This window comes from Peromyscus eremicus, chromosome 3 (genome assembly GCF_949786415.1).
Source record: "Peromyscus eremicus chromosome 3, PerEre_H2_v1, whole genome shotgun sequence".
NCBI lineage: Eukaryota > Metazoa > Chordata > Mammalia > Rodentia > Cricetidae > Peromyscus > Peromyscus eremicus.
The window spans coordinates 102,366,721-102,418,771 of NC_081418.1; the positions used below are offsets into that span (position 1 = coordinate 102,366,721).

The 52,051-nt window shown below is 51.4% G+C and overlaps 1 protein-coding gene and 1 long non-coding RNA gene across 3 annotated transcripts; one reads left to right on the plus strand and one right to left on the minus strand.

The window, feature by feature from the left end:
* The first annotated feature begins 224 nt into the window (after positions 1 to 224).
* Slc41a3 (solute carrier family 41 member 3) lies at positions 225 to 50,563 on the plus strand. Of its 2 annotated transcripts, XM_059258187.1 has the most exons (11): positions 225 to 358; positions 7,288 to 7,590; positions 24,791 to 24,898; positions 26,227 to 26,298; positions 34,385 to 34,529; positions 36,216 to 36,362; positions 38,026 to 38,170; positions 42,823 to 42,902; positions 46,226 to 46,360; positions 48,387 to 48,535; positions 50,103 to 50,563. In XM_059258187.1, exons 2-11 carry the CDS (start codon positions 7,318 to 7,320, stop codon positions 50,313 to 50,315), a joined length of 1,467 nt encoding a protein of 488 aa, XP_059114170.1. In that variant the 5' UTR covers positions 225 to 358; positions 7,288 to 7,317; the 3' UTR covers positions 50,316 to 50,563. The 2 variants fall into 2 exon arrangements, with proteins under 2 accessions (XP_059114170.1, XP_059114171.1); XM_059258188.1 differs by lacking the exons at positions 225 to 358; positions 7,288 to 7,590 and adding an exon at positions 19,352 to 19,832.
* LOC131907195 (uncharacterized) lies at positions 719 to 1,149 on the minus strand. The gene is made up of 2 exons (XR_009378326.1): positions 1,068 to 1,149; positions 719 to 933 (listed from the first exon to the last, which is right to left on the minus strand). It is a non-coding gene; the product is annotated as an uncharacterized LOC131907195 (long non-coding RNA).
* Positions 50,564 to 52,051: the final 1,488 nt, after the last annotated feature.

Sequence of the window (52,051 nt, forward strand, 5' to 3'; positions counted from 1 at the left end):
ACCCCTCTGCAGGCTCAGCGAGCTGTCCTGTGCTCATTGGAAACCTCCGGGGTTGCCAAGCTGGACGTCTTTGGGAGTTAAATGGATACCTCAGTCCTCCAGACCCTTACTAGAAAGCTTTAAAAACTGGGTTTTCAAGCTTCACCCCGACGACCTGGCCCCGCCCACGAGGCCGGCCCGCAAAGCCCCTCCCATCAGGTGGCCCCGCCCCTATATGGCCCCGCCCCTCTGTCCGGGCGCCTGGGCAGGGCGGGGTTGGCCCGCCGGCCGCCCTTCCCGCTTCCTCCCGCCGCAGGCCTCGGCGGTGCCCAGCGCGCGCCCTGCCGCCTCGCTTCCTCCGCCGGCCGGGAGAGGACCGGTAAGCGCGGGCCGGAGCTGGACTGGGAGCCGGGGAAACCGAGGGAAAGCGGGGCGCCTACGGGCCTCGGGAGGGGGCGTGGGGCGCAGGGTCTAGCTAGCGGCACACCGGGGCGGGTCAGTACGTGGCTCCTTCGCTCCAAAGGTCTGCAGGGACCAGCCTCGTTCATCCCTTCCCTCTGCCTGTGTTGAACCCCGGGGCGCCTGACTCTAGGGATAATGATTGACTCCTTCAGCACCCCGAAAGCATCCCTGCACATCCCACTGCAGGCTCAGTGAGTTATTCTGCGCTCAGTGGAAACCCCTGGGGTTGCCAAGGTAGAGGTCGTTCAGACTTGAGAGGATACCTCAGTCTACCAGATCCTTTCTAGAAAGCTTTAAAAACTCGGTGTTCTCAAACTGCTTCTTCGCCAGAGACCACTTAGAGATGCAGCCTCTCCAGCCTGACCCAAGTATCTAGGGGGTGGTCCTGCTCTGCTTCCCTAAGCTGGCCTCATGCCTCTGCAGTAGTTTAAGAACCACGCATGCAAAGGAGTACCGAGAGGCCTGAAGTGGGGTGGAGACAGGCCAAGTGTCCTGTGAGGAAAATACATTACAGAAGGCTTGAGTAACCTCCCCCTATCTGAGGGAGGCACTAATGTGTTCCCCAAAGGGTGCCTGAATCCTGGGGTGATACCCAGACATATAGATTGTTTTCCTAATATACATACCTATGGTAGAGTTTAATTAATGGACTAGACACAGTGAAGGATGAACAGCCATAAGACAGGACAGGTTTAATGATATACTGTGATAGAATTGTCACCATCACTACCGTTGTGCCATTATTAAGTAGAAGAAGGGTTGCTGGGCCACCAGCGCTGCCACCCTAACGACTGTTGGGAGGGTAACTAGCCGGCGAGCAGCATATGCAGCACGGATACACTGGACAAAGGAAGGGTGCACATGCTAGGAGGGACAGAGTGTGGTGGAAACTGAATCAGCCCACTGTGGTGCTCAGAACTGAACACAATTTAAGACTTACAAATTGCTTGTTTCTGGAAATGTTCTCTTAATATTTTTGGACCACAAATGGTTGCTGGTAATAAAAACTTCAGAGGGTGCAACTGGATAAAGGGTTCTGCTGTGCTCCATTCAGACGTCACAGAGGGTAGTATTTCCTCACTCTTCCAAGGTCACACATCCAGGGAAAGGAGACAATGGGATTCTAACCCTGAGTTGGGCTTTCTGTACATTCCCACTGGGATGTTCTATAATGTTAAGGAGATGAAACCCAGACATGCTTTCTGCTGCACAGTGGGAAGCTAAGAGGCATCCCATCCATCCCAGAAACTCAGCCCGCCCACCTCGTGGTTAGAATCTCCCTGTTCCAGGAAGGTGAGCATCAGTTTGTATGCTGTGCCAGAACCAGGCCTTCCAGAAGGATGTGTTAGTACCTGCGCGCTGAACAGGTGCTCACAGGCCTGTATTCAAGGCCAGTTTCACTGGGCAGTATGATCCAAATGGTCGTGTATAGTGTCTGAATGACAGACAGGCCACCCCTGTTGCCAGCTGGGAGGAGTCACAAAATACGTTGGGCTCTAGTCACAGTCAGCTATGTCCCGCCCCCTTTCAAAGCCAGCTGGCCCACGGGAAGGTCTTTAATCACTGTTATCCAGTACTGATGTTTGTTGGACTCCACACTTGGCACTGGGCTGCAGAACTGGTGTATAGCAGTCACTTTCTCGAGGCAACCAAATACTTAGGGGTCAGCTGAGCCTGGGCCCACCCTAGGATGCCACCCTACAGTCATAGTACTATGAAGTACCCTTATCCACCAAGCCTCCAGCATACCTTGAGCTAAAAAATCAGGTTTTCCTGAATCCACTGCCCACTCCCCCTAGACATCGACTCTATTTTGTCCCACGGGGCCTGGCTTGCTCACCTGTCTAATTTTTAATGATATTAGTGACGTTATTCTTATTAAATACTCCAACATTCCCAGTGAATCTGAGGGGGCCTTCGGGCACCTTCACAGGGTAGGAGGTCCCTGCTGAAGGGCCAAGATGTCCCCCACCTGGTGCAGAAGACTGCTGGATGCTGACTACTAGGCTGAGCCAGCTCAGGAGACTGACTTGATCCCCAGTGTACACCCTGGCCAGGGCTTTCTCTGGCATGCACGTATGTGCATGTGAGTGAGGACTGTGAAACCAAGTGATCACTACCAGTCGGCAGGTGTGCGGCCTTTTGTCTGTGTGGGCCCTGGGGCCCTCTGGTGGAGATGCAAGACACTTCACCAAGATTGCAGTTGACTGCCTCAGTTCTGGTGTCCTACCCTTTCTTCTTTCTTTCACACCCAACCTTGTCTGTTTTTTATTGGCACCAAATATTTCCTCTTAGACTTTCTTTAAGAGTTTTAAATTCGGGCTGGAGAGATGGTTCAGTGGTTAAGAGCACTGACTGCTCTCCTAGAGGTCCTGAGTTCAATTCCCAGCACCCACATGGTGGATCACAACCATCCATAATGGGATCTGATGCTCTCTTCTGTCATGCAAGCATTCATGCAATAGAGCACTCATTTACATAAAATGCATGAATAAAAGAGTTTTTAATTCGTGTGTGTGTGTGTGTGTGTGTGTGCACTCACACCTGCACCACTGTGCACTTGCAGAGGTCAGAGGACAACTTAGGGTCAGTCAGTTATCTCCTTCTACCATGTGGGTCCCAGGGACTGAACTCAGGGTGTCAAGCCTGGTGACGAGCACCTTTACCTGCTCTAGTTATAAACTTACTTTCTTGTAAATTTTGTTCAGAATTTTGCCCTGCCGTATGTTTAAACTTGATATTCTTGAATTGATCTCTTATTTTTTCTCTCTCTTCCCTTCCCTTCCCTTCCCTACTCTCTTGGAGTTTGAGTCTGTGGTTTTGGATCAAAAGGCTTTCTTTTATAATTCATTTTTATTTTGCAATTTTTCTTGTTTGTGTGGTCCTTCTGACCGTCTCTCTCTGGCTGTTCAGCATGTCCAAGTTCCACTCTGCCAGCAGAGGGAGCCTAAACAAAGCAGACACCCCTTTGCTGCTGTCCCTGAGACCTGGAGGTGTCTGCCTGCAGAGAGAGCCTCCTCCAGATTCACTGCCTGTGTTGGCCGGTTTGACACCCTGCTGTCCTTGGGGGCTGCATCCTGTTTATTTGCACAGCTAATGAGACATGCACCTTGCCTGAATTCCTCAAACGTTGGCATTTTCGCTAAGAGTGGCACTTCATTCTCCCCGAGACATTTAAGCACTGACTGTATCTCATACTGTTCTGAACACTTTATTAATGCCATAATTGGCACAGCCAACTCCTGCAATGGTTTTAATATGTCCACAGTTGTAGCTGCCCACACTGGTAATGGGCTCACTGTAAAACTGGCTGGAAAGAAAGATCATGGTAGAGTGCTTACCCCAGACGCCCTCTGTATCTGTGTTCCTAATCTGCAGAATCAGCCAGTCTTGGACCGGCAAGTATTCAGCAGAAGCAGCCGTGTCTGTTGAACAGTCACAGACCCTTGTGCCTGTCATATTAACTGCATAACCCACAGCCGTTTATAAAGCTCAGGCCTGTGTTAGGCATTGTCACAACTAAAAGATTCACTGGAGGGTGTGCAGAGAGAAAGGCCCTATGCAGGGGCCATGCTATATAAGGAACTTGAGCACTGGAAGGTTCTGACACATACAGCACCACCCCACATACCTAGGGAAAACAAAAATTCTTCCCACTTTCCTCAGTTTCTGTAATTTCACTACTCTGTGTGTGAGTGTGTGTGTGTGTGTGTGTGTGTGTGTGTGTGTGTGTGTGTGTGTGTTTCTAGAGTTTTAGGAGCCTCACCAAATTCTAGCAAGAATGAAATGGCAGTTTCTCTGAGCAGTAGTGGTAGATGTCTGGTTATCTGTGGCTTATTCTGGGCTGAGAATTGGGACCTTGGCCATGCAGTCCAGTGAGGGACTTCCCTGGATCCGCTTGGCGGGAAAGCCCCGCCTCTTCACCATGACCTGGTTTCTTTGTCTATTTGGAAGCTCATTCAAGTCTAACCATAATCTCAGTGCAGTTAGTGGTCAGCCAGGAGTGGGGGTTGATTTGGGGTTTTGTTTTAAGAGGGTTTGCTATGTTGCTGGGACTGACCTTGAATTCTTGGGCTGGACTGATCACCCCACCTCAAGTGCCGGCCACCAAGCTGGGCCCGTGTGTTTATGGTGCACCCAGCACCAACTGCATCTGGCTGTGCTCCACTGGTTGCCTGGTTCCTAGGAAGTAGTTGGGGGAAGAGGGCTCTTTAATTGCATATCTCTTGGCCACACGTGTTCATCGTCTGTGAGTGCTCCCTTCGGCCTGGTGATCCTATGGCACTAGGGCTGGTTCAGCCTTCCTGTCCAGGTCCTGTTTTTCCAGCATATGTGGACTGGTTCACTGGCTCCTGCTTACATCCAGGATGTGCTTACACATCCTCCTCAGATGTGGCTCAGCTGGCAAAGTGCTTGCCTGGCATGTGTGAAACTCTGGTTTCAGTCCCCTGTGCCGCATAAATATGGCGGTGCATGCTTGTAATCTCATCCCTCCAGAGGAGGCAGGAGGACCAGAAAGTACAAGATCTTCCTTGGCTACACATCCAGTTTGAGGCTAGCCTTGGGCTACCGCACCTCGTTTGCATTGTGTTTGTTACTGATGAATGCTGACACAGTAGCTCTAGGATGGCAGTGGTCTAGTGTTCCTCACTTTAGGAACGCCACTCGTGTCTTGAAAGCACCTTGCTTTCCCATGGTCCTGTGGTCAGCTATCATCTTGATTTTTTTTCTCCTTGCTCCAAGTTAGGGAATCATTGTCCCTCCCAGAATCTTGGGAGAAGCCTTACTCTTTGGACTACTTTTAGAGTTTGTTTTGTTTACATTAAGGTTCACATTAGTTTTTAGCCCTTTGATGCTGTGAACCTGGCTTTCCTCTGAGCGTGTGGCAGGGGACATTTTTTGTCCCACACAGGCAGTCTTCTGCTCTCAGCCCCGTCCCTTAGGGAAAGTTGGATGGTCTGTTTTGGAATCACAGAGTGAGCTTGGCCATTATCTTGTAGCAGCCAAGACATTCTACAATGGTGATTCATCGTTTCTCGGTGTTCTGGGGTACTGGGCACATCTTGGCCCAGGAGGGCTCGCTGGGGTTATTGACTGGCCCTGATTCCCTCCTCCCTCCTCCAGAGCCTCCAGTGCCCACCCTCGTGAGGCCCCATGTGACAGCCCTGCCCACTCCTCTGCCTCACTGTCTCCACAGTGACGTAGCCTGCCTTCGGAAGCATGCATCTGCACCCCGCAGCCCTGGACTTGTGGTCCCTGCCTGAGGGGAGCGTCTTCAAGGCTGGGCATGCCTCCTACCAGTTTTGTCAGTTTGGGCTAAGGGGTTCCTCGTGTTCCTTGAAGATGTTAACAAAACCGCTTGCAAGTTTTCCCCAGGCCTGAGTCTGATCCTCCTCGGGGACACTTTCCATAATTGCTCTTTCCTGTTGGATACATGCTTTCTTGTTTGTGTGTCTCGTATTTGTTGAGGTGAATTTGTCTCTGTGTCTCCTTTGTTGTTGAAAACTGTGTCCTCTAAAGAGTGAGCCATTTCCGGGACTGAGAGTCTCTCCTGTCAGGAGGACTCGCTGTGGCCACTCGCTGTCTGGTGACTTCACTGAACACCGTTCTGTGCTGTGTGTGTCAATGTTGCCAAGTGATCCGTTATGACTCGGTCTACAGTCTACACCCACGCAGTCTACAGTCCCCACTGAGGGACAGTCCGGCCACCCTGGGGCCCCTCCCATTCTGGAGCCCTTAACATCCCCCCTCAGCATTCACCCTCTGCCTGGTCAGCCATTTTTTGAACTTATGTCCAGCCCTGTGAGCCCTATTGCATTCCCAGATGGCCTTGGACCGCCTCCTGCCCCCATGGGTCCCTCATTCCCCAGCTTTTCCTTTTGATCCTTTTCGTCAGTCTGCAAGCAGCCAGGTACACCTGCTCTTGTTCCAGAGGTTTTCTGCACTAGGGGTCTCCAGGCTGTCTGCAGATGAGTGTCCCCAGAACCCCATATGGGCGTGAGAACTAGAGTTCTTCTGGACAGCAGAGGAGCTGCAGGCTGCTGGTTCCCCCAAGGTGTTAGTTTCTTTTCTCGTTGTTCGGAACAAATACCTGACGGAAGAACCTCGAGGGGTATTTATTTTTTGCTCAGGCTTAAGAGAGCATGGCACATTATGGTAGGAAGGCATACTGGCGTGCAGGCAGGAGCTTGCTTGCATCTGGGCAGTCTAGGAAGCACCTTCCTATCTTTTTATTCAGTCTTAGACCCCAGCCCACAGAAAGGCTTAATCATCTTTGCAAGTCGTGCCTCAGCAATGCCCTGGGCACTTCTTAATCTAATCACATTGGCAGACAGAAATAACCCTCCCAGCCAGCCATCTTCCCCACTAAAGGCACTGACTGAGGGAGTTGGAATGTCACTAATATGATGAAGGTCACAGTGTTCCTGATAGTCCTTGGGTTGCTACAAGCCTTGGCTTAAGTCCCAGAGTTCTGACAAGTTCTGACTACTTTCTGCTGCTCATTCATTCATTCATTCATTCGTTCATTCATGTGGGGTGGTGGTATTGAGGATAGAAGCCAGGACATGCTAGATGAGTGTACTTCTCCTAATCAGTGCCGGGTCAGGTTTTTGATAGTTGGTTGGTGGGGAGCCTCACTGTTGGCTCCTGTGTACGGTTAACGGTCCTTTAATAGCTGTGTTTCATCCTCAGGCCCGTGTCTATGACGGTAGACTGCAGACTTGTGGTGCTGGAGGCTGTGAAGGCCAGCCCTGAATGGCGGCTGCCAGGTGGATGGATGGAGTCTGAGGGGACCTGAGGGGTCAGGAGTTCTACCCTTCAGCCCTGTCACTTTGTGTCTCCCAGGTCAGGGCTGCTGGGCTCAGCCGTGTGCCGATGGAAGGGACCGAGGCCCGACAGCGGAGGCTGGAAGGCTGTCGCAGGCCGAAGGAACTGGGGCCATCCCCCGACCACAGTGCAGGAAGACTCTCCGAGGCTTCCGAAGATGGACATCAGGAGGTCTCTGAGAGCCAAAATGTGGACCCCAAATCACTGGAGGCGGAGCAGAGCAGAGAGAGTGCCCTGGTCATTGGCTTCCAGGTGCTATTACCCTTCCTGCTTGCAGGCCTGGGGCTATCCTGGGCTGGCTTGCTTCTAAACTATTTCCAGGTGAGAGACAACTGCCTGGGGGCAGGGAACTTGAGGACTGGGCAACGGAAGCAAACAGGACGCCATCTTCTCTATGTATTGGGTGAGGTTCTTTTAGCTTCACCCAAGCAAAGCACAGCAGGATAATGGCTGGGGCCATGGAGCTTTGGCCCCGCCCCACAGATACACCCAGATTCCCTGGACCACTTCCTATCTCTCATTGTTCTATGAGGGAGTAAGGAGCATAAAGCTAATCTGTTTCCACTGCAGAGACTGGACGCCCAGTGTCAAGGCGTTTCAAGGTGGTTTCCCTCTGAGGCCTCTCTTGTACCTGTGTCTCCTCCTCTTCTTATCGGGGGACCAGCCAGATTGAATTAGGTCTGTGCTAACGACCTCATTTCCACTTCCCCTTTCAAGGCCCTGTCTCCAGAAATAGTCACATCCTGAGGTGTAGAAGACCAAGGCTTACATATGTGTGTTGTGGCAGGGGTGGGGTGGGGTGAGGTGGGGTGCAGGGGGAGGAGGCAGTTCAGCCCATAGCAACAACTCAGTGTAATATCACTACCAAATGCTGCCGTGAGTGAACTTTAGAAGCCATGTCCCACACACCTGAGGCAGTCAGTGGGTGTATTATTGCAAGTAGAACCACAAGGTCCAAGGCCCTGCATGTGGCTGTTACCGAATCTCCTTTCTAGTCCAGGGAAAACTGTAGGTGATACGCGTTACCCAACACTGGGCAGATGATTGCCAGCCTCCCTCATCTTTAAAAGTCTGCCAGGGGATGGGGGGACAGCTCCGTGGGTGAAAATGAAGACCGTAGAAGGCGGGCATAGCTACAGTGCACCTACAACCCAGATAACCCTAGAACTGGGGGATAGAGACAGACCCTGGGAGCTCACTGGCCAGTGATCCCAGCCAAAATGGCAAGCTTGCAGGTTCAAGGACAGACCTTGTGTCAAAGGAATAAAGCAATAGAAATAAAACAAAGCCAAGAACAATAGAGAAGAACACCCACTCTGGCCTTCAAGCACCTGCAAACACAGCTGTGCCCATGCACACACGCACGCACACACACACACACACACACACACACCTACCTGCTAGATGCAAACTGCATTTCATGTGTTAATTTCTATTGCCTAAAACTCAGCAGATTAAAATGTCATACTTCTTAAGCTCACAGCTGCTGTGGGCTAAGGATTCCTCTCTCTTGAGGCTACGAGTGTTTTTCTGCTCACTGCCTGAGTGGCTGCTTGACCCAGGCCCTGTTCCTCACCACTGTTCTGGAGAGTCTCTTGTCCTCGCACCATGAGGCACCTGATTCTTTTATGTGTAGTCTGCCAAAGAAGCCCATGGCGGCAAGACCATCTGGGTCACCTGATCATAGGAGCTTTGCTGCTCTTGGTTGTAAGCAGGTCACTAGGTTCAGTCCCCAGTGCAATGGGAGGGGTTGTATGAGACCGTCAGTAGTGGGCAGCAGGAGTCAGTGGGAGGCCTTGTCAAGGCTACATCCATGTGCGTTATGGTGTGGCTTGCACTTGCATTGCTAATGAGGAATGAGTGAGTATCTCCATACTGGTTTATATTCTTTGTGTACACGTTGTGTTTGAATGTGGTTTGTCCCTACCACAGATCGTGTTGAGGCTTAGTCCCTAATATAACTGTGTTGAGAGGTGGTGGGGCTTTCAAGAGGCACTTTGGATAATAAAGGCATTAATGTAGTTCTCTCAGAGTGGGTGAATTGTCCCAAGACCAGATTGTTATAAAGTAAGTTTGGCTTCCTTGGCTTTCTCGTGCTTCTTGTCTTGTTGATGTCCAACTTCCGTGTACACCTGCCTCCCCTCTGTGCCTTTCCACTGTGATACAGTGCAGTCTGTGGAGCTCCAGAAGCTGACTATATGGCACTGTGCTCCCAAATTCCAGAACCACAAACCAAAATTAACCTTTTCCCTTTCTAAATTAGCTAGACTCAAGGGTTCTATTACAGGAACAGAAAAAGTGTTTGGGAAGATCACTCCATTGATGAAATGTTCACCGTTCAAGTATGAGGACTTAAATTTGGATCCCTAACACCCACATAAAAATCTGAGCAACCAGCCCAGTGGTGGTGGCACACACCTTTAATCCCAGCACTTGGCAGAAGCAGGCAGATCTCTGTGAGTTCGAGGCCAGCCTGGTCTATAAAGTGAGTTTCAGGACAGCCAAGGCTACACAGAGAAACCCTGTCTGAAAAAAAAAATCTAGGCCGATGGGACATGTCACTATTTCAGTGCTGGGGAAAGACGGAGGACCCCTAGGGCTTGCTGCCAGTCAGTCTAGCCAAACTGATGAGGCCCAGGTTTAGTGAAAGACTTGACTACAAAGATGGAGGAAGATGCCTGGTGTCAGCCCCTGGCCTCCACATACAGAGGAACAGCACACACGTGTGCACCATGGATACATATACACAATTTTTAAAATGAGTAAAGATACTGCATCTCTGGGGTGACTGTCCTTGTCCTGGTTGATCTTTAGAGGTCCTGTGTATATCAGTTGTGTCAAAGAATGTGAAGGATTTCTCACAGAATGTGAAGGTGCTCTATCTATCTATCTATCTATCTATCTATCTATCTATCTATCTATCTATCTATCTCTTTTGGTGTTTGGTGTTTTTTTTTTTTTTACTGTGCATCCTTTATTATTTTATGTTTATGGATGTTTTGCCTGCACGTATGTATATGTACCACATGTGTTCAGTGCCTACAGAGGCCAGAAGAGAATGTTAGATTCCCTGGAACTGGAGTTAAAGTTAAGAGCTACCATGTGGAGCCGGGATTAAAACCTGGGTTTTCTGGAAGAGCAATCTTGTGTTCTTAACCACTGAGCCATCTCTCCAGCCCCAAGCATGTTTTTTAAGAAAGTGTGTAGTCAGATACAGTCTTATAATGACTCAGAACCTGTGTCCTCCTCAAGCACTGCCTTCTACCAGTGCCTTCCTCTGAGGTCCTACAGTGAACACACAGGGACATCAGGGTGGAGATGATGTCCTCACAGGAGGAAGAGGCCCTGCTTTGGCAGGGAATGCTTTGGTTTTTCATTGTATGTGTCAGAAGTTGATACTGGCCATCTGCAGAGACTGTGCTGTTTGGCAGAGAGTTTGATGACTCAGTTGCTATTCAGTTAATTGCAACCATTTAAAAACACAGGCTTGATTTAGCAGACTCAGGAACCCTTGGTCTCTGTGTTTGTTTTCTGTTGTTGTGTCATAGATAACCACAAGCTTAGCAGCCATCGTCAGCTCATGGTCCTATAACCCAGAAGGGTAGGCACGTGGTGTGCGCTGGTTGGCTTTTGTCAACTTGACACAAATGTAAAAATACATGGGAAGAGGGAAACTCAGTTGAGGAATTGTCACCATAAGATTGCCCTGTGTGGGGCTGGAGAGTTGACTCAGTGGTTAAGAGCACGGACTATTCTTCCAGAGGACCCAGGTTTAATTCCCAGCACTCACATGGCAGCTCACAACTGTCTGTAAACTCTGGTTCCAGAGAATCTGACACCCTCACACAGACATACATGCAGGCAAAACACCAATGCACATGAAATAAATAAATAAATCTTAAAAAAAAAAAAAAAGGTTACCCTGTGGACAAGTCTATGGAGTATTGTCTTGATTAATGATTGGTTGAAAGGGGGGCAGCCCACTGTGGGTGGTTCCATCCTCAGCAGGTGGCCCAGGATGGTGTATAAGGAAGCCAGCAGAGCAAGCCAATAAGCAGCATTCCTCCATGGTGTCTGCTTCAGTTCCTGCCTTCAGGTTCCTGTCCTGCTTGAGTTCCTGTCCTGACCTCCCTCAGTGATGGACTGTTACCTAGACACATAAGATAAAATTACCCCTTTTCTTCCACATTGCTTTTGGTCATGGTCTTTATCACAGCAATAAAAACCCTAAGACAGCCTTCCCAGGTTTCTGCTCAGACCATGGCCAATGGCCAGGTGCTGGCCTGACACATTACTGGCGTCAGTTCACCTCTCTGTGGTTACAGAGCTGAGGTTCTGTTGTCCCTGCTAGTTGTTAGCTGCAGGCTGCTCTTAACTTGTCCCCCACACCATGTCCTCTAATTTTTAATTTTGTTGTTTGGTTTTGTTTTTCAAGAAACAGGGTTTCTCTGTGTAACAGTCCTGGCTGTCTTGGAACTTGCTTTATAAATCAGGCTGGCCTCGAACTCACAGAAATCCACCTGCCTTTGCCTCCCCGAGTGCTGGGATTAAAGGCCTGCACCACCGCCACCCGGCTCAATTTTTAAATTTGTAACTGATACATTAAAATCATAATAGGAAGCCATTCCCATTTATTGACATGTGGCTCATCTACTGTCAGAGCTAATGGTGGGAAATAGCACTCCTGGGAACGCCTATTCACCCAGTTAGGCCAGACTAACCTTCATCTGCCTCTCTTTCTTAAAGTCTAGCAGAGTTACTACTTGGAAACATGGAACAGACGACAATGTCAAGAGTCTTTACAAGAGTGGGGTGCAATGGTCTGAAATCTGGGGTAGGGATGCTTAGAGGAGTGGGGTCTCCTGACGAGGGGCACAACCTTTCACGGATTTGGAACAAGCTCTAGAGGCTGTCAAGGAGCAGGGATCCTCTCCCCAAGCCCTGAACCTGAGTGGTCAGTGGAAACTGTCTCCTGTCCCCAACTGGGTTCTTATCCCACCCCCTCTAAGAATAGCATAGGCAAACATTGAAGAGTACAAATGGGCGACACTTTTTCGTGAGTTCTCATTATTGGTCTTGAAACAGACTGACATGTGGGATTGAGATGAAATAGATTTGAACTGTGGGGAGCAGCGAGGGTTACAGGACTGGGGCTCCTGAAGATGCTGCATGTGGCCCGTCATTGAAGCTGTGTGTTGTGCAGGGCAGGACAGCAGCCAGTGGACAATTGGTGGTCATCATGCATGGCCCAGAGACTCCAGGGGTCATGAGACAGGCAGACCTAGCCCTGCTTCCGTGAGCAGGGGTTCCAATAGGGATGCTCACTGATTTCAGTGTAGACAGACTGCAGAAGCATGAGACAGAAGAGACTAGTCACCATGGGCTCCTTGGCAAGTTACCATAGATGTAAGTAAACTGTGTACATGAATCCTTTGTTTCCAGAGGTCAGAAGCTGTTGTGTTACAGTGTCAGGGGTGGTGTGGTCCCCAGATCGTGGTCGTTTTCAGGAATCCAACTTCCATGGCCCAGCTTGCACAGCTGTGGGATAGTGTCCCCTTTTTTTCTCTGCAAGTTCCTCAGTAAGTGACTTGTCTGTCCATTATGGGTGTGTGAAAAGGACTCCCAGGGAGGGGGATGTCATACCTGTATTCCCGAAGGCTAATGCAGGTGAGGTGCATTCTGCTGACCTCTGGAATGCTGAGGCCCGCTGTGGCCGGAGGCTGAGGAACCCACATGATCAGAGCAGAGGGACACCTCTCAGCAGCCAGAAATGGCTGCAGTCATTCATTCAGTACTGGTGGGCGGTGGTGAATAGAGTCTTAGTGATGGGAACACATTAATGCTGTGGTCACCCACCCTGAGCCCTTCATTCTTCCCAGCTTTAGAGACAGGCCAAGTTGGACTGCTCCAAGGAGAAGCAGTAAAGTCGTCATCCTTCCTAAGTTTGGAAAACAAGCCTCACTCTTCCGAGGTCTGATTTGAAGCTGTTGTTGGGTGGTACTCCCTGAATTGAAGGTGGAGAGCACGTCCCGAGGCCCCGTTTATCAATCAGTTCGGAAGTCCAGCCAGGCGGTAGGAGTGCCAAGGAGTGCCTGCCAGACCTTGGTGCCCTACCCAGAGCAGAGCCAGTCAGGATATTTCTCATTGTGGCTAAGAGCAGCTTTGGGGTGAGAGGCGGAGGCGCCATATGAAGAGAGAGGGCAGGCTTCATATGCAGCAGGCTACACTGCAGCCGAATGCAGCTAGTCAGCAAGGAGCAGCACAGAAGAGCTGGACAGGTGCCCTGGATTGTACTGGAAGCCTTCCGATGTGAGACTCACTGTCCAGGCCCTCCTGCCCCACGGCTGAGGGAAGAATCCCACTCTGGGCTATGGAGATAATGACTCCAGTAATGACCAGAGCTGGGCAAGCAGGAACCACAGCATTTCTTAGTCTCCCACAGTCCCAGCCTGCTGCTACACCACACATGCGGAGCCATCTAGGATGAGGAGGCAGGTCCTGCTGTGTGGAATGAAGAGTGAGTGCCACTTCCTGCAGGAGAGCAGAAGGGCTTTCTTGGAAAGTCCCTTGGGCTAGCAGACTAAAGTCATTATTCAGGGACAGGCAGGTTCAAGGCCTAGACCCCTCCCTATGGAAGACATTTCCCTGGGGACCTAACTGAGGAAGGTGTGTTCCTGGGCCACTTGCTGAGGAGGGCATTTGACTGGGGACCTTGCCATAAGAGCAAGAGCCACAGGGGACTCCTGGTTAGGCCACTCCGAGCCTTTCTGGCTGGAGTAAGTACTGAGGGTATTGTAAGTAAGTGAGTGCTGGGGTATTGTAAGTGAGTAAGTGCTGGGGGTATTGTAAGTAAGTGAGTGCTGGGGTATTGTAAGTGAGTGAGTGCTGGGGTATTGTGAGTGAGTGCTGGGGTATTGTAAGTAAGTGAGTGCTGGGGTATTGTAAGTAAGTGAGTGCTGGGGTATTGTGAGTGAGTGCTGGGGTATTGTAAGTGAGTGAGTGCTGGGGGTATTGTGAGTGAGTGCTGGGGTATTGTAAGTGAGTGAGTGCTGGGGGTATTGTAAGTGAGTAAGTGCTGGGGTGTTGTAAGTAAGTAAGTGCTGAGGGTATTGTAAGTGAGTGAGTGCTGGGGTATTGTAAGTGAGTGAGTACTGGGGGTATTGTAAGTGAGTGAGTGCTGGGGTATTGTAAGTGAGTGAGTACTGGGGGTATTGTAAGTGAGTGAGTGCTGGGGTATTGTAAGTAAGTGAGTGCTGGGGTATTGTAAGTAAGTGAGTGCTGGGGTATTGTAAGTGAGTGAGTGCTGTGGGTATTGTAAGTGAGTGAGTGCTGGGGTATTGTAAGTGAGTAAGTGCTGGGGTATTGTAAGTATGTGAGTGCTGGGGGTATTGTAAGTGAGTGAGTGCTGGGGTATTGTAAGTGAGTGAGTGCTGAGGGTATTGTAAGTGAGTGAGTGCTGGGGTATTGTAAGTGAGTGAGTGCTGGGGTATTGTAAGTAAGTGCATTGTCATTGCTCTGCCTGTGGAAGGATGCTAGAGCTTCCTTTTTCTCTTGTGGTGCTGAGGCTGGCACTAGGGGCCATGAGCATGTGACTGGGTTACTTTTCCTTGTTGTTTCTGCCATTCTGTTTATTCATTCATTCGTTCATTCATTCGTTCATTCATTTGTTCTGGCAACACACACTGTGTGTGCATGAGCCAGACACCATGCATAGAATTATGGTGAACAAGATCGCTGTACTCCTGCGGCATTCATGATTGAGTGGGAAGAGAGAACAGATGCATGCGTCTGTGCCAGACAGCAGCAAGGGCCAGACAGAAAACAGCTGAGCTATGCCAGAACAGCCCGGGAGAGGGGGGTTGCCCAAGGCCTTGGCAGGGATGCTGGTGAGGAGGCCTGAATCTAGAGGGCACCTGAGAAGCCGAGGTAGGCCTTCTTCACCTTCTCCCCTGGGTTCTGCTGGCTCAGACCAGGAAATAAAGGAGATCAGAAAAGGAAGGACTCGGCCTGATGTCCGGGGTCTGAGTCGTGGATATGATTTCACGGCCAGCTAGCCTCTCCCACCCAGGTGCCAGGTAGCCAGGAGCACGGCATCTGGAAACTGCTGGGATGGTGCACAGCTCTGCTGTGGTGTCGGACTAAGAAGCTAGCATCGGTGGTGTGCGTGCCAGAGGCCCTGTGCTCTCTCCCTCCCACCGTGTTGGGGACAGAACCTGATGCCACACATGCCACACTCACCACACTCTACTTCCCAGGGCGGGTCATTGTACATAAAGGTTGAGAGCTGCTGATGGGCCCCTGTCCCTCACGTCCAGGACTGTAGGACAGGCTGGGGGCCCAGAGATGGGAAGGACTGTGCAAGGTCACCCGGGAAGCCACTTGATGCTTGACCCAGATCCGAGCGATGCCCAGTCAGGCTCTGAGATTTTCCACTGTGCTGGAACTATTTTTAAAATCACATTGAGATGTTCTGTGCTGTGACCCAGTAAGCCTCGTTGACGTGTGTTGTTCTCAGCTTTCCCGGGAAAGTACTTTTTCTCACACGAGTACGCTCTTTTATTTATTTCTGCTGAAAGCTTAATGGTCCTAAAAGCAAGCGATTACAATAGTCAGCACACACAGAAATAAAAAGGATCATTGTAATCCTGCCCACCAAAGGTAACCACTTCAGCATTTTGGTTTTAACGACCCCCCTCATATTGCTCTCCCTCTCCTCCTGTGTGTTTCTCCAGGGTTGGTGAGCTTACTCAGGAAATGGCTATTTCTCTCTCCTGTACTGATGAGAGCGTTTCAGGGAGCCAATGTGTGTGACTCAATGAGTTCTCTTTAGATGTATGACCCCAGGCTGGAGTGGCCTTGTGGCAGGTGCCAATGCTAGCATAAAATGCTGGCATGTGCACCTGAGGATGGCTCCTCCCTGGGTTGGTGTTCAGTAGCCAGCACAGCACCAACCTGTAGGGATTATCTCAATCCAACCAGTGCCCCGACACCAGTGGCATCTGCAGCTCCTTTCTCTGCTGTTTCACACTGACGCATGTGTGTTCAGATCCAGCCAAACCACAGGTCACAGACCAAGGCAGGGCTGCCCAGGGGGATGCTGGGCATGTGCTCTCCCATTGGACTACACCTCTGTGGTGGGGAGGGATGGGGAGAAGGGTATTTACTTCTTGAGTGTTAGTGCACATTGTGATTGAAGGTGAACCCTCCTGGGGCCTTCAATTCCTCATTTGAAAATAAAGGGGGGCGTGTCATATGCTGTGAATACAGTAAGGTGTTTTGCCCGCTGAGCAGCCATGACAGGGCTTCCTACAGTATGGTCAAGAGTGACTTCCTTGCTCCAAAACCACAGCAGGGCCGCCTGGACAAGCCCTTTCTTGGGAAGAATGGTTAGGTATTCCTGTTCATACTTCCACAGGGCCATCATGGTGCTTGCTTATACCTAGGAATTCTGGGTAAGGAGCTGTGAGGCTCTGTCTGGAAACTAGTGGCACTCAGAGACCAAGAGGCACCTCGTGTGGCTACATAGCCAGTCACTGTTGAGGCCAGCCAACCGTGTGAGGGATTTAACACGACAGGGTTCATAAGAAGTTCCTTCTGGGTGTCTACCGGGAATGTGTACTGGGACAGAGATGGCTCAGATATGGGTGTCAGAAGGTGAGGCTTGCTTACGTGTGGCTCATTTGTGAGGGTACCTTCTTAGAATGCCCGTGTGGGTTGCTGATATGGAAAGCGAGTTTTGGTTGTTGGGGGAGATAGGTGAGAGGCCAGGGTCGTGACTGAGATGGTTCGCTATGCTGAAGCTGAGGGGAGAGATGGGAGGCTTTGAGGACAACAGGTTGGATGTGGGGCTGCATTGAGGGTGTCTGGGCTCAGCTTGCCTTGCTGGCAGATATTCACTGAGGCTTGACAGAGGCACTTTGGAAGAAAGTACCATGAAAAATGAGTTTAGGGTGCTTGCTCTTAAACAGGAAGCTGAAAGGAACAGTCTGGAAGCATGGAAGAGGCTGGGGGCTGGTGGAGAGGCTGGGACTGGTGGAGAGGCTGGAGCTGGTGGGGAGGCTAGGCTGGTGGGGGTGGCTGGGCTGGTGGAGAGGCTGGGGACTGGTGGAGAGTCTGGAGGCTGGTGGGGTGGCTGGGCGCTGGTGGAGAGGCTGGAGGCTGGTGGAGAGGCTGGAGGCTGGTGGAGAAGCTGGGGCTGGTGGAGAGGCTGGGGGCTGGTGGAGAGTCTGGAGCTGGTGGAGAGGCTGCGGGCTGGTGGGGTGGCTGGGCTGGTGGAGAGTCTGGAGCTGGTGGAGAGGCTGGAAGCTGGTGGAGAGGCTGGGGCTGTTGGAGAGGCTGCGGGCTGGTGGAGAGGCTGGGGGCTGGTGGGGTGGCTGGGGTTGGTGGAGAGGCTGGGGGCTGGTGGGGTGGCTGGGCTGGTGGAGAGTCTGGAGCTGGTGGAGAGGCTGGAAGCTGGTGGAGAGGCTGGGGCTGTTGGAGAGGCTGGGGTTGGTGGAGAGGCTGGGGGCTGGTGGAGAGGCTGGGGCTGTTGGAGAGGCTGGGGCTGGTGGAGAGGCTGGGCCTGGTGGAGAGGCTGGAGGCTGGGGCTGGTGGAGAGGCTGGGGGCAGGTGGGGTGGCTGGGGCTGGTGGAGAGGCTGGGGACTGGTGGAGAGTCTGGAGGCTGGTGGGATGGCTGGGAGCTGGTGGAGAGGCTGGAGGCTGGTGGAGAGGCTGGAGGCTGGTGGAGAAGCTGGGGCTGGTGGAGAGGCTGGAGACTGGTGGAGAGGCTGAGGGCTGGTGGGGTGGCTGGGCTGGTGGAGAGTCTGGAGCTGGTGGAGAGGCTGGAAACTGGTGGAGAGGCTGGGGGCTGGTGGAGAGGCTGGAGGCTGGTGGAGAGGCTGGGGGCTGGTGGAGCGCTGGGCTGGTGCACCTGGGATGAAGAAAATCTAGAGCGTGGACAAGGCTCTGGGGTCCAGTTCTAGGCTGCTCTGTGGCTCAGCATCCCAAGCCTGGAAGCTCCTCTGGTAGCACTCACTCTGGTCACTGATCTTCGGTTTCAGCATCTCCAGGGCAGTGCCTGTCGGGCCTGTGCAGGTCCTGGCCCAGGGTACCTCACTCACCTGTACACAGCTTCCCCATGTAGCCTGACCTCTTGGCTTTCAAACATGAGTGTCCCAAGAGACAGGCAGGCCCAGAAACTGCCCCATATGGTGGCAGGAGCTACAGGCTAAGCAGTCTGGACATGTAGGGGTGGCCCACCAGAACCAGGACCAAAGTTTAGAGCCTGCATGTCTGGCCCTGTGACAGTCTTAAAACTCCTACAGATGAGCAGAAGAGAGTGAAGATGTGGTGAGGATTTCCGGGGCGGACAGATTAGGGGGCAGTTAGTTAGCGAGGAAGTTCTGCCTGGGGAGATAAAGGGGTTTGGACTTGAGCAGGGGGTGAACGATCTGTGAGAGGAGAAGGAAGCAAGGTGCCCCAGAGGGTAGTGCGGTAGGAATGGGACAGAGGGGAGGCCAAGACCCAGAGGTGGACCCTGGGTTAGTGGGGATCAGTCAGATCTTCAGCTTGGGGCCTTTGCTGGTGGAGACCTCAGTTTGTATTCTCTCAGCCCTTAGGCCTGGAAGTGCTCTTCCTGGCCCATGGCATATACAAGGGGTACCCTCAGCACCTCTAGACTCTAATGTGGCTTCCCAGCCGGACCCCTCCCCTTCTAGGGCCAAGGGTGGGGCTCGGCAGATCCTGTTCAGACTTGTTAAGCCTTTGGGGGAAAGCAGGTCCACAGTTCCTTTGTGAACACAGCCTCCGACTGGCCACGAGCCCCTGGACACTGGCACGGAGCTGACTACAAGTGTCGCTTTCATCTTGCAGTCCCACGGAGTCCTTGACCTTGCAGGATAGAGCCCCCTACGTGGGCCTGGGTGAGTATGCCTGGAGCTGTGGTCTCGGGCCGTTCTTGGCCAAGGCAAAGCAGCCCCTGGCACATGTGTAGAGGGTGGTGCTGACCTCTGCGTGGGTGCTTACCAGGGCCAGGCCTACGTGGGCTCTGTTCCTGCCCAGCCTGGCTAGCGTGGGCTGGACTATTGGACACTGTCAAGGTCGCTGCTGAGGGATAGCGAGCCTCCCTGGCAGGCTGGCAGAGGGAGGTCCCGGCAGATACACGGTGCACTCTAAGGAGAACCTGAGCAGTGGAATGAACAGAAGACACTGGCAGCCTCCCGCATGAGACTCTGAGCAGGTCTGGCATTGTTTGCTCTGGCCCTCAGCCAAGGGGCTGTCAGGGACCCACTGTGGTGCTTCCTGGAAAGCTGCTGTCTGTGTGGACCTCTGCCGAAGAGAGCCCTGGTGGGCAGGGAGGAGAGGCGTCAGACTCGACGGGGGCCCAACCATGGTCGTCACTCAGCTCAGCCTTGAGTTCCGTTTTCAGGGCAAGAAGCTTCGAGGCTTCAGCTGTGAGCTCACCCGCTCCCCTCATGGAGTCCTCCCCGAGTCCGTCCTCACCACCACATGCCAGGTCGCCATACCCATTCTGTTGTCGGGCCTGGGCATGATGACAGCTGGCCTGGTGATGAACACTGTCCAAGTACGTACTGGGCTTCAAGGGAGAGGGGGCAGATAGGGTCCAGGGCAGGAGCCAGGGGACTCCCAGTGGGCGGCAGCCCCGAGCTGGGTCTAGCGGCAGCAGTGCCGGTGAGAAGGTACATTGGGCTTCCAGCATCTTAAGGGTCACAGCGATGACGTTTGAAAGCCCTCAAAGGCAGCCTGTGTGAGCGAGCCCACGACAGCCTCCGTCTCCTTCCTGCCACTGAGTGTAAGCTTATTGGGCAAGGCTACTACTCAGTACGGGAGTCTTTAATGGTTCCCTGCCTCACTTTCCCCTTTTGTAAAGCAGGAATAATGAGAGCACCTGCCTCTCTGAGTTGTGAGCACCAGGTGCCTGAGTGCATGCCTGCTGGTCTCTGTGGTCTGGGTGATGGGCAGAGCTGAATGGACAGACCCACCTCTCCAAGAGTCCCCATGTAGCTCCTTCAGGGTGGAGAAAGGTACAGAGCTGGGCATGGGAGTTGCATATGCCCCCAGATGTCCCTGGCAAGGGTGGCAGTCTCCATCTGGCAGGCTTTTTTGGAGGGAGACATCCTCTCCCGCATTTACAGGCACCCTGAGCCTGTATTGTTGAGTGATTTCCACTGTCTGTTACCTGCAGCATGTGTTATGGAGCTTAAGGGTTGCTCTAGGAAAGCTAGACAAAGTGTCAGTCATGGAGGAAAGATGCCCATCATAAATTATCATGGGTTTGGAAGCTGGAAGTCTGAAATCAAGGTGTTGGCAGGGTTAGTGTGATAATTCAGGAAGGCGATCTCCGTGTGTCTCTCGTGTGTGTGTGTGTGTGTGTGTGTGTGTGTGTGTGTGTGTGTGTGTGGTGGTGGTGGTGGCGGTGCTGAGGATAGAATCATGCTAGCCATGCACCATACCACTGGGTTCCACCCCAGCCCCAACGTTGTTTTTAAATCTTCAAAACTACATTTAATCTTCAACCCCTGTGTGTGTGTCTCAGGTAGTGTTTCCTGTTCCTCCATGTACCCAGCATTTCCTCCATCATGGACACACAGTGTCTTCTTGGGTACCTGTGTCCAACTTTTTGAGGTTAGAGGGGTGTCAGTAATTCCAGGACACTTGGTCTCTGCTTGTTCACCTCAGAGAATGGAACACCAGGTCTTCAGAATTCTGGGATCAGCCTGTTCCTAGAGAGTTTGTGCAACCTCCTTCCATGACGTCCTCTGCCCCTACCTGAGGCAGCCATGCTAATCCCCAGAGACTGGGCCTTTCCAGACTGCATAAGGTCATCTATCCCCTGCCTGCCTGTACTCACTCCCTCCTTCCTCAATGATTCAGTTGCTGTAGGCTCCCAGAAGGCTTGCTTGTTGGTCAGTCAGTGAGGACTGGGCAGCGGGTGGAGGTGGTGAGCAGACTGTGTGAAGGAGAGAGTGCCCCTTCCTCCTGCAGGTCAGAGGTCTTGAGAGGGAACAGGACGGGACCATTTGAGTGGGCCTCAGAGGACAATGTGGCTGTTTCCACATTGCATTCTGTGGGAAGGAGCCAGCTCCAGGAGGAGGGCTGATGAGGTCTGGGGACATGTGGGAGTGTGTGTTTGTGAAGAGAGGGACAGTGGTTGGCTAGTTGAGGGCCTCTGTCCATTCTGCCCAGGAGCTGGAGTTTGCACTGATTCTGTTTCCAGTGAGTGTTGTCTTTGTGTTGCTGGAGCACAGCACGGTCATGTGCAAACTGGTGCATGCTGCATGGTGAAAAACGGACAGAGACACCAGCCTGACTACTGTCTGCTTAGCCATGCTGCCCAGCAGGCCCCCCTCTGACAGCCCATGCTGGTGTTTGGCTGTGCATGAGGTGTGATGCTGCCAGCCACATTCTTGAACAAGTTTAATGACCCAAGTTGGGTGTATCCTCAGGAGTGGAGTTGGCAGTGCAGGGTCAGAAGCGACCGGGTGATGTGATTACATTTATGTCACAAAGCTCAATCCTGGCAGCAGCGTCAACAATGTGGGGGAGGAGAAAGTAAGGGAGGCGCTCTCCCAGTACCACAGGCTACCACTGCTGATAAACCTCACCCCCACACACAGCCCTACCCCACCCCTGCATCAGGGACAGATATCTTTAAAGTGTTGCTTGAGAGGTTAATAGCAGAATTTAAAAGTTAGGATAACTTGAAGTCAGATTGGAGAGGATAAAGGGTTAAATCCTGGTGGGCAGAACAGGAAGTGAGTGGGCAGGCGCGGGGACAGGCCCAGGGACATCTGCAAGGGGGGGGGGGGGGTCAGGAGTCTGGAGATGGTGAGTTGAGGTTCCAGTGTGGTCAGCTTGCAGCCATAAGGTGGGTGGGATGCTGGGGATACAGAAGAGCCCAGGGCATCAGTCAGCCCAGAGTGCATGTGGCATTGAGGACATCAAAAGAAGCCTGGAGAAAAGTGCCATCCTAGAGCTGGGTGATCAGCGGCATCACCATTACCCCTTTTGTCACCTGACTTAGTCTGTCCAGCGTGCTGTAGAGCAGCAGAGGCCAGGCGGTGTGCCCCACAGACGTTGACATTGTCGTGGCTCTGGAGGTTAGAAGTCTGAGATTGGGTGTTGTCAGGGTTGGTATCCTAAGCCAGTAATGCCATGTTTTCCCTGTGCCCACATGGTCACCCCTCTCTGTGCATCTTACCCTAATCTCTGTTTGTGAGATACCAGTCTTGTAGGATCTTCTTAACTCAGCCTCTCTCTGGGGACCCTACCTCTAAACATTTATATCTGGAGGTCCTGGGAGTTAGGGCTGCAGTCTATTAATTTGAGGATAGGGATACCTTTTAACTTGTCTTCGTTGACATTGTTCCAGCCTGTCTACCCTCTTGTCCTGTGATTCCTGACATGATCAGTCTTGGCTTTTATCTCATGGCCAGGGATGGGGATATAGTCCAGCATAGAGCACTCTTCTAGCTCATTCAAGGGGCTGGCTTCCATCCCCATCCCCATCAGTCAGTTCCGTGGCCAGAACTGTCTCAGTCCTAACCCGAGGTAGCACCACCAGCGAGAGCTAGGACAATGGAATCAAAAGGTGGGCTGGCTGTTGGAAGTAACTCCAGCCTTAAAAGAGGTGTAAAGAGAGAGGAGAGTCCAAAGTGAGAATGGGTCAGGACTTGAAGTGGGACCACGGTGGAGTCGTTAGGGAGACCAGCAGGGAGCTAGGGTAGCAGCATCATGAAGGGCAGGGAGCAAGTCCAGAGTCAGGCTTGTTCTGTATGCACTTCGTCCTCAGGCTGTCCTGCCCAGGGGAGGGGGTAGCAGACAGAGCTAGAAGAGCCCATTCACACATGGCGGGTCACTGAGGCTTCAGGAAGACAGTTCCATGGCCAGCCTGCACTGAGCCGTGACATACCACCGAGCTGTGATGGGGAGGCTGGAACTTGGTCAGGAGTTCCTGGGACTGAGAGGGGAGAGCTTAAGGAAGAGGAGGTGTGTTAGTTCTCCTCGTATGTGGTAGGGAGAACGTGCACCAGGCTGTGGGGGAGGCTGAGGAGGGTGGGTGAGGGCTGGAACGGAGACCATGGAAAGGATGGGATGTGTCAGACAACCCTGGCCGGGGTAGGAGTATGTGTGTGTGGTGTGTGTGCTACGTGCCCGAGGGGTGCGCAGGGCTGATAGCCAGCTGCTCGCAGGCCTGAGGCCCCTGCTGCAGCAAACAGGCAGTGACTGGACTGATAAGGAGGCCCCTGCAGGTGGGGGCCTCTGCCTCCAACATAGTCCTTCAGCTGAGGGCAGGAAAAAACTTGTGTTTCTTAAAAGACTCATGTCATTTTTATAAAAGATCCAAACAAATGGGTAAATTTTGTCAAATGCAAAAACATTTGCTAGAGGGAATAAAAGTTATGAGTGTGGTAAAATGTTCAGACTTAGTACTAAAAAGCTATGCACATTGAGACCACATTTTGCTCCTACACAGTCAAGAAACTCAGGGATAAGACATGTGGAACCTCTGACTGGTCCTTTCCTCCACGCCCCCAAGAATACTGCTGCCTTGGGGGTGGCTCCTGCTCTCCCCAGAGGTGACATGTTCGTGCACCTTTAACTGCTCTTAGCTGGGGGAAATGAGGACTAGAGCCCAGGCCTCCTGTTCCCTGCAGAAAAGGAGGAATTTATCTTTAGGCCTAGAACCTAGAGCCCTGCAATCTTAAGATCTTAGTCTGTTGAGGTCATACTTAAGTCGGATCTGTGGGTATTTGAGGGGCGGTAGGGAGGTGGTTTCCATCACCACAAATACCTCCTCCCTTTCCCAGCTTTCCTGAAACATCCCAGCTATCCTGCCTTTTCAGTTTTTATTGTTTTTATGTTTGAAGGAGATGCAGGGTCTCCATCAAATTGACTTTTCTGTTTTGGAAAGCCCAGGGCCCATCAGGGTGCTGGGTGGTGACTGAGACCCTGACAAAGTGGCCCACCAGCTAGTTTTGCAGAGTGTTTCCAGGCTTCCCAAATTAAGAGAAATAACTCTGAATTGGTGACACATTCCAATTTCTACAAAACTGTTGTTGCATGCAAAATTCCCACATCACAGTAAACAGCATGTTTTCGGGCTGGGCCAGGCTGGACTGGCCTCCATTCTAGTCCTGGAGCTTTCCAGGCCTCTAAGGATGGGAGGCAGGAGGGAGCTTGCTGGAGGCCACTGCTGCTGATTTGATTAATGGTATTTAAAATGTCTTGTTTTCTGTTTCATTTTAAACCATTTAGGCTGGGCATGGGGTGGCACACACCCTTAATCCCAGCACTTGAGAGGCAGAGGCAGGTGGATCTCTGTGAGTTCCAGGATACCCGGGGCTATGTTGAGAGACCGTGTCTCAAAAAACCAAAAATAAAATAAAAGCATTTAGGACATGGCTGGGTCTCACAGTTTGATTCACAGGGGTGCAAGGTCATGCTGAGGTTCTCTGCAGATATCTGCAGAGCTGTGCCAACAGTGTGGCCTCCCTCACCTGCTTATTCTTTCTCTCCCAGCACTGGTCAGTGTTCCAGGAGGTTAAAGACCTGCTGACCTTGGTGCCGCCCCTGGTGGGCCTGAAGGGAAACCTGGAGATGACACTGGCGTCTCGACTCTCCACGTCTGTAAGTGGCAGCTGCATGTCTCTGGTCACCTGCAGTCTGGGGACAGGATGTTCCCTTCATTTGGCCTCTCTCCACAGTCCCCACGTACACAGGCTGTTCCGGTCTCTCCTCCCTGCTTTTTATGTCTCCCCTGAGCTGATGAGGGACCAGCACAGTGCCCTGGTGCCTTCATTTCTCCCTCAGCCTTGGTGTCAGTTGACTTTCCTGTTCCCCAGAGTCTGCATGCCGCTGCCTGGACCCCAGGCCACACCCCGCACACATCCACATGAAGGCTTCTGTGTAGGCCGTATGGGTTCAGGGAGGATTCTGGGGAGGGAACAAGGAGGGGGTCTCAGCTGCCCGTTAACCACCTCCATTCTCCAGACCCTTCCTGTCTCCTGTCACTATGGCTATCTACACTTGGCTCTGTAGCCAACCCAGGTCCTGTCTCGGCCAGCTCTTCTTGCCTATCCCAGGCATCCCCGGGGTGGTTTTCTTTCCTTCCTGGTAATACAGAAGGTTTTCCCCTTTCTCCAATGGCCATTTGGCATCCTGCATGTGAGAAGGGCAGTAGCCAGAAGAAATGCAGTATGTTCAAGGGCCTGAGGAGAGAGTCCCAAAGCTGGTGAAGGACCAGGGATGAAGGCCTGTGATGTCCATTGTTCACTATGGGGTGTCAGCATTTCCAGCTATAATTATAGTGCTGTTTCTCCACAAAAGAGGCCAGAGCAGCCGAAGAGATGGCCTGGTGCTCTTCCAGAGGACCTGGATTTGGTTCCTGGCACCCGCGGGGAAGCTCATAACCATTTGTAACTCAAGTCCCAGGGAATCTGACGCCCTCTTCTGGCCTTCACAGGCACTACACATACATGGTGCACAGATATAACACAGGCAAAACAGCCATACACAGAAAATTAAATAAACAAAACCTGGGGAGAGAAAAAAAAGTCCAGGTCAATTCATAAAAGGCAGGGTGTATTTGAGGCTGGAGACCAAGTTAGCAGCTAAGAGAGCACACTGTTCTTGCAGAGGACCCAGGTTTGGTACCCAGCACCCATTTTGGGCAGTTCACAACTGCCTGTAACTCTGGCTCCAGGGGCTCTGACTCCCTCTTCTGGACTCCTTGGGCACCTGCATTCACATGTTCCCATATTCACACACAGACACACGTATACACATAATTAAAAAGGAAATAAATCTTAAGTGGGAGCAGGTCACTGTCCACAAAGCCAAGTGGCCTAATCCGTTCTGAGTTCTGACTTGTTTCCTGAGAGAGAGGCTGGCTATGCCCAGAGGACTGGCTTCTCCAGCCCTGCCACACTGACGCTGCCTTTATCTCTGTGTGCTAGGCCAACACTGGGCAAATCGATGACCGCCAGGAGAGGTACAGAATCATCAGCAGCAACCTCGCTGTGGTTCAGGTGAGTGCTGGAGCATCCATCAGTGCCTCCCCTTCCCCCTCCCCCATGGATCTGCAGCCATGGGGCTTTCTGGGTAATAAGGGGGAGGCCATGTGGGCCTTGTCCCTGTACTCTGGAGTAAAGTTGGAGGACAGGTATCTATGTGTCCACCCATCTGTCCACTAGACCATATCTGTGGCATAGGGAAGATCATCACAGGGAGCCACCATACATACCTGCCTTCAGGTCTGTGGTCCCTGCAGCTTCCCCATGACCCGCCTTCTAAGCCAGATCCTTGGGGGATCTGATGTACACAGCATTTGCCATGCCCTGCGTTTGCTCGTGGCCTTTCTGCCACATTTAAACCAACACCATGTTTCCCTGGGTCACTGGTGTTCCTGGGATGGACACATCAAGTTTGCTTTCTTCCTGCGACCTCACTTAATCTTTCTGGGACCTGAGGGATGCTTCCTGCCTGGAAATTCCCCCATAAGTCCTGCTCTTGCCGCTTAACCTGTCCTATCTCAGCCTTTGCAAGAGGCCCGCATGCCCCCCTCACACCGTGCCACCCTCAGCCAGGCCCCCTGTGGACTCTGTTCTATCTACCTAGGCCCTTTTTACAGTCGACTGAAGCCAGGGTACCCAAGGCAGGAACAGATGAGGGCAAGACAGACTCAGGCGAGAAGGAAGGCTGGGGGTACAGTGGCTCTGCAGGGACTGTGGCCCAGGGTCTCTGAGCTTCTCTGGTAGGCAACCCCTGGTAGCACAAGGGATGTGGACTGAGGTCAACTGGGTAGTCCTGGCCAGGGCTGTGTGTCCTCGTCATCCAGGTCAGAACCCTGCCTCTCCCAGAGGCGTCCCCCAAACGTCAAGTTAGAGCTGGTCTCGTCATCCCCTCCTTGCTCTCGGCTCGGCTCAAGGCACCAGCCTAGCCCACTGCAGTGGAGGAGTGCTGCCTGTGAGCTTTTCTGACTTAGTCAGGCTGCTGTGATAAAGACTATGGCCAAAAGTAACCTGAGGAAGAAAGGGTTCATTTCATCTTACAGTGTATAGTCCATCACTGAGGGAAGTCGGGACATGAACTCAAGGCAGGTGCCTGGAGGCAGGAACTGAAGCAGAGATCATGGAAGAGCACTGCTTACTGGCTTGCCCAGCCTGATTTCTTATACAATCCAGGACCTACCTTCCCAGGCATGGCGCCACCCATAGTGACCTGGGCCCTCCCACATCAATCATTAATGAAGAAAATGCCCCCCACAGACTTGGCTACAGGCCACTCTGATGGAGGAGGCATTTTGTCAGCTGAGGGTCCTGCCTTAATCGCTGTTCCATTGCTGTGAAAAGTCACCATGACCAAGGCAAGAAAGCATGGAATTGGGGGCTTGCACCCTCTCCTTCTCGGGTACAGTGTGTGTACCACCCTTCAGCCCTCTCCCTGCCCACCCTGCCGTCCAGCAGTTTGAGAGGCTTAGTCCATTATCAATGCGACATCTGCACACAGGAAGACATGGTGCTGGAGAAGTAGCTGAGAGCTACATCCTGATCCTTAGGTAGAAAGAACTGGGCCTGGCATGGGCCTTTGATACCCCAAAGCCCATCCCGCTCTGCTCCGCCCCGCCCCACCCCCAGTGGCACACTTCCTCCAACAAGGCCCTACCCTCCTAATCCTTTTAAGATTATCCTATCCTATCCAAGAGTTGCATTTCCTGGTGACTAAGCGTTCAAATATATGAGCCCGTGGGGTCATTCTTATTCAGACCTCCACAGTTCCTTGTGTTGACAAAAACACTAACCAGGTCCCCAGCCCCCAGCTTGCTCTGCTTTGCTTCCGACTGTGAGGGGAACTGTTTTGCATCCTCCATGATGCCTCCTTGCCACAGGCCCAGAGCAATGGGGTCAACACACCGTAGGCTGATCCCTCTAAAACACTGAGCCGAAGCAAACCTCCTCTCTTTCTAAGTTGAGTGTCTCAAGGAGTTTGTTATGGCTGATGGAAAGCTAACTACCATTCGGCCATTTCCCAGGGAGGACTGGTCTGTCCCACCTGACCAGGTTGGAAACCAAGTTACCCTCTTCCTCAGAGTCGCATTTGAATCGAGCCCTGTTTCTGCTCCTCCCTCCCTGTGTGGAAAGCCAGCAGGTGCCTCCTGCTCTTGGCTCTGCAGCTCCTCTGTGTAGAGGAGCCCTGCCTCCCTCAGCAGCCCTGCGTCCAGCTGGAGTGGTCCCCTCTTGCTGCCTTTCCATGTGCAGCGGTTCATCCTTGAAGAGCTCTCCTCTGTGCCTGCTATTCTGAAGCAGACTGAATACTCACTGTAGTCCAAGCTCTATGCTGCCCCCAGGTGCCACCCCTCAGTCCTCTCCCTCTTGAGTGTGAGTGTGTGTGGTGTGTGTGTGTGTGTGTGTGTGTGTGTGTGTGTGTGTGTGTGTGTGTAGCCCTCCAGCCCTCTCCCTCTTGGTTACAGTGGATGTGCCTCTCACCCTACTATCCTGGTCCATGCCCTCTCTTGCCTTCTGTACCTGGGCTGAGTCTTACGGGCCAGAACCAAGCCTGTGGCTGAGTAGCTGAGAGTTTAAAGCAGCATTCAGATCCATAGCAGGAGGTCAGATGAGGGAGTGTCAAATGCCCAGCACTGGGCATGTGGCTCCAGCCTTTCTAGAACCTTTCCCATAGAGAGCTTCAGGACTTATGAAGCCTTCCTGGGCCTGGCTAGACTTACATTGTAGTTGGATTATTCTTTGGGCCAGTAGCTCACTAATAATGACACAAGACTTCATATTAATTATGAAAGCCTGGCCTATAGCTTAGGCTTGTTCCTAACTAGTTCTCATAACTTAAATATTAATCTACGTTCTATCACATGGCATTACCTCCCTTCCATCTTGCATCTCCTGTTTCCTCTCTGCATCTCCTATGTGCCTAGATGCCTCCTCCTCTTCCTTTCTCTCCCCGGAAATCCCACCTAAACCTCCTGCCTACTTATTGGCCATTCAGCTTGTTATTACACCACTCACAGCAATACACCTTTACACAATGTACAGATATCCCACCACATTACATGCTGCTTCAAACGTAGCTTACATATGATATGTTTCTTCCATTTTAAAAGGGCTTAACTTTGAGTCACAAGTCATTGGGTAAATTTCAGAGTTGGACTTTTAAAAACCTTCTATGTGTTCTGTCATTTAAATGTGAAACCAAAGGTGAAATTTTAGAATAATTTCTAGAGTTTATTTGACAATTTCTCTTATGCGTTCAGTGTACCTTGAGCATGTCCATTCTGTTTTCACCCACACCTTCCTGAACACCACCCACACATCCCTCTCCCCTTCATGCCCACCCTGCTCTTTTGTGGTGACCCACTGAGTCCAGTCAGTGCCGCCTCCTGGAGCAGTGACTGGTCTTGTTGGCGTGATCTCGGGCCAGTGAACATAGCTCTGCAGTGAGTTCATGAGTGCCGTGCCGTGCCTGGAAGATGGCATTTCTCAGCTCTTGTTCCACCTTCCTGTTCCGATGCTCTTCTGCCACCTCTTCTGTGACGTTCCCTGAGCCGTGGGGAGGCTTATGTCCGTGTCTTGGATAGGGCTGAGCTCTAAACGGTTGTTTATTCTCAGCATGAGACTTTTTTTTAGTCTTTAATTTTATGTAGATGGGTATTTGGTCAGCATGTATGCCTGTGTGCTATGTGCATGCCTGGTACCCATAGAGGCCAGAAGAGGGCATCAGATCCCCTGGGACAGAATTACAAACAATTGTGAACACCTTGAGGGTTGTGGGAATTGAACCTGGGTCCTCTGCAAGAGCTCAAGTGCTCTTAACTGCTCTTAATCATCTCTCCAGCTGCTCAGTGTGAAATTGTGTAACTTCTCATGGTGTGTGGGGACTCCCCAAAGAGACTGAAAACAGCCACTGAGTACCCTATGCCAGACCCCCACTCCCTTGCTCTGTCTCAGGGGCCATAGCCTTGTAGCTGGAGAGTTTCTCTCCGGGTCCCGCCAAGCCTTGCAGTCCTGAAGCCCACTTATAAAATAATCACTCAGAAGCCGGGCGGTGGTGGCGCACGCCTTTAATCCCAGCACTCGGGAGGCAGAGCCAGGTGGATCTCTGTGAGTTCGAGGCCAGCCTGGGCTACCAAGTGAGTTCCAGGAAAGATACAAAGCTACACAGAGAAACCCCGTCTCGAAAAACCAAATAAATAAATAAATAAATAAATAAATAAATAAATAAATAAATAAATAAATAAATAAAATAATCACTCAGAAGCTTATATTACTTATAAACTGTATGGCTGTGGCAGGCTTCTTGTTATCTGTTCTTCTATCTTAAATTAACCCATTTCTATTAATCTATACCTTGCCACGTGGCTGGTGGCTTACCTGTGTACTTTGCATCCTGCTCCTCATGGCGGTGGCTGGCAGCGTCTCCTGACTCAGCCTTCCACTTCCCAGAATTCTCCTCTCTCTTTGTCCTATTCTATACTTCCTGCCTGGCTACTGGCCAATCAGCGTTTTATCTAGCAATCAATCAGAGCAACACATTCACGACATCCCCAGCATAGCCTCAGTTCTCCATAGACTTTGTTTTATTTACTAAGTGATGCTGGCATGGCTACATTCTCCTTTCCATTGAGGCTTATTATTGTCTGTCTGTCTATCTGTTAGAAGAGCTGGAACTGGAACCCAGAGTCTCACACGAACTGGATCAGCACTCTGTTACTGAACCATGTGACCTTCTATCTTAAGCTTAGATTTTTTTTCCTCTGGGAAAAAAGAAAAACATTCCACAAAATAATCAGGCTGTTGAATATTGAGTAACGTGTACAAGCAGTAGCATGTGCGTGGCTGCGTCCCCGGCTGCTCCGTTACCTTACCAGGATGAAAGTATCCCTACGGAACTCCCTGTATTCCCCGTCTTTATGTACATGCCCATGGAGACCTCTGACTTACGGACACGGGGTTTTTTTCTGACATCTCATCCTGTGATGACTTAGACTCACTGAGCAGCATGGCCAAAGCAGTGTGTGAACCACCAGCCACTCCTGTCTATTATAGTTACCCCAACTCTGTTCACACACGCAAATGCTTCTCTGGAAGAGATGCTAGGTCCCCAACCCACCCCAACTCCCATTCTATTTGAACTACCATTAGTGAACGAGGACCAGCTTCCCACGTACTTATCAGTACGTTTCCCCTTACCACCTTTCAGTGTCAGTCTGACCTAGCGAATAAGTCTGTTTTCCGTCACTGCGACAGAGTGCCTGAGACATTCCACGTGTGCAGAGGGAAGGTTTGTCTTGGCTCACGGTTTCCTAGATTACTGTTGCTATTGGGTCCATAGCGGTGCATGATGGAGCAAAGCTATTTTATGATGTCCGGGAAGTAAATTAGAATGAGAGTACTCTACCAGTGATCTAAGATCTCCCAAGAAACTGCCTCTCAATGGTCCACACACCTTCTTATAGCTGAAGACAAGACTTAAAGCATGGGCCTCTGAGGACGTTCTGAATTCAAGCTAACAGCACAAGGCCTGAAGGATAAAGATCAGGCATTCATTAACCGTATGTGAGCATTTGGGCTGTATCCTTAGTGCCAGACCCTGAGGAACTCCAGCATCCAGTGACATGTTTCCTATCATATTCTACTTAGAATCGTCCTGAAAACTAGGGGACTCAGTTATTTTCTCCATGACTCCATGGTATCTTTTATCATATAGGAATCATATAAATTTTATATATAATATACTATATATAGGTGCTTTTTTCAGTACAGTTGAACCACATGCATCTAGGTGAGTGCTCTACTGTCCAGCTGTATCCCTGCTTTTATTTATTTGCTTTATGTTTTGCCCAGGCTGGCTTTGAACTCAGTCTGTGGCCCAGGCAGGCCTTGGTCTGTGACCTCACCTCAGCCTCTAGAGTAGCAGGTGTTGTAGGCATGTGTTACCATGTCCAGCTTTGTGCTTTTCTTTATTGGCTTTGTGTCGCGTTTTTTTTTTTTTTTTTTTTTTTTTTGGTTTTTTTTTTCGAGACAGGGTTTCTCAGTGTAGCTTTGCGCCTTTCCTGGGACTCACTTGGTAGCCCAGGCTGGCCTTGAACTCACAGAGATCCGCCTGTCTCTGCCTCCCGAGTGCTGGGATTAAAGGCGTGCGCCACCACCGCCCGGCTATGTCGCGTTTTTAGAAGAAGGCTTTTTCTGGTCTGAGATCTCTTTAAACATTCATTTTGTTTTTGCTAGGTCTCCCTTGATGTCTTGCTCCTCCTGCCATGGTTCATGTGGGAACAGACATGCACAAATCATGGCAGACTGCAAAACTCTTAAACTGACTGTCATATATCCCCTTATGTCACACCTTGGCGTTTAGTGTTTAAGGGTGTTTGCGGGGTGGGGGGTCCACCTTTCTCCTGGTTATAGTCACTCGGTTTCCCTTGCCCTGGATATTTAATATCCACTCTCTGAAGTCATGCATCCAGGATATCCCCTCTTCATCCCCTCTTTGCTAGCCTCGTTTTATAGAGCAGTGTCCTGTGCTCACTTTCTGGACTCCCTTCTGGCCTGTGGTCTGAGTCTCTTTCTGGAAGTGCTGCCCTGCTTTTATCTCTCTAGCTTTATATGCATCTTGATTCATATTGTACAGTATATCTGATACATGCTAGGAATTCCCCCGGACCTCCTTCCACTAAAGTGTCTTGGCTCTGCACATGTGGTTACTCATCTCTGTGGCTTTTTGAGTGAGTCATCGGGCACCATGAGAAATCTTGTGGGGCTCTGGCCAGGATCACATTGGGGACTCTGGCTGGGATGACATACTTATGGGGACTCTAGTTGGGATGACGTTGGTTTTGGGGACTCTGGCTGGGATGATGTTGGTTAACTTGGGATTCTTGTTGTTATACACATTGCACAAGCTTCAGACCTGAGTTCGATCTCTAGAACTGACATAAAAAGCTGGGTGTGGTGCTGTGATCATGAAGTCCCAGCACTGAAGAGGCAGAGACAAGAAGATCTCTAGGGCTTGCTGGCCAGCCAGCCTCACGTGAAAACAGCCCCAGGTCCATGTGTCAAAGAATGATGGGTGGGAGCCATGAGATGGCTCAGCTGGTAAGAGCACTTGCTGCCAAGCCTGATGAGCTGAGTTCAATCCCTGGGACCCACATGGTGAAGGAGAGAACCAACTCCTACAAGTTATCCTCTGACCTCCACATACACATGTGTGCCCCTCACCGGCCACACACAAAATATTATAAATAGACAAATAGATAGATAAATAAGTACATACATATATAAATAGATGAAAAACTCAAATAGGGGCCTGGGAGATGGCTTAGCAGGTGAAGGTTCCTGCAGCCAAGCCCGAGGATCTGAGTTTGATCCCAGATACCCACATGTGGAGGGAGAGAACTGACTCCAGCCAGTGGCCCTATCACCTCCACATGTGCCCCCGACCCCTCTCACAGAAAGAGTGAAACCACAGTGGAGAGCTCCTGAAGAGCAATCCCCAAGAACTTCCCCCTCCGACAAATGCTCATCTGCTTTTCTTGTCCATAGACATCACAGGGCTCCGCCTGTGTTCCCCCATTCTTTGGTAATGGGCACCAATGCACACAGACATTCTGAACTAGGGGTCCTGATGCTGCCTCAGACCTGGGCTCTAGGTGCAGAGGGACTTAGTGGACCAGGGCCTCATGCTCCGGAGGCAGAGAAGTAGCTGTAATGATGGTGTGAGCTGGGGACAGGACAGTTGGGGTGTGAGGCAGGCATTTATGATAATGCTGTGAGCCTGGGAGGCCAGTAAGTGGCTACTATCTGGGTTGTAGAGTATATACCTGAGCCAGCGAGCATGGAGCTCTGAGCCAGAGGCAGGCATCCCTCTAAGACCCTGTTGCCCTCTTGCAGGTGGTATCTCACGCGGGACAGAGGTAGACAGGGCGGCTCTCCCTGGAGTCACCTTGGAGGGAAGTGCTGAGGAGAACTGCCAGTATGGTCCAGGGTGAAGGGTATAAGGTAGTGATGAGGGCCTTGTTTGATCCTTGAGGTGACCAGGAGTCCGAAGGACCGGGAGGGTGGCAGTGGCCAGGGAACTTTCTCATGGGTCTGATTTCTGTCTTGGCAGGTGCAGGCCACTATCGTGGGGCTCCTGGCTGCACTGGCCTCCCTGCTGCTGGGCGTGATATCCCGAGAGGAGTTGGATTGGACTAAGGTGGCAGTGCTGTGCACGAGCAGCGTCATAACTGCCTTCCTTGCGGCCTTGGCCCTAGGTGAGCCATGTCCCATGCAGCCCCATGCAGCCCCAGGCAGCTCCATGCAGCCCCATGCAGCCCCAGGCAGCCCCACGCAGCCCCACGCAGCCCCACGCAGCCCCGGGCAGCCCCACGCAGCCCCGGGCAGCCCCAGGCCTGCGTCTCTACAGTTGTGTTCAGGTTCCCGGAGAAGTGATCCCTGAGGCTGGGCATTGGTGTGGAACTGCAGGGGGTCTGGAAGTGGGTGGGAAGACCTTGCTAAGTCCTCAGTCTGCCCTGTGTCCTCTCAAAGGTGTGTGTGTGTGTGTGTGTGTGTGTGTGTGTGTGTGTGTGTGTGTATGCAGAGAGCATGTGCATGCCTGAGGCAGCTCTGTTGTCCAAGGTGTGCTTGCGTGTGTAATGTGTGCATATGTGTGTGTGAGCGTGTGGATGGATGTGTGCATACGTGGGGGGGGGGTGTGCATGTCTGAGAGAGCTCTGTCGTCCCTTCCCTCGCCCTGACAGACTTCAGTTTATCGCTCCTTACAGAGGTCAGATACCTGAGCATGGCAGGTTTCTTCATCTAGTTTATTGGCCTCTGCATGTCAAGAGTGGGTGCAGAGCCATGTGCAGATTGGCTCACAATTGTAGCAAGCCTCCTGCCTCAGCTTCCTGGGATTACAAGCATGCATGATGGTTCTTAAGAAGCAATCCCAAACCAGTGGTGTCCTTTATGGGGCTTCAGTGGGGCCAGCACCGAGCACTGGCTCAGCTGTAACTTCAGGTCCACGTGGAGCTGGAGCTTAGAAAGAAGGGTACAGGCCTCTGGTTTGGTCACACACAGGGCACAGTGTGGCCGGTGGTGACGGCATTAGCATAGCCTTGAGAGTGAATGCAGTCGTTGTTGTTTTTAATTTCATTCATTTTGTGGTGCTAGGGACCGAGCGTGGGGCCTTGCTGTAATTATTTTTAGGGTCACAGGATTCTAAGCAGTATTACATTCTAACAGCCAAGATACAGAATGTTTTGAAGAACCAGGGGGGATCCTGCTGAAGAAGGCTAAGGCCCAGCTAGGAATAATGGAGCTTGCAAGACTATAGGGTAGGTGTCCTCAGAGGGACTGAGACCCTGGAAAAGGGTCTCTCATCTCCCAGACAAGCCATGAAGCTCATCGCTATCTACACGTTAGAGTCACGTGTTCTGCCCTAGTGCCCAGGGACAGCAAAGCTGGGCTGCTGAGATAAGGGACCCCCAGGATATCTCTGATATCTGGACTGAGCCCTTCACTGCGTATCCGTCTGCCCTCCCTCCCCATCGTCCATTGGTGCTTGGACTTAAGAAATGTCTCACGTATCGGTTGCTCAGAGGACCCAGCAGGTACTGGAGACTAGATCCCCCTGCCCCTGAGGCTCCCGATGTTCACAGCATCCTTGGAGCATCCCTCCATGCAGCAGAGGCTGAGTACTGTGTCGTCGCTCTAGTTCCAGGTGGGTTGAGAGGCCAGGGGCTACCTGCCTGCTCAGGTGTCTTCAGGGTTTCCAGGCCATCCCTGGCCACCCTCACAGGTCCCAGCCAGTGACAGGAACTCAGGGAGGTGGGCGGCCTGCTGAGCATCCAGACTTTGATAGCTCTAAGTACTTATTGAGTTTCTGACCACCTGCTTGGCCTCTCAAGGGGCCTCTAAGCCAGCTGCTCCCTGGGCCCTCCTCTCCCCTCCCGCTGCAGGAATTCTAATGATCTGCATAGTGATTGGTGCTCGCAAGTTCGGGGTCAATCCTGATAACATCGCCACGCCCATTGCAGCCAGCCTGGGAGACCTCATCACTCTGTCCATCCTGGCCCTGATAAGCAGCTTCTTCTACAGGCACAGAGGTAGGGAAGGCGCCGAGGAGGGGGCCTACCCAGATCACCCCAGCCTGAGTGGGAGCTGGAGCATCATCCTCGAAGAAAGGAGCCAGGGTGCTGTGGAGCCCAAGCCTGCAGATGGGGGTAGGGGTAGGGGTGAGGGAGTGGGGGGCACCTGAAGTCGCTCAGCAAGTCCAGGATGGCTGGAGAAACTGAGTGTGGAGAGAGCTGAGCAGCTCAGGTCCACAAATGTGGGCCTGTCAGTTTCCGTCCAAGGCTGCTCTGGCGATGGGTGTGTCTGCCCTTCAGGCTGAGGGCGGTGGAGAGTGGTGACCTGGTGGGACAGTTGTTGGAGGGAATGTCTGGCACAGCTCAGTGCCCTGTGGGAAGAAGGATTCGGAGGTGTGAGAAATAACCGGTGGGTGCAGACTACTCAGTGTGGCCTCCACTATACTCTCTGGCCAGTCTGGCCAGTCTGGACTGAGTCCTGTCCTGTCCTGTTAGGAGACAGTGAGGAGCCTCGGAATCAGATAAGATGACCTAGTTGTACTGAGTTTAAAACAAGATTTGCATAGGAGTTAGTTATTTGCATTTGATTTGCAAAGCAAATCAGAGCGCCATCCACCTCCCCTCTCCTCCCTGCCTATGCTCAGGAAAACAGTGGGCCTGACCCTGGGAGACAGGTCTTCCCTGACTGGGGAATGAGTTAGCCCACAGCTGCCAGGAGCAGTCAGGAGCATGCATGGATGTGCGGCGGTGGGAGCTGTAGGTGGGTTACGGAGACCTGGACCGCCCTCCCAAGTGTCTTGTTCCTGAGTGTTAGTGTCCTGCCTTCCTTCCTGCTCTGGGGATGGTACAGAAGCTGGCCATATTTACCATGAAGCACTCTGTCTATAGCTAGCCTGGGGCACCTGGGGCAGACGAAGGGACCACAGTTGTGTGCTGTGGAGAACGAGGAGGGGGTGTTCCCAACGACACCACCCAGAAAAGGAGAGTGGGACGCAGACTGTGCATGGCCACCTAGCATTAGGTCTGCTCAGGAGGGTAGGAACAGGATGAAAAGATGATGCTAGAGCAAGTCGATGTTGTGTGCACATGTGGCAGGTGGAGTCAGAGAAGGAGGCTGGAAGGTAGCAGAAGTGAGTGGTGCTTTGAGGGCCTCGGCCCTGGGTGAGCAGCACCCTGGCCTCCTAGCTGGAGGTGACTCTGGGATATGAGTAGCAACCAGGCCAGCCTGATCCATGCTCCACAATAATATGGACTGTCCCAGCCAGGAGAAAGCTTCCCCCCCGACTCTGCCCCTGCGGTTATGTATCCTGGTAGGGGCCTCTTCGCTCCTCTGGGCTTCTTTGGTACCTCCGAGCAGGGCCATGGAGAACTGTCATACACATGCAAGGCTGCCACCTGCTCAGACCCTGGCCTCGTGCTGTGTATTGTAGCATTGGGTAGGGAAGCCTGATCAAGGTTCTTGACCATTGCCAGGGCATGAGAGAAGTGAAGGGGTGTGGCAAGATAGAGAGGAGCTTCCCCAGCTGCTTCACAGTTGCTCTCTGGCTGTGGCAGGACGGCCCTCTAAACGGCAAGTGCCTTGGTTCCAAACTTAACCTCTTGATTGACAAAGGTCACACCCCAACCAGCGCCCATATGCCAGCCTTGGCCATATGAGCTATGTATGTCTGCTTTCCCTCAGAAACATGGTATCTGACGCCGCTGGTCTGTGTCGGCTTCATAGCTCTCACCCCTCTGTGGATCTTCATTGCCAAGCAGAACCCGCCCATCATGAAGATCCTGAAGTATGGGTGGTTCCCCATCATCCTGGCTATGGTCATCAGCAGGTGAGCAGCGTGGAACAATGACCCCTCCGCTCTGTGACAGAAATGCCTGACAGAAGCAACTTCAGGGAGGGAAGGTTTATTTTTCTCACTATTTCAGAGGGTTCGGTCTGTGATCATTTGGCCCTGTGCTCCTGTGGCCCCAGGAGCATATCACAGAGAAGTGCTGTTCACTTCAGAGATGACCAGGATACAGGAAGAGGCCAGGCCAAGGTGCAACCTCCAGGGAGTCACTTCCCTAGTGACGACCTCCTTCTAGCTAGGCCCCCACCTCCTACCTTTTACCGCCTCCTCACAATGCCAGATTATTAATCCATCAAGGGATTGATCCATCCATCAAGCCAGAGCCCCAATGATCCATCATAATCAAATGTCTCTTAAATGCCTTGACACATGCAATACTGATCACCTGGTAATGGCTAGTCTGGTCAAGCCAACAGTCAAGGTTAACCATCACAGGCCAGGCAAGGTACCACACACTCGGGAGGCACAGGCAGGTAGATCTCTGTGAGTCTGATGCCAAGCCTGGTCTGCATAATGAGGTCAAGGCTGGCCAGGGCTACATAGTGAGACCTTTAAAAAAAAATAGCCCTGACAATCTATCCCTTGTCAAGTTTACAGACAGACAGATCATTTCAAACCATAACATCCCACTGTCACTCCCAAAAGCTTACCTCTGTCTTACAGTGCAGAATTTGTGCAGTTTAACTCCAAGCATCCCCATAGTGCTAGCAATTCCCATATCATACAGCAATCTAAGCTCAAGGTCTCTTCTGGGACTCCAGACTGCAAGGCCAAAGGCAAGTTGTGTGCTCCCAACACACAGTGGCTCAGAGAAAACCTTTCCATTGCAAAAGGTGGTGAGGAGCCAAAGTAAGACATGGCAAGGCAAACGTTAAGTCTGAGGCCGCTGTCTGTCATCTGGGACACAGTGTCACGATACCCGCTTCAGTAGGCTTGGGACGTCCAGCCTCTGTGGCCTTTCTGTCCCCTACCCACAGAGCTTCCTACGCTTGCATTCTACATGCTTGCAAACCAGTGCCACGTATTCAACACCAAGGTCTGCCACCAGCTCAAGCCGTGTTCTTTTGTGTACAGCAGCCTCTGGGCACTGCGGTGGCTCAGTTCACAAAGACACTCCCCTGGCTGCATAAACAAGGGAGCCCCCAGGTATTCTCAAGGGACTGCCGTTTAAATGAATTTGTAATTTAACTTCTTGGAGCCTGGGATAGGTAGGGTCTGGTCAATTCCTGAGATGCCCTCAGGCGTTTTCCATTGTCCCAGTTCTGAGTGTTTGGCTTCTCTTGACTCACTAATCCCCTCGCCACATCCTCTGTCTATAACTTTCCTGGAGTTGCCCATTTCCCCCAGGTCCTTCTAATCTGCTTTCTGCTCCCATCTGTACTGTAAATCAGCTGAAAGCAGCCGGAATTACTGCACCACAGCCTGAGTGCTGCGATGCCTTAGCATCGCCACGGAATAAGTTATTTATATCCAGCCCCACCGCTTTCAGGGCCCTTCGTACATGAGTACATTTTATTTTGATCAAATTCACCCCTCAGTTTTCCACCTCCAATTCCTCTAGGGTTTTCCTCCATCCCTGTTCCAACTTCATGTCCTCCATAGATGATGGATGGATAGATAGAAAGACAGACAGACAGATAGAGATATCCATCTCTATATAACCTACTGAGTCCAGTTACTGTGGCCTACATGCAGGTGGGTGTAGGGATGTCCACTGTAGCGTGGGCAGCCTACCAGGGACCCCAGCCTGGGAGGAAACTGACTTCCTGTCCCCGACAGCCATTGACGGCCCGTGGATTCTCAACTAGGAGTGTGCGTTATGAGCCACCCCTGTCCACACTGGAATATTGTTGCAAAATTCTTTGCCAGCATGTATCATGAATGGCTCCTCGCTCAGTTCCCAATAGCCCTCACTCCTGTCCAAAGCCTCACAGGAGCCAGGCTTTAACTGTCCAAATTCCATGGCCACTCTGGTGATCTTCCACTAATTCCACTTAGAACATTCTAGGCTTCCCTAGCCCACTTCTCCACATTTCCCCAGCTTCCTTCCTCACGTCAGTTCCAAGGAGCTCAGGACCATGTGGTCAGGTTTGGTGATATTGGGGACTTCCCGCCTCTGGTGACAATGTGGGTTTAGAGGGCTCAGTACATGATTGGTTGGCCCCATGCTGCTGGGCAGAGCATGAGGATAAGTCCCTGTGTGTGGAAAGCCGTCCACATGGTGGTGACCATGAGGCAGGGGCAGGGCAGGGTGTAGCCCCAGGGGCACATCCCCACGTGGCACAGCCAGATGTGTGCCTCACCAATCTACAGGTGTTCCTTAACCCAGTCAAGTTACTCAACAACTTCCTCCCTCCCAAGAGCCCTGGAGCACTCAAAGTGAGGGTGGGTGCAGGTGCCAGGGGTCGGGTCTGGTGTGGCCCTGGGGTCGGGTCTGGTGTGGCCCTGCCACAGAACCAGTGCTAAGTCCCGGTGTGAATGAGCCTCACACACTCTGAGCCCCTCACTTAGGCCCCATCCACTCTCCTGAAGCCACTTAAAGCCACACAGGAGTGCCGGCTGCCGGGAGAGCCGAAGCTGGGCAGAGCGAGAGCAGCATAGCCCAGCTCCATGCCCTGTCCTCGTGCTGTGGAACACCAGCTGTATTGAGACTCCTGTGCAGGTGTCTGAGGGTTACCATTGCTGTGATAAAACACCATGACCAAAGCAGCTTGGGAGAAAAGGGTTTATTTCAGCATATAGCCTACAGTCCATCACTAAGGGAAGTCAAGGCAGGAACACAAAGCAGGAATCTAAAGGCAAAAACTGAGGTAGAGGCCATGGAGAAGTGCTGTTTACTGGCTTGGTCCCCATGGCTTGATCACATTGCTTACTCTCTCTCCCTCCATCCCTCCCTCCCTCCATTCCTTCCTCTCTCTCTTCCTCTATCCCTTCCTCTCTCCCTCCTTCCCTCCCTCCCTCCCCCCTTCCCCTTCCTTTCTTCCTTTCCTGTCCTGTTTGTTTTTTGAGACAGGGTTTCACTGTGTAGCCCTGGCTGTACTGGAACTCTGTAGACCAGGCTGGCCTCGAACTCACAGAGATCCGCCTGCCTCTGCCTCCTGAGTGCTGGGATTAAAGGTGTGTGCCACCACCTCCCAGCTTCATATTGCCTTCTTATACACTCCAAGATCACCTGCCCAGGGGTGGCACCACCCACAGTGGGCTGGGCTGTCCTGCATCAGTCATCAATCAAGAAAATATACCACGGACTTGCCGACAGGCCAATCTGATGGAGGCATTTTCTCAATTAAGATTCCTTCTTCCCAGATATTTCTAGGTTTGTGTCAAGTTGACAAAAGTCTCCAGCACAATAGGCGTCAGGGTCGGTCATCCTGGCTGCAGGGAAACAGTTCTTGCCCATGGTCACTACCCTGCCTAACTGTTGGTGGGACCCAGAGCTGTGGGGTTGGTCCCACCATGTTTTCTGGTAGGAAATGTTGACATGGACCACTGCGGTCCATTCTGTCATGTTCTAATCCAAATCTCAGGGCAAAGAGGCTATGGTTCAGTTACCTTAACTCTAGGGGTTTTGTTTGTTTGTTTGTTTTAGCTCTTTGGTTTTGGGGGGCCCACAATCCAGCTCCCAAATAAATACACAGAGACTTATTCTTACTTATGAATGCCCAGCCTTTTCTTAGCTTAAATTATCCCGTCTACCTTTTGCTTCTGGGCTTCTCCTTTCTCTGTTCTGATTATCATTCTTTACTTCTTACTCCGTTCCTGGCTGGGTGGCTGCGTGGCTGGCCCCTGGCATCCTCCTCTCCTCCTTTTATTGCTCCTCCCTCTTCTTCTATTTATTCTCTGCCTGGCAGCCCCGCCTATCTCTCTCCTGCCTTGCTATTGGCCATTTGACTCTTTATTAGACCAATCAGGTGTTTTAGGCAGGCAGAGTAACACAGCTTCACAGAGTTAAACAAATGCAACATAAAAGAATGCATCATATCTTTGCATCATTAGACAAATATTCCACAGCATAAACAAATGTAACACATCTTAAAATAATACTCTACAACACTTTACCCCTACAATATTCCAAGGCTACTGACAAATACTGACCTACTTTCTCTAAGGCTCTGCAAAGTCTGAGAGGTAGAAAGGCATTTCCTAAACTCCAGGGGAGTGGGTGTCTCATCCCATGACGGAGTCTAGCCAGGAGGACCTGTGCTGCTCATGGCCTGGGGGAGGCTCTTATTTCATAATGGGTCGCCATCATCCAAAGGACCTTCTGGAACAGCTGAGGCTTGGAATAAAGATATGAGGAGACAGCTGGGTTGAAGCAAATGTTCTGTGTAGGGAAGGGATGATATTTACCAAGCCCAGGAAGGTGGCCAGTGGGCAGCTGGCCGGGCCACTCTAACGTCAGCTCCCTTCTCTGGGTTGCAGCAAACGTTCTGTGTAGGGAAGGGATGATATTTACCAAGCCCAGGAAGGTGGCCAGTGGGCAGCTGGCCGGGCCACTCTAACGTCAGCTCCCTTTTCTGGGTTGCAGCAAACGTTCTGTGTAGGGAAGGGATGATATTTACCAAGCCCAGGAAGGTGGACAGTGGGCAGCTGGCCAGGCCACTCTAACGTCAGCTCCCTTCTCTCCCCAGTTTCGGAGGCCTCATCTTAAGCAGAACCATTTCTAAACATCAGTTTAAAGGCATGGCTGTCCTGACTCCCGTCATATGTGGTGAGTGCGCATCTGAAGGGACCCCGGAGCATATGGGGAGTGAAGCATACCGGTTTTATTGTTTTTGACAGGGTCTCACTTTGTAGATCAGGCTGCCCTAGAACTCTTATGTAGCCCAGGTTGGCCTTGAACCCACGGTGATTACCTGCCTACCTCAGCCTCCCTAGTATTACAGGTGTGAGTACCAGGCCAAGTCTTCTTTGTTTTAGAGTCATTGGTGGCATTAAAACTCAGACATTAACACATGGGACTCTGGATTTCTGTCTCCACCTTCAAAGTAAAGCCCACAACAGTAGTGGTTTACTCTCTGGGCCCAGCATCAACCAGCATGTCTGTGTGACACTGTGCCTCAGCCCCCACAATTCCCTGCGGTCCTGCACTGACTCACTTCCTTTCCTTGCCTTACTGCCCATGGTCTGCAGGCATTTGGGTTGTGACACCGACTTCTGGCTGCTCAGAGAGAAGTCAGGCAGGCAAGACGCACTGGGCAGTGATGGAACTGGGGCTGCGGGAGGCCGTTCCTAGCCTAAAGGGACTTCCACCTGCCCTGTCCTTCTAGCCCTGGTGGCTTGTGGGAAGCTGGATCCTGGTGACCAGGGAGCCGACAGGTTAAGAGAGGTTGAGAATTGGGGTAAAGAGCTGAATCTATAAACATAACTAATTAATTTCTTTCCGTCCTCCTTTATAAAGTTGTGTATAGTCAGGAGAAATGAATGTCCAGCCATCCTTTCTGACTGCAGGTCGATGGCTTTTCTCCACTAGGGTCATCCAAGTGGCTGATCTCAGACCCTGACACACACACACATGATTGTAGACAGATTTTTTTTCCACCACCAGCCCCAAGTAACAACACAGAGACTTCTTAGTAACTGTGAAAGCTTGGCCTTTAGCTTAGGCTTGTTCCTAACTAACTCTTATAACTTAAATTAACCCATTTATATTAATCTATGCTCTGTCACATGGTGTTACCTCTCTTTCATTTTGCACCTTCTGTTTCTTCTCCATCTGGCTGGCTACTCTGCCCTTCTTCCCAGAGTCCTCTCTGTTCCCAGAAGTCCCACCTATACCTCCTGCCTAGCTATTGGCCATTTAGCTTTTTATTACACCAGTCATAGCAATACATTTTCACACAGTGTACAAATACCCCACAACATTTACCCCTTTTTGTCTAATTAAAAAGGAAAGGTTTTAACTCTAACATAGTAAAACTATATACAATAAGAACAAATATCAAGTAAGAATTACATTCATAATGTTTAGTCCATATGTAATTAGCAAATTGAAAGTACTGTATTATCTGTCCTATCTTAGGGAGTCCAAAGTTTTATACCTAAACCATTTTTATCATAACTTGTATATCATTATAAAAATATCTTTTTAGACCTAAAAATATCTTTTTAGATAAACAACTTAAGCTTTCTCAACCTTATAAACTTTATATCTCTTATGTAAGTTTTTTTTTTTAATTTGGTAACAAGGAAAACTATACTAGCTAGTCTTCAGAGACCCAAGAAGTATATAATATTCCCTGAGTAAACAGGGAGTGCAGAGCAAGCAACTTCCTAAACTAAGAAACAGCAGAGACGTCTGGCTGTCTGAACAGTCACCCAAGGGTCCTCTGCAACACTGGGGCCTCCATCTTCAGCCTGTGGGCCTAGAATATCTGGCAGACTTTTCTGTGACGCAGGAATTTTGAAGGAATGTCCTACCCCTGTCTTGGCAAAGTCCGTTAATTCCTTCTTTTGTGTCCTGCTTGTCCAGATTTGGACAGCGTTCTGTCTGCAGTCGGGGCAAGGGCAGCCAACTTTACCACAAATGCAAACTCCATGTGGAGGTTCTTCAGTGCGCATCATCATCTTTTAAAGTAAATTGGTGCTGCCAAGAGCAGATGTGTCTCATTGTCATAAAAAGCCTTATGTTATTAAAACATTTTAAATGCCATATTCCATAGGTCTCTGAAGTGTTTGAAGACCATCTAGCTATTTAAAATGTATTTCTGTTTAACCTTGAAAATGTACCTAACATGACTCTAAGTTTGATTGTTATAGATGACTATTAACCCATCTTTCTTTATTATTCTAAATAGGTTTCAAGGACTAAAACTTTACATTTTTAAATGAGCTGCATAGGTACAATACTTTAAACAAGAGTAGAAACATACATATAGTATAACAAAAATAACCTTAAACTTGTACCAATATACAAAAATCTATACCAATATGAAATATTTGAGACTAGTGGTTGTTCAAAAGTAAACTCAACAATTCACCCTTTTATGCCATCATTTCTATACTGTATCTCCCTTTTTTCCCTTCAGAAAGAGATCCCTGAATCTAATCTCCTTTGTTCAGCTTTTTCCTTGATCATGACCAATAACAACTTGTAACTAACCTCCCTAAATGATGACAAACATCTATAACCCACCAAATGACCAAAAAACATCCACCTCATCTCTTGGGAATGTAGGTATTATGTTCTCTAGACCGCTTCCTGTTGTTTGAGGGGGGCAACAGCATCTTTAGGGGACTGTGAGAAAATTGGAATAATAGTCAAGTCCTGGGAGACCTAGCTGTATTATTTTTTTGTTTAGTTTCTGTGTAATGGGAAAGTGTAGAGCTTATCTGAAGTCTTGGCTGAATAGTCTGTGAGGTTGGACCATCTCAGCTAGCAGCTTTGAAGTTGTTCTGGATGTAGAATTTTGAGGAAACTGCAACAGAGGCATTCTGAGAGGCTGGATCACCTGGGCTACTTGTCTTCACATGGCCTATCTAGGGAAAGTTCCTGTGGGGCTGTGGACCCTTGTCAGGGACAGGCACTGTCCTCTGCCAGTTCCCAAGAGAAGGCCATGTCCAGCTAGGCTATCCTATGCTGCAGGGCTCACAGCCTCAGCAAGATGTCTCAGAGTTCCAGGGTGTGAACATGCTCATGGTCTTCTGGGCTCCTGGTGGCCTCCTGGGTCCTATCATTGAGTCTCCCTGAAGACACCCCTTCATGCATCCATCCACACCTCTGGGCATGAGCATCTGTACTATTCAAGGCCCCATCCACCCGTCCCCCTCACTTCCCCACAGGACCATCCAGGTTTTTTGTTTTGTTTTGTTCTGTGTTTATGGCTTTGCCTGTTCAACTTCGCTAGGCTTAGAGACTGGCTGTCAGGGTGATCGTGCTCACAGGATCTGGGGTACCCTCCCTGGGTGCCCAGCAAAGCTGAGTGGAGGGAGAGAGGAGATAAGAAATGCTGTGTAGTGACACCATCCTGGAGAAAGCAGTATGCGGTAAGAGAAGCCAGAGGTTGGAGCGTGCTGTACCCTCTGTCCTCACAGGTGTTGGTGGCAACCTGGTGGCCATTCAGACCAGCCGCATCTCCACCTTCCTGCACATGTGGAGCACACCTGGGGTCCTCCCCGTCCAGATGAAAAGGTTCTGGCCTAACCCATGCCTCATTTTCTGCTCCTCAGGTCAGTATGCTGTCTGCTGAGGCCATGCGGCCATATATTTGTGTGTGTGTGTGTGTGTGTGTGTGTGTGTGTGTGTGTGTGTGTGTGTATGTGTGTGTGTGTGTTAATGTTTACAATGGGAGATCTCACTATGCTACCCAGGCTGGCCTTGAACCCCTGGGCCCAGATGATGATTCTCTCACCTCAACCTCACATTTAGTGGTGACCATGTGCACATACTCCCATGTTTTCCTAACATCACCTACCAGTTGGAAAACCTTTTTCTGTATTATTTCTGCATCACACATTTTACTTAATTCTCACTGTTTACACATGGTTTTCCTACAGATTTTCTTGAGTGTTCAGTCCAGCTGCCCCACATGGCATGCTGCCACTACAAACTGCATATTCTGGGGTGTTCACCCACTTCACAGCTTCTTGTTTAGGCTTTCTTCACATGCCTTAAAAAAAAAAAAAAGAGTTGGGGTGAGGAGACGACTGGGTCAGGAAAAAGTGCTTGCTGTACAAGTGTGAGGACCTGAGATCAATCCCCAGAACCTATGTGAAAAAACACAAACAAAGCCGGGCGGCGGCGACGGCGCACGCCTTTCATCCCAGCACTCAGGAGGCAGAGGCAGGCGGATCTCTGTGAGTTCGAGGCCAGCCTGGTCTACAGAGCGAGTTCCAGGACAGCCAGGAATGCACAGAGAAACCCTGTCTGGAAAACAACAACCAAAACAAAACAATAGCAACAACAACGACAAAGAGCAGGCATGGTGACCCCACCTGTGACCCTAGTGCTGGGGCCAGAGCTGCATGAATTCCTAGGGTGTGCTGGCCAGCTTCAGGCCAATCAGTGAGAGACACTGTCTAAAAAGTAAAGCAGATAACTCCTGAGGATAATACGCAAGCATGCACGCACTCACGCACACACACTCACGAATGCACGCACGCACACACACTCACGAATGCACACATGCGCACACACACACACACGCACGCACACACACTCACGCATGCACACACACGCACACGTGCATAGAGTTGGCTGGGAATGTAGCTCAGCTGACTGTTCACTTCTCAGCACCATGTGAAAGTGGGTGTGGTAGTGCACACCTGTAATCCCAGTACTCGGGAGGTGGAGGCAGGAGGATCAACCTGGGCTGTATGATACCCTTCCCCTCTTTGTCCCCCAAAACTATTTTCTCTGGAGCTGGAGATGGACCCTAGGGCCTTGAGCACGTTCAGCGCATGCTCTGTCGCGGAGCTACACTCTGTCCCTAACAAACCACTTGTTTCTGTTGGTTGACGTTTTCAGTTCATTGTGGTGTTGTTGGAGTGTCTGAGTTTGTCAAGTGACTTCCCTGCTTTTTCCTGACAATCTCAGGAGGACAGAGATGACTTCTACTGTACGACTGTGTTTGAGAAGGCATCACACCCACTGGCTGTAATGCCCAAGTGTATGTTGTTGGGTCTGGGTCGGGTGGAGTCCGCTCACTACAGATCCTTAAGCTCAGAGAGCAGAAAAGCAGAGCTCATAGCTCACTGATGTCTCAGCTGCACTGACAGGGCAAGGTGGGGGAGCCAGCCAGGGAGCCCTGCCAGTACGTCACCCTCCCCAGTTGCTCCAGGCTTCTTCCCACCTTAGCCGCTGGCACAGTCTGTCTCCCACTCCAGTGTCAGACCTCATCCTGGCCCCTCCCCACAGGGGTCTTTAGAACCCAGGGGGGCTGCCCCCACTTGCACACCCTTCCTAGCCTAAGCTTTCTTTTCTTGTCTTTTCTTTTCTTTTTTTAAGTATTTCTTGCCATGTGAAATGAAATAACCTTCCTTCTGTGTGTGGCCAATTACATGATTCTCATCTGTTCCCTCCAATGTCAGCCCCTTGAAGGAAGGGAAGGTCAGGACCGAGTTCCCACCTAATAGAGTGCCCCACATTGCTGTTTGCAGATGAAGGAGCTTGGGTGCCTCATTGGGGGCTCTTCCTTTGCCAGTGGCCTCTGCAAGCAGGTAGGTTTTGTGATCCTCTTGATTCCATTCCTTCTAGAAGTCAACTCTGTGTCAGCTCGAGTCCTGCTCTTTCTGGTGATCCCAGGACATCTGATCTTCTTCTACCTCATCTGCCTGGTGGAGGGCCAGGCAGTGACAAGCAGCAAGGTCTTTGTGTTGCTGTACCTGGTGGCAGCCATGATCCAGGTGAGGAGGACAGTGGCAGAGACACACACTGCCTTCACGGCTTCTTAGCCAGCATCGGTGGTCCTTGTCCCGTGGGAGGTACAGAGTAGAGTTCCTGTCGTACAAAGATTCAGCCAACTCACTCAAGCCCAGCGGTGTGGACTCGACACAGAGGCCCCTGTGCTGTGTACCACACACCTCACACCATGTCTCCGCTGCACACCGCACACTGCACGTTGCCTGCTCACACCGCACGCTGCACACTTTCCTCACTGTGCACGGTACTCTGCATGCCACACTCATCAGAAGGCTGGAAGAGTGGCTGTGGGTGCGTTGTGTTCTGTGGAGGAGGCTGAGCCGGCTCTTCTTCCCCTCACAGAAGCCCTGGCTTTGCATGGGACTTAAGGGCGCGTACGGTCTTCCTTCCAGGCAGGATGGCATGTGGTCGCTGTGAAGAGATTCAGCTGCTGCTGCTTTGAGAGGGGGACCTCAGCACTGCTGAGATGCCCACTGGCTGATGTCTCCTAGAGTGTCAGCAGAGAGGACCATGGGCACTGTGGCAGTTTCAGGACAGTACACTGAAGTGTTTTCTTGTCACTAGACTTAGTCAAGTCAAAGACTTTACCTAGGGGGAAGGAACAGGGCAGGGACTGGCTGATAAAGACCACAATGACTATGCGACCTGAGTAGGGCCCTGTAGACTGCTCCTTGGAAGCTTCTAGAAGGGCTCACCAAACCTCTTGAGGGGGGAGGGGTTCAAGCAGAGAGGGTCCTGGCTGTGAGTGGCAGCAGGTCCCTGTGGCACTTCAGAGGCCAGGGCTGGACCCAAGCACTAGCAAGGACATATGATGGTTGAGTCCAGAACCTGCTGCAGACCGCACCCTGCCCTCTTCTGTGTTGCTGAGTAACCAGCAAAGAGGTTGATTTGCTCACACTTAAAGCTGCTGAGGGTCCAACCAGTGTGTGGCAGGCATAAAAGAAGACAGGGAGCCAGCTGTGGGCTGAGGGGGCCTGTGTGTGTGAGGAAGCCAGTCAGCAGCAGTGGCCAGCAGCAGTGGCCCAGCAGCAGTGGCCAGCAGCAATGGCCAGTCAGCAGCAGTGGCCAGCAGCAGTGGCCCAGCAGCAGTGGCCAGCAGCAGTGGCCAGCAGCAATGGCCAGTCAGCAGCAATGGTCAGCAGCAATGGCCAGCAGCAGTGGCCAGTCAGCAGCAATGGTCCAGCCCTGTTCTTTAACAACCTGTTTCAAGAATCGATTCAGACCCAGAGAACCTGGTCCACTCCCTCGAGAAGTATTGGTCCATGCATGACCTTACCATTTCTCACTAGACCTCAGCTTAGAAAGGTCCCCCCCCTCCCCGACACAGACACCTCAACACCACCACAGTGGGTCCCCATCTCAATGCCACCACAGTGAGAACCAAACTTCCAGCACATGTCCAAGACACTCAGGTTCCCAAGCAAGGCCGGAGAAAGGGAACTGACTGGGGTTGACTCGACGACCTTGGTGGCATCCTTGGAAGCCAGCTGGTGCTCTTGGTTGTCCTTGCGCCTCTGACTTGTCTTTTACATCTTTTTGCTCTTCTGGCAGGTGGTGATCCTGCTGTACCTGGCAGAAGTGATGGTCCGGCTGACCTGGCACCAGGCTCTGGATCCCGACAACCACTGTATCCCCTACCTCACGGGCCTGGGGGACTTGCTGGGCACTAGCCTTCTGGCACTGTGCTTCCTCCTGGACTGGCTGCTGACGGGTGGAGCTGACCTTGCAAAGCTGGTTTCAGAGCTGGTTTCTGTGCCTCCCTGACTGAGGCTGCCACCTGCAGGTCTCCATGGGGCTCTCCCTCATGTCCACAGCATCCCGCAGGCTGTTCTCCTGCCGGGGGCCTTAAGCTGCTAGATATCTGCCTGGGCAGTGGCCTCATCAGTCTGCCAAGGAGACGAGCACACATCTTGATTCTGAAGTTAGTAGCTGAGCCCGAGGTGCAGTCCTGACATCAGGAGCTCTGCTTGCAAGTGTGAGTGAGTATGTGTGCCTGGCGTGTGTGCGCGTGTGCGTGTATGCACATGTGCGTGTGTGTGTGTGTGTGTGTGTGTGTATGCACATGTGTGTGTGTGTGTGCACGTGTGCATGTGTGTGTGTGTGTATGCACATGTGTGTGTATGTGTGTGTGTGTGTGTGTGTGTGCACGTGTGCATGTGTGTGTGCATATAGGGCAGGCTGTTCTAACCTGAAGATGCTGAGGAGGAAGCCTGTCGCTGCAACCTGAATTGAGTGGAGCAGGATGGAACTCGTCTGCATCCCCAGGTCTCAGACTACCCATGCCTTGACTTTGCTGCCATCACTGGGCTCAGCCCCCTGGACCCACACTACTAGTGCCCTGGGCCCAGTGACCATGCACTTTCACCCCAGGCAGGCCCTGTGTACCCTCATCTACCCCAGCATTTAACCTTGTGGCTGCTTTCTTTTTATTTCCCCCTTTCTCTGTTTTATAGCAGAACCCTCTGTTTAGGTTCTGGTGATCAAGAGACATATATATATATATATATATATATATATATATATATATATATATATATATATATATATAATAAAGCATAGCTGACATTGTACTTGGTGGTGTGCGTCCTTCAGGGTGGTCAGGGAGGCGGTGAGGCTCGGTCTCCAAGCCGTAGATGACATTTCTCCAGAGCAGTGCTTCTCATGCTGTGGCTGAGTGTACATATCACCTGGAAACCTGTGTGTATAGTACCAATCTTCCTCTGCCTGCCCGGGCAGCTCCCTGCTGGTTAGCAGACATCAGCTGAGCCTTCATGTTGGGGACTCATTGTCCAGAATGTCACTCCTCTTTTTTTGATTGACGTGTGTGTGTGTGTGTGTGTGTGTGTGTGTGTGTGTGTGTGTGTGTGTGTATTTCTGAGGTATAAGGTGATATTTTGATTCATGTCATCTTTTTATGATTTATTGTTTTGTATGTATGAGTGTTGGCCTGCATATATGCAGAACCCATAGAGACCAGAGGAGGGCATCAGATTCCCTGGAACTGGAGTTACAGGTGGTTTTGAGTTACCTGCAGGTGCTGAGAACCAAATTGGTGTCTTCTGCAAGAGCCGTAAGTGCTCTTCATCTCCCAGCCGTCTCTTCAGGCCCTCCTGTCTCCTTGTTTGTGAAATGTGTTTACTCCCTGTTTCCCAGCTCCTAAGTCATGGGTCGGCAAGGCATGTTTTCCCTCAGCCATCAGATGTTACCATGGCTCCTCTGTGCCAGATGGTGTCCCAGGTGGACATGATGCCCGGGCTGGGAGTATGTGAGCAGCTCCAGGAATGGTGGGAATGCAGGAGGAAGCACTGGGTGGGCACGGAGGAGGCATTTCCATCCGGTACTCACCTAACCTGGAGGAGAGCAGGCCTTGGGAAGGCGTGAAATGAGTCGTGATCTCTGAGGAGACACAGGTGCCAACTGCCTAAGGGAAGACGGTGTCCTGACCCCACAGTGTGCCCTGCTCCAGCGTGCCTCCCATTGGCCACGCCCAGGTGTAAGTT

Bases quoted from the DNA above. Each gene is read 5' to 3' on its own strand.
- Slc41a3 (XM_059258187.1), top strand. From the start codon at position 7,318: ATGGAAGGGACCGAGGCCCGACAGCGGAGGCTGGAAGGCTGTCGCAGG. The intron at 24,899-26,226 runs GTAAGTGGCAGC...TCTGTGTGCTAG, and splicing joins CGTCTCGACTCTCCACGTCT to GCCAACACTGGGCAAATCGA. The intron at 26,299-34,384 runs GTGAGTGCTGGA...CTGTCTTGGCAG, and splicing joins GCAACCTCGCTGTGGTTCAG to GTGCAGGCCACTATCGTGGG.